The sequence below is a fragment of the Xenopus tropicalis genome, chromosome 4, assembly GCF_000004195.4.
Source record: "Xenopus tropicalis strain Nigerian chromosome 4, UCB_Xtro_10.0, whole genome shotgun sequence".
In the NCBI taxonomy this organism is placed as follows: Eukaryota; Metazoa; Chordata; class Amphibia; order Anura; family Pipidae; genus Xenopus; species Xenopus tropicalis.
The window spans coordinates 68911858-68972805 of NC_030680.2; the positions used below are offsets into that span (position 1 = coordinate 68911858).

Consider the following 60948-nt stretch of genomic DNA (forward strand, 5'->3'; position numbering starts at 1 on the left):
TAAGTGAAAAAATTGGGTATCAAACAAGTCCTATTTGTACATGTTCATGTGCTATGAGAGTACTGAACAGAAAAATATGATAACTTACACAAGTAACATAGGCTGGTCCATAGTTACCTACCCTATCTATGGAGCCTAGACTAGAGAAAAAATTACACTTGGCCTAGTTTGGTTAATAAAGAAACAGAGGTTTTTAAACCACAGCCCAAGTAAACAAATATCCTCTTTAGTAACAAAATAGATCTAAATAGTTACCTGATCCTATTGCATATGAAAAGGTTCCTAAATGGTATCTGTGTTTTTTGGATCCAGTGTCCCTGTATTGTCTGTGCTTGTCTGATTTATGCTTGTAGGTGTCTTTGAGTATAGAATCTTGCATTTCATTTTTTAACCGCTGTTTGGTTCAGTTAGGGTTGCCACCACCAGTGTCTGGGCCCTCTGGGGCCGCTGCAAAACCCAAGGGGCTTCCGCCGCAGCTTGCACAACCCCTGCAGGGGGCCCCTACACCTGCCCAACCCCCCTACCCCAAGCACACATTAATTAAACATACCTTCAGTGCGGCGGGGAAGGAAGATGAGTGGCCTGGGGGAGCTCCGGTGGGGATCGGGTCTGGGCTGTATTATTTCCCAGTGCCCCACCGTCCCAGTCCTCCCCTGTCCCCTTGAATCCTCATCCTGTATGGCTAATTAGCAATTTATTTAGATGCTGCATGACTGCTCATAAATCAGTTCAGTCTGTAGCATGTATCTAAAGCAGGGGTGGGTAAACTACGTCCCGCGGGCCACATCCGGTCTGGCCTGGCCTTTTTAATCTGGCCTGCTGACATGGGCCCCTTAAAGGATGTTGGGGAAAGGATGCTGGGGAATGAAGCTTGCGTATGCTGGGGGGTGGAGCTGGAGGATGCTGGGGTGGAGCTGCAGGAAGCCGGGGAGTGGAACTGGAGGATGTTGGGGAGGATGCTGGAGTGGGGAGCTGTAGGATGCTGGGGGGAGCTACAGGAAGCTGGGGAGTAGAGCTAGAGGATGTTGGGGAGGATGCTGGGGTAGGGAGCTGCAGGATGCTGGGGAGTGGAGCTGGAAGATGTTGGGGAGGATGCTGGGGTGGGGAGCTGCAGGATGCTGGGGGGGAGCTGCAGGAAGCTGGGGAGTAGAGCTGAAGGATGTTGGGGAAGATGCTCGGGTGGGGAGCTGCAGGATGCTGGGGGGAGCTGCAGGAAGCTGGGGAGTAGAGCTGGATGATGTTGGGGAGGATGCTGGGGTAGGGAGCTGCAGGATGCTGGGGAGTGGAGCTGGAAGATGTTGAGGAGGATGCTGGGGTGGGGAGCTGCAGGATGCTGGGGGGAGCTGCAGGAAGCTGGGGAGTAGAGCTGGAGGATGTTGGGAAAGATGCTGGGATGGGGAGCTGCAGGATGCTGGGGAGCTGGAGGATGTTGGGGAGGATGCTGGGGTGGGGAGCTGCAGGATGCTGGGGGGGAGCTGCAGGAAGCTGGGGAGTGGAGCTGGAGGATGCTGGGGTGGGGTGCTGCAGGATGCTGGGGAGTGGAGCTGGAGGATGTTGGGGAGGATGCTGGGGTGGGGAGCTGCAGGATGCTGGGGGGGAGCTGCAGGAAGCTGGGGAGTGGAACTGGAGGATGCTGGGGTGGGGTGCTGCAGGATGCTGGGGAGTGGAGCTGGAGGATGTTGGGGAGGATGCTGGGGTGAGGAGCTGCAGGATGCTGGGGAGTGGATCTGTGGAATGCTGGGGGGGAGCTGAGAGGCCCTGTGATTTCTGATGGCAGCCCTGGGTGTAACGCTGGCCAGGCCCAGCTGTAAGTGAATGTGGCCCCTGAGCCAAAAAGTTTGCCCACCCCTGATCTAAAGTAATTGGCAGTAAGTTAAATTTAAGTGGAAATATACAGTAAGCTTCAAATATTAGATCAATACCAGTTGGAGAATTTCACCATTATAAACTGAACGAGGATTGCCAAATCACCCCATGAAGGGCTCATACTTGCAAGCGATCCCCTGTTGGGTTCCAACTGCAAAAAATGGGATGTGTATCTTCCTGTACTGCCCTGCAATGAAACGGTGAACTTAGATGTGGGGTTGGGGCCAAGAGTTTTTAGACCCAAAAACTGTTGAAATCATTGGAGTCTCAGTTCTTTCCCCTTTCCAAGCCCACTCTTACTGTAACAGGAGCTATGGCTGCAGTGGTGTCACTGGCTTACATAGCTAGGTAACATAGAGGTATGGGGTAAAAAAAAGTGTGTTTCAATTTCATAACTTTTCATACTTCCAGATGATCTTTTTGGTGGAAGGGTGCCAAATTTCAGGTCTGAGAAGGAATAGTGGGGCTTAACAAAACATAGGAGGCAAAACTTTTATTGGGAATAACTGGGTAACCTAAAAGCTTATTAATAGTGGTGAGAGATTCTGTCCCATTTCGCTTAGCGAAACGGAAAAAATTCCGCAGAATGCATTTGTCGCGTGATTTTTTTGTCTTTTTTTTCACCCGCGTCTATTTTGTCGCCCGCATCTATTTTTTTTGTCGTCCGCATCTATTTTTTGTCGCCCGCGCTTTTTATGACACGACCGCGCCTGATTTGACAACAAAAAAAATTCCGGGCCAAGTTTTCTTGGAAGTTTCGCAAAGCAATTCGCCACTGGCAAAATGCGGAAATTCGCTGCAAATCCATGCCTATCAGACATATCATTTAAAGTTTAACCACATGGTGTGAGGCTGTGCTAATTAAACCCATCCTAGCATGCGTACTTGGAGTTTACTCCTGCTGTGCTTTCATCCTGTGCAGAAAGATATAAATATCTTATGGCCTTTTTGTTGGTTTATTTTCCCCGAATGTGATTGTATTGATGCTTAACACTGAGAAAAGATTATTTATAGTTCCATTAGCTAATTTTAAGTCATTATATTAACCTGTTTTCTGGCACTGTACTGTAATTGTAAGTCATCTGCCTCTCTAAATAAACAGTGTAATGTTTCAGTTCTAACTATTGTAATTGTATACAGTCACACCAACTTGTGCTTTGTACACTGTAAAGCAGTTGCACAATATTAAAGAAGGAGCCAGGAGACTATTTGAAAATATACAGTTATGTTAGTATGTTTCATTGCTTTGAGGAGATCTGGGCAAAATGGACATCAGGAGTTTAAACGCTGTAAGCTTCACTGCATCCTGTGTTCAGTTGCTATGCAGCCCTTGCTCAGTTGCAAAGAACGTTGGCTGCTAGCACATTATCATTCAATGTGCTCCAATATTTTTCAGAACTTCCATCCGTGAATGACGCCCTCATTATATTTTTTTGTAAAGGGGGAGTGTACTCATTACAATCTTGCAGAATTGTCTTATCATTATATCCTAGTAGGGTTGCAAAGTTAAACTTTGTTGGAAGAAGAAAAGAAATGCAAATGAAGTGCTTTATTGGACAATGGTTTCATAAAAAAAAATTAGTGATTAACATAAACCCTTTTGGGCAACGTGAAATCCGTTCTCGGCATTAAACAGAGAAGATAAAAGATGCTGAGATGCTGCGTTAAACAAACTATTTATTTGAAAAGAATCAGCACAACATGTTTTAGACTTGGTTTTCTTCCTAGGTGCAGTACAACTGCTCACGATACCCTGACACGAGCTGTGCTTATTTCTTCAAACTAGACTTGTTCAGTATTTAAGGGCGCTTATGGGTTTTACATTTCTATAGGAAAAAAAATGTTTAACAGCACTGTAAATGTAACAAAATAATCACAGTATAACTTCCCTTTGGTATCTGACCCATGAAAAGGAGCTTTAAAAACTAAGGAGTTTTAAGCTTATAATGATTCCACTTGAAGTTGCAGCCTTGCCTAACGTTGGCCATACAAGTATGAATAAAATCTACAGCTAATCATTCCTTCATGTAGATCAATCTGACCTGAATGAAGGTGGCCATAACACAGGAATCAACTTGTTGGCATCTATGCGTTAGGCCCACGGACCGATCAGTCCAATATTGTACATAATAGAATATGTTGATCCATTGTTTCTTCCTTAATACCTTTTTATAGCCCTATAGCCTTTTAATAGAAGTAGGTTGCATGACTTTGTAAGGAGGCTATGAATAAAAGGTGGCCACACACGTGGCGATCTGACGATCTTTCGTGCGACCATCGGTCGGCGAGTCAACCGATATCAGCAGCTTCCTGCGATATCAGTCGACTCGCCGACATGCCATACACGCACCGAATAACGTACGAAACGAGGTTTCGTACGATATTATCGGTGCGTGTATGGCCAGCTTAAGGTTGCCACCATTTTTGCGCTGAATACTAACCTTTGGTTTGGATAGCTGGCAGTGACGTCACTTGAGGGTAGGCGATGACATCAAGGGGAGGGAAAATGGGTGTGATGGGCGGGGGAATGGGTGTAGAAATGGGCAGGGGCTGGCCTTTATTTAAAAGGAGGACGATTAGCCATGGAAAGAGGCAGGGAAGGGAGGGATTTATAGCTAGGATTACCAGCCTTACAAACTTACTGGCAGATATATTGCTGGCAAATTTGTAATGCCAGACCTGGCCCTAGCTGGTGATTTGCTGGCTAGGCTGGTCAAATACTGGCTGGGTGTCAATCCTAGCTGTGAATACCAGTCCCTTCTTCTGTGTTGATTCTGAGCGAGGGAGAGAGGGAGGAGTCCCTGCCCTATGAGCTGATAGGAAGGAAGAAAGGCCTGCAGAGGAGGTGCTGGGACAGTGAAGCAGGGAGAGTGAGATCCCAGATATTACTGTGTGTGGAAAGTCAGTGGGAACCCCAGTGGCAGGAAAGTGCGCTCTGTTTAGGGTGCGGAAGGAAAGGAAGTCCTTGTCAGGCCTCTAAAGAACAAAATGTGCATGGACATGGAAAGCCAAAAGTAATCCTTCTCAGGACTCTGAAAAAACTGCCACATAAGTGGGGATCCCCCGGCAGCTCAGAGACCAAACACTGCAATATTATTTGAAGTAACTCCTGGCTGGCAGGCTGTATGTATGCAATTACAGTGTCCTGCAAATAAACCTATCAGCCTTATCTCTGTGTGTGAATGCGGAACAGAGAATTGCCCAGGGTGGCATATTACAGCCCAGTCTATCCAGACCCTGGGTGGAGGCAGGCCAAACTATAGTGTATACAGGACTCCTGTAGCACCAAAATGCTAAAAATCAGTTCAGGATTTACTTTAGTAGCAGAGTGTATATTATTTACACAGATCAGCAATAACAGAAAAAACAAACCTATACCCCATTATTCATAGCTTGTACAATAAGAGTTAGCATTTGAAAACTGATAGGGTATTCAATTCAGCAATAAAACCTAGACAACAGTACATTGGTCCTTTAGTCAACCCTGTTCCAAATGTTTGTTGGTGAAATATTGCTTTAGTATTTTCATTCAAGTCTCCCAGTTCAGCTTGTACAATGTACCTGATTTTGATCCAATCAAAAGATACTATAATTACAGGTTAAGCTGGCAATACACGCACCGATAATATCGTACGAAACCTCGTTTCGTACGATATTCGGTGCGTGTATGGCATGTCGGCGAGTCGACCGATATCGCAGGAAGCTGCTGATATCGGTCGACTCGCCGATCAGACCGGTTAAAAAATTTTGATCGGGCGCCATAGAAGGCGCCTGACCAAAATCTGCCATCAGGGCTGAATCGGCAGAAGGAGGTAGAAATCCTATTGTTTCTACCTCCTTATCTGCTTTTTTGAGCCCTGAACGGTGTGTGGCGGATCTGACGATGTTTCGTCAGATCGCCACGTGTGTGGCCACCTTTACTCATACAAAGAATATTACAATAATGTAAATAAAATCTTGTTGCAAAATGCAAATTAATTACAAACTGTCACTATAATGCAGATTAATTAAACTCATAATTTTCCCTGTGAACCTCTTCTCACAGTGCTAACACAGCACAAATACCAATTGCAGCATTACAGTAGGCTAGATACTTTTTAAATAGTCCCTCCTGTATTAATTCATTTGCATCATATTATGAGCAGCAACCTCATAGTTAATTATGTTTAGTTACAACTGTAGATATCAGATGATAAAAGAGAGCTTGCACACAAAAGCATAATACAGAAATTATTAGAGCTACAGTACAGGTATGGGATCCCTTATCCAGAAACCCCTTATCCAGAAATTTCTGAATTACGGAAAGGACATCTCCCATAGACACCATTATAAGCAAATAATTCTAATTTTTAAAAATGATTTTCTTTTTCTTTGTAATAATAAAACAGTCCCTTGCACTTGATCTCAACTAAGATATAAAACAATCCTATTGGGTTTATTCGATAATTAAATGATTTTTAGCAGACTTAAGTCATAGGGGCACATTTACTAACCCACGAACGGGCCGAATGCGTCCGATTGCGTTTTTTTCATAATGATCGGTATTTTGCGTTTTTTTCGGAAAATTGACGCGACTTTTTCGTTACTAATACGATTTTTGCGAAAAAACACGAGTTTTTCGTAGCCATTCCGAAAGTTGCGCAAAATCTGGCGATTTTTTTCGTAGCGTTAAAACTTGCGCAAAAAGTTGCGATTTTTCGTAGCGTTAAAACTTGCGCAAAAAGTTGCGATTTTTTTTTGTAGCGTTAAAACTTGCGCAAAAAGTTGCGATTTTTCGTAGCGTTAAAACTTGCGCAAGAAAGTTGCGATATTTTGCCCTGGGAGAGCACAGAGTGCTAGAGAGGTGCTGTATAAAAGTTTATTTGCAAAAAACCCCCCCAAAAATAATAAAAATCTAAGTAAGAAAAAAAAAGAAGTGCTAGAGATAATAAAATGGGGGGGGGGGGGCATTTAAGAATATTTAGCCAAATACTTAGGGGTCTGTTTGCTAAAGTGGCTTAAATTAAGTGGGAGATTTTACACACAGAATAAATGGCAAATATGTTATGGGCACTTTATTAAATTGCAATTATTCTGGCAACAAAAAATTGGATTGGCAGTTATCTCACTCGCCAGAAAATACGCTACGTACTAATTAGCGCAAGTTTTACTATTCAGCAAAATGGGCTAAAGGCAAAATTGATGCCAGAATATTTGCAAACATTTAACCCATATAGCATATTGATGCTGTTACTGATAAATGTAAGAGTGTAGGGGAAACTACATGAAAGTATAGAATACCATATCAAGGAAGGATAAATAATGACACATTACTCAGTTCAAATGTATAAAACTAAAAACTTTTATTTAAAATAAAAAAAGGGGGGGGGGGGAAAACTTAGGGCTTGCTGCCCTTGAGTTCCCTCATGTCCTGCTGCAGCTCGGCCACCTGGGCCTTCAGAGTTTCCAGGTCCTCCTGCATTGACCGAAGTGTGGGGTGAGTCCTCCCAGGTGTTGTTTGGGTCCCCACATCTTCGGTCTGGCGTGATGTACCCTCATCAGCAGGAGGACCTGGTGCCCAGCGCTTGGCCTGGGGAGAGTGTTGGGCCTGGGGGGAGAACTCAAGGGCGGGGGGGGAAAGTGGGGGGAAACTGGGGGAGAAATCAAGGGGGGGAGTGTCTGGGGCCTCGGGGGACCCTGGGGCCTCGGGGGCCATTTGTCGGGCCTCGGGGGCCATTTGTCGGGCCTCGGGGGCCGCAGGTCGGGCCTCGGGGGCCGCAGGTCGGGCCTCGGGGGCCATTTGTCGGGCCTCGGGGGCCGCAGGTCGGGCCTCGGGGGCCATTTGTCGGGCCTCGGGGGCTGCAGGTCGGGCCTCGGGGGCCGGTAGAGGCTGGAGGGCCTGGGGTTGGGCCTGGGGAGGAGGCGCCAGCTGAAGTTCTGTAAAATAATATTGCAAGATGTTATTTTGTGTAATATATTATATATATATACATTCATACACCATCATAAATAACGGGGCCCCTCACAACAACATTTTTTGGGCCCCCCTCCTCCCACGCCCCCAATGGCCCCTCCCCCTGTGAACCCTCACATCAATACAAAGGACACACAGACATTGTTAGCCAGGGCCCCCTAAAACATTCGTGGCCCTTCCCCAAATGACTCACACTATGGGCCGCTCCCTGCTGCTTCCCCCATGCTTTAAACTTATTTATGCATATGTATTTGAAAATAGATGTGTATATATATATATATATATATATATATATACAATAGGAAGTGCTGGGAAGCTGCACACCATAAGGAACAATAATACCTGGGTGCCTGTGGCAAAACAAAATCTAGACAGGCATGGGGTGCCGGCACACACAGGATTTTGACAAGGAGTCACAAAGATGTGAAATAATATTCAGAGGTTTATTGTGAGCAACGTTTCAGTTCCTCACTGGCATTATGGTTGGACGTGATGGACGTATGTCTTTTTTCAACCCAACTTACTATGTTACTTTCATCATCCCTGACATTTCTTACATTTGTACCTTTAGTTCAAATTACTTGCTAAATCTTTTACTGAACGTATACTGTAAAAGCATAATAAAGTACAATAATTACCTTCCGCAATTTCAGCGACCAGTTCTGGGCTCCTGCGCTTAAGGTCGGACCACAGCCGCCGGAGCTGGTGGGGGCCCACATCAAGGGCAAACCTGCCGAGCAAACCCTCTCTTAGCTCGGCCAGGATTGCCCTCTTCCTCTCGTGGACCCCTAAGTCCCCCGGAGGTGGGTGGTCATATCCTGCACGCAGGAGCACGCTGATAATATAGCACCTCTCCCCTGGTAGCAAGTCAGAAACCCCAGGCATGTCCTCTCAGTTTGGCTGAATGACACAAAATGGCCCCAAGTCGCACATGTCACGAGATTACAAAATCGCCACAAAATGTCCGCAATTCGCGAGATTACAAAATCGCGGAAAAAAAATATCGCCAAAATATACATAGTAATGTATTTTGCGCGAAAAAAATATTCGCCGCTACAGTACAGTATATTTTGGCGACAACATATTCACCGCTATAGTACTGTATATTAGTAGCGAAATTCCATACATGCCAAGACTTTAGTAAAATTGAGTAAAAAGACACATACTTGAATAAATAACACTGTCAGTCCATATTTTATTGCAAAAAAATCATTTACTGTACTTTTGTATAATTTTTCGCCTGCCTGTAGTAGGTGTTAATTTTCGCATAGCCAAATGCGATATTTAGCGCGCAAAAGCTATAGTGAATCATGCGATAGTATTCTTTTCAGTGCGGAAATTAACGCATGCGCTAAAACTTGTGCGAGAAATAACCATGCGAAAATGGCGATTTTTCGCACGCGATAATTCTATGGTGAATCGCGCGCAAATTATTTTGCGTTTTTTACTAAAGTAAAGTGCGATAATTTTTATCGCACTTTACTTTAGTGAATCAGGCCCTTTAAGTTTTAACGCTACGAAAAAGGCGCAACTTTTCGCGCAAGTTTTAATGCTACGAAAAAATCGCCAGATTTTGCACTACTTTCGGAATGGCTACGATAAATTAGCGTTTTTTCGCGCAAATCGTATTGGTAACGAAAAAGTCGCGATAATTTCCGAAAAGTCGTAAAGGCGCCGAAAAAATCACAAAAAATACGAAAAAGTCGCAAAATGTTCGTTTTCCAATCGGAATTTTTCCAATTCGGATTCGAATTCGTGTCTTAGTAAATCAGCTCCATAGAGATCAAAATTACGGAAAGATTACTTTTTCTCTTATGTATTTTATTAAATATAGCGGCTTGTATTCAAAGTAGATGAAATAGTAGTTGAAATCCTTGAAACAGATGGATCATACATTTATATCTGAAATATTTTGGATAAAATGAGTTTCTGCTCACAATTGCTCTTTCAGGCTTATGCTGTACTAACTATCTTGCACTCATAGAGGGTGCTGTGAGAGTATTTAGATTATCTCTTAATACAGTCACAGGATTTCATTTCCGGTTTCCACTAAGGTTTTCCAATAAGATTTACCTTACTGTTCAGGCTTCTTCTTACTTGAGGCACCCTGCTTTAGGCCCTTCAGTACATTTACCATATTGATTCAAGCACAAGAAAAGGGATACCCCCTGGGGATAGCTACTGCTCTTCTTCACTGAAAAACGCACCCGGGGTAGTAGTTTAGTGAGCGCCAGAATATTTTTCGGGAAATGGAAAGGCCTATTTTGGGCTCTGAGATAAGCAAAAATAATTACTGGAAGGTTCCAAACAACTGGCACCTCCCTCCAGTGATTAACACTTTCGGTCTTTTCCAGCATTTTGTGGAGAGGAGCGGATTGTACATCACATGTGACAGTGGCCTTAAGGTATATTTTTAACATTAGAAACTATGGGATCCCCTTCAGTTTTATAGGCTAGGGCAGGGGTTCCCAACATTTTTTTCCCATGAGCAACATGTTGGGGAGCAATGCAAGCTTGAAAAATTTCCTTGGAGATGACCAGTAAGAGCTGTGATTGGTTATTTGATAGAAAAAAACACACATATAAACCTTGAACACTAGAAAAAAACATACCAGGGTGGAATTGCAATTAAAAACCCCTACGTTTCGGCTCAAATGCCTTTGTCAAGGGATCGCTTGTTTGAGCCGAAACATTGGGGTATTTTCCCATCCAGATTATCTGCCTTTACCTTTTTTCTGCTTATTGTTGGATGGTATGTATTTGTTTGGTCACTGATGGATATTGTGTACTTATTTTCTATTTCATGAAATTATTTTAAAGGGTAAGTATATCTTAGCCTAGTGCTCGCCATCATTCTGCACCACTGGTGGGTTCACCCATGACTAGAACCATACTTAGGCTAAAAATACAGATTTAAATATTTTTAATTAATAGTTCCAGGCATTCTTACATGATTGTGAGCCACACCAGGTTGGCGAGCAATAGAGGGTGGAGGATAAAAACTGACACAGAAGGAGTTAAGAAATAAAAGTGTAACCATTTCTTGAAACACTCCCTTAGAATAGGATCACACTCCCTTAGACCAGAGGGCCATACACTCTTTGCCATATAAGAGTTAGTAATTCATTAAAGTTATAGTCTTTTGCCTTCTGGGAATTAGTGCACCCAGCTTATAGAACAGATATATAACAAACAAAAAACCACATAACAAGAACTGACAGCTCAGACACAAATGATCAGAGGGTATGTGCTGTGACTATGAATTCCAGCAGGTTGTAACATCCAGAACAATACTTTGATTGTCATAATTTATTTAAAAATTCACGAACATTTAATAATAATGGAAAGAAAGGTACTGCTACTGAACACATATGCAGGCCAATGGTGACATCTATGGCCCTATGTTGGCATTGCAGGATGCACTGAACTGTCATTATGCTGTAAAAAGCTTCAATGCATCAATTGTGTTATGCCCAAAAATGCGAGATTTTACCCATCAATTACGTTTAGGACAGAGATTAGCATATTGCATTATGTAAACAATTTATTAAACATAGCTTTTTTGGCATGCCTTGCATTATGAACTTGCGAAAACACAGCTTCCATAAAGCGTTTACACTGAAATGTCACTATGGCTTTCAGGTGGTTAATTTAAATATCATACATAATACATATACATACATAAGTGAGGCTAAATGGGGATGATTAACATGTGAGACTTTTTATAAAGGGTAATGCAATAGTTAGCTTGTATCTTTAATAAAGCTTCTCTCTTATCAACTTATCATCTACTGTTCTGCCGTATAAGACCTAAAAAGCTAACAACTATATCAATGTTTTTATGAACTTTCTGCCTGCCCCCTAAGCAGCAACTTTTTGTTATGGTTATTTATATAGATATCATGCTTTTCTTTCACTTGAAATCCAAAAAGAAATGTCCTGTCTATTATGAAATGTGTATAAATTTATAATACAGGTATAGGATCCCTTATTCGGAAACCCATTATCCAGAAAGTTACGAATTACGGAAACCATCTCCCATAGACTCCATTATAAGCAAATAATTCCAATTTTTATAAATGATTTCCTTTTTCTCTGAAATAATAAAACAGAACCTTGTACTTGATTCCAACTAAGATATAATTAATCCTTATTGGAGGCAAAACAATCCTATTGGGTTTAAATGATGTTTAAATGATTTTTTAATAGACTTAAGGTATGAAGATCTAAATTACGGAAAGATCCCTTATCCAGAAAGCCCCAGGTCCCGAGCATTCTGGATAACAGGTCCTATACCTGTACATGAATCATATTAAATATGTTTTAGTTTTTTATTGTCCTAGTGTTTTGGTTTTCCTTGAGAATGGAAGCTACTACAGCAAACTCCTCATCCACCTATATGCCATTTAGTTATAACAAAGAAACAATAGTCAAGTATCTCACCCTTTATCATTGTGTCTGTGGTACAAGTTTTGTTTTTGTAGTGCCACAACATCATACTGGGAACCTATCAGTGTCCTGGTGAATTTAGCTACAGGGTCATGAGTAGGATGAGACACCATGGAAAATCAATGTGAGGATGATGGTGATGCCTCAAAGGAGAGTCTACACCAGTAAGTGTAAAACTGCAATACCACGTAGAATGAATAACTTCAAAACAGATAAAGAGTTAATTTAAGTTTCCCTGGGGGGAGATGTATTTCTGTCACATGGCTCACTGAAACTTGTGTATTATAATACTTAAAGTACCCCCGTTGAAAAATATGAGGATATTAGATTTCACTGCGGTGTTCTATGACCTATATGAAAGTACATCAGCCTTTGGTCTTGTGCTTTTATATGGTCATGGAACTCCTTGGTGACATATAATATCCCTTTCTTTTACAAAAGGGGGTACTCTATAAACTATACATTCATGATATATAACATAAAAGGCATTTACCGGTACTTACTGTAATTTATTGAATGCATCACATACCCATTCATTTGCATCAGATTTCTGGTCCAATGGAGGCAAGGGGTTAAGGAATCTCCTTCCTTCTAATTTATAAAGAGCACCAATGTTCCTTATCCCCCCTGACAGAATAAAAAAAGAAAAAAAAGTCTATGAATGAATACCTTCTATTCTTGTTCCACACGTTCAATCCCCTCCCTGTCGTGAAGACATTTTGACACTCTTGGATTCAGTACAATTATTTCTTTGTTCTTGCACAAGGCATTTTCTATGGCTAATAAAGATTAGCCTCTGTTGTAAAATACCTTGATTTAACTCAGCTTATCTGAGAATTGTAATTCTATCTGACTCAGCACTCTATCTTATGAAGCTGATAAAAGAGCAGAATAAAAATGTCTCATGAATTGTAAAACCCAAAAGGATCATTCATGTTGAATTAAAGAGCATACTGAATTCTTATCATTAATATTTTTATTTTTTAATATTCGATGTATGATTTTGCTGGATGGTATTAATTAGCAGGGAGGTGCCATGAACTAGGACTTCCTTCTATTTCTTGCAAAACCAAAATAGAGCCTTGTTAACATAAATAGAGTAAATGAAACATCCTTTCCCTAGTGGCAAAGGGTGTGAATGTTGCATATTATGCCAGTCTTTAAAAGCCCTGCTCCCTCAAATTAGCATTTTAGAAATGCTTACAAAAGCAGTTAAACATTGCTTGATTGCTCCAGTGTAGCATAACTTCCACTAATGACATATTCATTGTGTAACGCTGTGCTGAAATCTGTGTAGCCTCCCGGTAGGTATAATTCAGTAGTCTCCCATAATTAATGGGGATGGCCGAAGGAATTCTTCTGTTGTGGAACTACAAAGGCTTCTAGCACAGTTCTTACCAATACATGATTAATAGAGAATGTTGGAGTATGCTTAAGGCAGAATATGTTTATTGAATACAAATAGCAACGTATCCTCCACATCATATAATATTTTAAAATGATCCTTTTTCTCCCCCACATAAAAGCCCAGTAGTTTTCCATCCTGGAAACCCAGTAGGGTACTGTAGTAACTGTACTGTATTGCCAGTGGTCTTATCCCATGCCAATGCAATAACACTAAAGCAGTTTCATTTTATACCCAGCTGAAACTAAATACTTTGTACTGCTTAGTCCATTGTAAGCAAGCTGAATGAGAATGTAAGATTCCACCTTGGTTCCTGTTACGCCTAGATAGGTTTGTCATATTAATTTTAAGGCGCCTCTATTGTTCTCTTTTCCGCTTTGTCAAGCTCTAAATTAAAATTAAACTGTCTCTGTCTGAGGTTTGTGTTTTTGATACATATAATTTTGGTCATTAAAATAATGAAAGTACAGAATGTTGACAAAATAAAATCCATTTAGCCCAATGTATTGAGAAGCTAAGTCTCTAATTTAATGGATATATGGGAGTTATTCATAAAGCTCAAGTAAAATCAGACTAGATAGCTTTAGTCTAAAAAACTAAGCAGTAAAAAATTAGATTCATAAATTTGTTGAGTTGTGATGGGAGTGAATTGAAGCTCAAATGGTTCTTATCTGTCAAACCACTATACTTGGGGTCTTGTCCTTAGGCCGCTTTTTGTGTTGCTAAACAGCATTGGAACACAGGTTTTCAGACTTTTTCAATTCAATTTTCCCTTTGTGTTCAGCAATTTGGTCAAAGACGCCTTAGCTCATAACATTACCTCATAACACCAGTGTGCCATTAGGTATAATAAACCAAAGGAGATATGTGCAAAATCGTGTGTGCCAAAATGCCTGAAATTGCCCTTCTTTTCTAAAATGTGTAAATAGCTGCAAGAATATCACTAAAAGCGTCTGTGAAAATGCATGATTGCACACTTTTGCTGCCAGGCTATTGGTGATTTAAATTAAGTTGCAATGGAAGAACATTTTAGGGGATTTATATGCCCACAAGTATATACAGGCGACAAAACACCCCTTGTGTCTGCCATTACACAGCGGTTGCTATTAGTTTGTTCAAAATACCTATTAGACCATTGTCTCTATAGACATTATAATTTGATTGTACTTAGAAATTGTTTTACAAAATCAATCCTGACACTCATGGGCTCATAGTTCAAGACCCCTGGGCACTGTTACAAAATAGGTTGCAGTCCCCCCTCACGTTTGCCAAATAGGTAATAAATTCTTGTCAGTTACTTACAGACTTGAAGGCTGATTTTTTTTTTAAAAAAAAGTTGACAACCCCATTCCCTCCCAGTGCTGGCATTGATTTGAATCTACAGCCCCCATTATCCCCAAACACCTATGTACACTTGGCCACTAGTTTCTTATTGCTTCCCTTTCTATAAACCTGTATTTCTCATACTGTACATGTGGGATTGTGCATTAGTTCCCTTCAGATTTTATTTTCTTCTGTGGTGAAAAATCAAAATATATAGCACCCTTTAGGGTGAAGACACATGGAGCTACGAGTAGCAGCTGCTTGTCACGGCTACAGAGATAGGCAATGCTGATCATTTACTGATAACTGTCTCTATGTGTGTTTTTGCAGAGGCAATTCTCAGTATTAACTATGGCAGGGTATTTTCTGCAGTAGCTGCTGCTAGTTAAATTCCAAGGCCCAGTAGCAGCCATGACCCTCTGAAACTGATCACAAGTGACTGATACACACACTCCAAGAAATCCATAAGGTTTTACAATGATTCTAACTATTGTAAAAGAGTGAATGTCCAGAAAATGTCCACAACAGGAGGAGAAAAGAGGAAAGTAAAATAAAAAACAAAAGCAACTTTCAAAATACTGCTAGAAATATGGCTCAAAGTCAACTCTTGTTTCTAGTCCTGTATTACAAAATGATCTGGGTACAAAACTAAAGTTTTCCCAGTTGGAGGGGACTGGTACAGCAGAAAGCACTGTGTCTTTAAGAGCTGTGCCTAACCCTCCCCCTGACTCTCTTATTGTGGAACATACTACCAGGCTGGGGAAAGCAGCATGTAATAAGTGTACTCGGTGTGTGTGTGCCAGTCTGTGCTGTGTCACTGTGCTCTCTGCAGGTGCAGCAAAAGCAGCAGAGTAACCATCCTGAGTACCTGGGGCACAGGAAGGGGCCACATCCCAGAAGAGCTTGGGGCGATCACACAGTGAACAGAAAAGCACAACAGGCTGGCTGGCAACTGAGCAGGGCAGAATCTTTCAGGGAACTGGAGACATGGCAGGAGAAAATCAGCTACAGAACTCATGCAAAAGCAGTCAGGGGCAGGATCCGACAGTACCCACACAGCACATTCCCAATGACACCACTACAAGCCCAGAAAGCCCAACGGAAAAAGTAACTCTAAAAAAAGAAATTGGACTCATCAGTGCGTGTGCCATCATTATAGGTAAGTAAAGCCAACAAGAAGTCATTAGTTCTTTATTTATAGTGATGCTAGTTGGCTAGAGGTCTGCAAAACAGGTCATAACACAGCTTTGGAACAATAATGTTAAGCCAAATATAATATAGATGCAATAAAAAGTAATGCAATTCATAAGCTTACTAGCTGCTTATGAATCGAGCATTCCTTCAATTCCTTCTAAGAATTTTAAATTACATTTTATAGTTATTAATATATATCAATACAGATTTGAAAACATATCTGGAGAGTAATATACAGTATATATATATATATATATATATATATATATATATATAAATATAAAGAAAAAGTTGGCACATCTCAAGACAAAATTTGTAAAGTACTTTGAAGGCAGGGTTATGAAAGCAAAGTTTGGATGCCATTGACTAAAGTACATTTTTTGACAGTGATGAGTTGTGCAATAGTTTTCTTCTTTCTGTCTCTGAGCACCCAGTCATTTATTAATTTTATTCATTATATATATATATGTTTACACATTTACACAGAATGCCTTGATAAAGGTTAAGGTACTGAATACATTTTTTTGAATGCTACTCTGAGAATGACATAGAGTATATAGCAGTTTCCTTTCTTACAATTATGGGTATAAGGGAAATTTTAAGCAAAAACAATTATTTTTTTGAAAATCTTCCTTGTAAGGGGTGACGTTGTGACCTGTTTTTAGTAAGAGAAGCAAACATACTAATTGTTAGGGGGGTTAGTTAACCCATAGTGATTTGTTATGGATATTTTTGTTAGTATAATTGGAAATATTGGCACATATATAATTTACAAGTGAACATTTGCAAAAAACAAATATCAGGGCGGAAGTAGGGGTAGGTATCAGAGACAGCTGGCTAGGGTACAAGAGGTAAGTAAATGAACTGCCGCCGCAGGGGTTATGTGAGTATGTGAGTGATGGGGGCTTCAAGCGGCAATGGGGAGCAAGAACAGGGGGTGCGGAACTGAGAAAAGTGGAAGATGAGAGAGTTAAGCAGAGAGTCCTGGCCAAGTATCAAAACCTTGGGCACAAGTACTTTTTGGCCCAGGTCTGACACATGTATAATTACTGAAATTTAAATAGAACCTTTTCTTGCTAAATTTTCTTTGATTTTAATTTTATCTTAAACTGACAAATATTACACTGTTACAGAGATTTTGTAATACTTTATAAATTAATCACCACTTCCAGGCTTTTATGTATGGGGCGACTTGGGGCGCTATATAATTTTTTAACATAATCTAATAAGACAATGTGAAGTCCATACTTCCAGTGATAATAGAAATAAGAGAAACTTATCAAACAGATAAATTGTCAATTGGCAATTGTCAATTTTTTTATTCACCTGATTCATACCAAGTTATAGTTTCTCTATGTGGAGAATAAAGGCTATATTTTACTTTGTAATGCAACAATGTATACCCTTATATAAACTCTACTAGCACAACACTGTCAGCATGGCTAGCTGAGTCTGTGGCAGAGTTGTTAGTTATGAGGTTTTATGAAGAAAATATGTGGTGTACATTCTGGGGGAATACAATTCACAGACAAAGGGTGTAGTTCAGTCTATCATATTTTAGAATGTTCTTATTTCCCTTCTTCATTTGCCTCCTTCCAGGTTTCAGATGGTGGTCACTGACCCCAGCAGCCAAAAAAACTAATACTCTTTGAGGCTAAAAATGTATAATTTTCATTTTAATATTCATAATCCAGTTTCCTTATTCAAACCATTGGAAGGTTGCTAGGGTAAATTGGATTCCAGCGACCAGATAGCCGAAATTACAAACTGGAGAGCTACTGAACAAACAACTAAGAAAAAAGTAAGACCAACTGTATCCCTGTCTACATCATACCAAATTTCAGTGTAAATGTGAACTACCTTAGTAGTTCTTGCCTTGATTTCCACTGCTGATATGTAAACATCTTTATCAGACAATAAGATGATAAATTCTCTGTGAGGTTTGCTTTATGTAAGCCAGAAAAATATGTCTGACCCAGAGTTGTTACTGCAGCTACAGTTAATTTTCCTGGAAAAGACTAGTATTTGTAATGTTTTCATTCATTTGCAGTAGAACAAAATGAGTACATTGTTGTCAATCTTTCTATATCTGTTGTCCTCCACCTAGCTCTGGAACTCCCTCTAATACTCAAGGGGTTAATAACTCTCCCAGAGGCAAAAGGAAGTATTGAAAAGGATAGGAAATGTACTTCTGTATAAAAGAGATGACTTTTCCTCTTCTAGGTCAGTTTAATTACCTGTCAATGAATTAACATGACTAAATGCTGAATGGGTTCTCTCTGTGAGTTCTAGCCATAAATTGTTCTCTTTAACAAGTCATTGCTCTTTTTGCTGGTAGAATTCAGGTACCTGCCCCCTCTGTTCACACATTTGAATAAAGATGTGTGGGAAATAATTGGCGGATGTGGATTAGGACTTGGACATCACGTCCTGAAAGTGTATTCTTCCTCCAGCATCACATAAATCTGCTTGGCTGATTGTTCAGTGGTTCCTTTGGATTGCTATATGCTGAGGAGACTTGAGTTGTGAAAGAATTTTGAACTGAGGCTGGTGCTAGATGTTCCAGTCTAAACCATGGCTTTATTTCTGCTGGTTCCCAGCATATTAAGGCTACTGTATAGCCAGCGTACTGTATTACGGTTTATACACTTGGTTTATAACTTATATACTTTTTATAATGTTAATAAATCTAAACTACCACAGTTGGTACCTTTAATTAAAAAAATCCATTTTAAAATTGGGCCCCTGACTACTATGTCCTACTACTGTACTACTGACTTCTTTTTCACTTCCTGCGCTGGATTAAAAAATGATTTGGTGTAATTTTCCATCATGCACAAGAATTGCAATTTACCTCCAAGGAATACTCCTCCTCACCCATCTTGAATAATATGTGTTTTAGTTTGTGTGATGTTAGTTGTCATGTGCGTCATGGCATAATACTGGGTACAGTTTTTGATGTACACTTGAAGGTAGTACAAACATGGAGTCAAATAATCCTACACATGTGGAATTTTTCAGGATTCATTAAGGTCTGGCATGGTGCCGAGAGACTGGCGTTTTGCTAATCTGGTGCCATTATTCAAAAAGTGATCCCATTCTCAGCCTGAAAAGTATAGGCCTGTTAGTCTGACATCAGTGGTAGGAAAGCATTTGGAAGGGGTAATAAGGGATAGGATAATTGAATAAATTCAAACAAGCATGGTTTTATGTGTAACAAACCTTGCCAAACTAATTTAATTGCCTTTTATGAGGAGGTGAGCAGGAACCTCCACACTGGATTGGCAGTGGATGTCATCTACTTGGACTTTGTTAAAGCATTTGATACAATACTGCACAGAAAGTTTATGATAAAATTGAGGAATATTTACCTGGAAAATAATATTTGAACTTGGATAGAGAACTGGCTGAAGGATAGATTACAAACAGTGGTGGTAAATGGAACATTTTCTAATTGAACTAATGTTGCTAGTGGATACTGCAGGGGATAGTCCTTTGTCCTTTGCTTTTTTTTTACTTGTTTGTTACTGATGTGTAGGTGGGCATTAAAACTATAAGTTCCATGTAGAATGCTGCCACTTTGCAGAGCAATTTGCCAAAATTGAAAAAACAAAATTATGCACTTTGGTAGAAATAATATAAATGGTTAGAAACTAAATGGTAGTGTGTTGGGGGGGATCCTTAATTGAGAAGGATCTGGGGATTTTTGTAGATAACAAGTTGTCTAATTCCAGGCAGTGTCATTCTGTGGCTACTAAAGCAAATAAAGTGCTGTCTTGTATAAAAAAGGTCACTGACTCAAGGGGTGAAAACATAATTTTGCCTCTTTATAGGTCTCTGGTAAGGCCTCACCTTGAGTATGCAGTGCAGTTTTGGGCTCTCCAGCTTATATAAATAAAATGGAGAGAGTGTGCTAGTCGTGGCCAAACTGCAGCCATTTAACTTCCACCTTATAACAAAGCAACCATTTGCCTTTACTTTTTACTGTATCTTTCCTTTTAAATTATTTTCTTGTATTTTTGAACTGTAACGCAAGTGGTAGTGCCACGCAAATGTTAATGATGAACAATGGAAGCCAAAGGCTAAATTGGAACTATTAGCCTCTAAAGGCTAAAGGAGCGAAATGATAAAAAAAAAAACACAAGAACTTATGCCTAGTGATTGGTGGACTTGATAGAAAGAGTTACAGCTGCCTGGTTATTCTCTATTAGAGACAGCAGCGTTATCAAGTGCAAAGATATGTAACTAAACTGGTTAAGAGGATGGAAGATTTACACTATGAAGTTAGGCAGTCACGGTTGGGGTTTTTTTCTCTGGAAAAAAAGGTGCTTGCGAGGGGACATTGTTACTCTGTACAAGAACATTAGAGGGGATTATAGGCAGATAGGAGATATTCTTTTTTTCCAATAAAAACAATCAGCGTACCAGAGGTCACCCCTTTAGATTAGAGGAACAAAGCTTCCATTTGAAGCAGCGTAGGTGGTTTTTCACGGTGAGGGCAGTGAGGTTGGGGAATGCCCTTCCTAGAGATGTTGTGATGGCAGATTCTGTTAATGTCTTAAAGAGGGGCCTGGATGAGTTCTTGTACAAGCATAGTATCCAAGGCTATTGTGATACTAATATCTACAGTTAGTATTAGTGGTTGTATATATAGTTTATGTATGTGAGTGTATAGATAGGTCGGTATGGGTCTACATATGTTCGCTGGGATTTGCTTGGAAGGGTTGATGGAATTTGGTCTTTTTTTCAATCCAACTTAACTATGTAACTATGTGTATGAGGCCTCAGGATAGTGTCTAGTTTTATAGCAGTTTTTTTAATTTCTTCTGGTAGCATATACTTAAAGGGCATCTATCACAGAAAATCTGTTGACCTTACCAGAGGTGCAAGCTTACCCCAGACTCCAGATGGGAGAATCAAATGTATTCTCTCATAAATGGCTGCCCCTACTGGGACTGGGATCTCAATGCAGAGGGCAGAGCACACTGTGGAAGCCTGTTTCTAAAAATATATGATTTATATGATATATGAAATTGATACCTGTATATGAAATATATGATTTTCCTCATCTGGAGTGAAATATGCCTTTTAAGTGCTTAGTAACTAGATTAGTTATGGTATACAATTTACAGCGTAGAAAAGTCCACACGTGGAGGACAAGCTTAATAATAAATAAGTAACAAACATACTAATAAATAAGTATAAATATACAGAGATTAAGTACCATGTCCTAAAAGACACAATAGGACGGAGGTCCCTGTCCCACAGAGCATGCAGTGGGTGGATAACACAGACTTAAATTAAAGGAAAAAGTGCATGAGGTTTGGGTATTGTCCCTTAAGTGTCAGGACTAGACCAGATAAGATATGTTCTAGTGCTGCAAAAGGTTTGATCTGACATTCTTTTTGAAAAGATTGAGTGTTACAAGGTAGAAAAACTTGGCAGTGGGTCTGGGCTGGGCTTCAAAATAGACCCCTGATTTCATGTACACAGGCCCAAACAAATGTTAGGATCTTAGTTAGGATCAAGTACAAGGTACTATTTTATTATTACAGAAAAAGGAAAAAAAGCTTTAAAATTCTAAATTATCTGATTAAAATCTATGTATATCTCTATGGGAGATAGCCTTCCTGTAATTTGGAACTGTCTGGATAATAAGTTTCTGGGTAATGGATTTCATACTTGTAGTATGTTTGTTTTCATGATAGTAAAAGAAAAAAGAGTTCAATATATCAGTATGACAAGTTTATTTCATTTTCCATTTTAAGCTGCAGAGAATTAGGTTAGTAGCATTTATTTGGAAATCTTTTCAGTTCTGCGTTGTATAATCCGTTTATAGCTTAGTCTGCAAAAAGCCCCATGGAATGTGGGATTTAAAGCACACAATGATTTTTCATGTTGTTACTTGTTAAGAATTTTAATGTACATTTTTTAAAATTAGACACGAGTCAGGCTTTGCTAAAGCTGCATTCTATAAATGACTAATTTGCAGTGGAAACCAGGTTACTCCATGATAGAGATTATAGGCCTCTATGTGATTTAGGCTTCAAAAAATGCTTGAACCTTAGAGTAGAAGGCAAAGCAGGCAAAAGGCTTAGTGTTCAAAAGTGCTGGGACTGATGTAAACTTTCACCTAGACTTGGAAAAGAACTTACAATATAGTAGCTAAATCTTAAGCAGTTAATTGCATGTTACATAATACAAACTGAGCGTGGAAAGATACTGATGGAGTAAGTGAGCTTTGAGCTCTGGTACATCTTGATGTTTGTTGACAGCCATGTTAAAGAGACTGAACTAATGAGTCAATCTAGCATTAGGCAATAGCCTAAAGTGGTGTCCTTATTAGGGCAGACATGGCCTTTTTGAAATGAGTTAAAGTTGGGCTTATGTAGAAAAGGTACATACTATTAACACAATGTAAATATCCAGAGATAAGTATGGATGCATTTTTTTGTTACACAGACATACCTGACTCCCCACTGACAAAAAATATGGTTTAGAAGCGAAATACATATAAATTAAATACACTAGAGTAGTAGCGAGAACGTTTTCACATATAATATAAATAGAAACATAAATACATTACAATGAAAAACAATAGTATCTCCTACTGTACTGATGTGCAAGTCAACAAAAAATTCCACCCACACCCACTCCCAACCCATGCGCAACTCGGCCCGGCAATCTACCTTTTGTGGATGTCGGCTCCAACCTGCCAAACGCATGGGTCTAGTGGGTCCCATAGGTTTTGGGCCAACCCATACTTCACTACTCTACTGGCCCCCTAAGCGTGATACAATATCCAAGATACAAGTGAATTGCCTGTTACATACATACATTACATCCAAAATACATGTGTATGACTTTCCAATTAAAAAATTATTGGTGAACTTTGTATAAAATACTTGTGAAAAAAAGCTTTAGTTCCTAGTTGTTGCTGTGTTCTGCAACCAAATACAATTGTAGAAATCCAAAAAATAGGACAAAAGCTTCAGCAGGTTTACTGCAAAACATTTATTGTGGGTAGTGTTACCACTACCCACAATAAATTTTTGCAGTAAACCTGCTGAAGCTTTTGTCCTATTTTTTGGATTTCGACTTTCCAGATAGCCATGTGTGAAATACTATTTGTGACAAATGGGATTCAGTTAGCTGGTCCACATGTATGTGGCTTCCTAGATAGCTGCATGTGAAATACTTTATTTCACAAATACCATATCACATATATGTACAGTATCTTGTATACTTAAATATCGCACATTGTTTAGCCTATTGGCACGAATAGAGGTTTTATTGCATTAGTTACATATTTGTTATTTTTATTGATAGTAAAAGAGAATCAAGTCCCAGAATCCATCACTTTACAGTGGAACAAGGTGAGGGAGGGGAAGCATGATATGGTGAGCCAAAGAGGGGCTGGGAAATGATTCTATTAATCTGTGGAGTTGCAAGTTCAGACATTGTTTATTCACTTTTTTTCTACATAATAAATGTGATTATTTTAAAAAGGGAACTATTTTTCATTTAATTTTAGTTTTTTGGACTTGCCATTAGGGGTACAGGGGGTACTGCAGTCAGGGCCTGTGACAGAGGAGGGGCACCAAAAAACATAAAAAGAGGGATTTATGGGTTGCAAATGTGGAGAAGCTTGCGGGGGTGTGGGCAAGGTTTGGGTGGATCACAGGTGGGGTTTTGGTATAGAAAGGCCTGATATACTGTGCGTGCATCAATCACAAGGTATCCCCTACCCCTCGAAACCACTGCCAGATTTATGAACAAGTATCCAGCGGTGGGTAGGAGTGGGGCTTTTTGGAAATGTTTTTTTCCCTAGGCATAGGCCCTTGAGTGCTTACCAACCCTTTAGATGTTGCTCCCAGTGGCCTCAAAGCAGGTGCTTGTTTTTGAATTTTTTATTAGGAGGCAAGTTTTGGTTGTATAAACACCCAGTGTAATTGGCAAACAGAGCCTTTTGTAGGCTTCCAACATAGGGGCTATCAAATAGCCAATTATAGGTCTCATTGGAACCTCCAGGAACTTTTTTCATGCTTGTGGTTGGGGAATCCTGGCCTATATGGTAAATATGAGATAAATGAGTAACTAGATTTTAATCAAATTAATTAGATTAGATACTTTTAATGCCAGTGACAGAATAATACATGTTTCCCAAAGTTTGCTTGTTTTTTATGTGTAGTACTTTTGCTTGGTAAGTTAACCTTATTCATCTCCTGCTGTGCTACATAATGCTATTACCAATTCAGTGGTGTTGTAAAGAACCTGCTGTTGAATTAGAGATACCGTCCTGGCATTCCTGTCTGTGGAAAGAGCTCATTTTTTAAATGCAATTAACATATTATAAGCTCTAAACCAAACATTTTCTCTGTCTCTGAGCTCACCTTCCATGGCTCCTATATAGGCATTTGCAAATCTCTAGGTGCTGAATTACCAGTACCACAACAATAAGCCAGAAACTTTGCAGTTTCTTTCTTTGTTGTAGTAATGCCAGCATGCTAAGGATCACAGCCCCCAAACTTACAGATACACAAACTGCAACACAGAAGCTTAGGTGCAGGTGAGCCACAAAGAAATCTGCCACATTTATAGTTATAGTGAGTGCATGCCAAGCTTTTGGCAGTGGGATGAGGCCCCCTCAGGTATGCAATGTCACATCATAAACAATGATCACAACATATTAAGGAAGAACATCAAGGTGCAAGCATTACTAGAAATAATTGTGTTTGGAGTGGACCATGTATTAAACTAAAGGCAAACGTAATTAAATCTTATCACTGCTAAAGGAGAAAGAAAGGTACAATCAATGGGGAGTGCCAAAATGTTAGGCACCCATCAGCTATTTTAATCGCTTACCTTTTACCTCGGGCTGGTGCTTGCTGCGAGTGAGTGATCCTCTACATTCTTCTGTCTCTGCGCCGCTTGCACATGTGCAGTAGAGTGAAAAGTGGAACTTTAACAAGAAACTCAGCATTTTTACCCTACCGCATGGAGACATAGGGAAGAGGATTGCTTGCTGGCAGCTACCCCGGGCTGGTACGGCTTTCTCCTAACAGGAGCACCAGCCTGGGGTATAAGGTAAGCGATTACAATCACTGGTGGGTGCCAAACATTTTGGCACCCCCCCCAGTGATTTAGAATTTCCTTTTCCTTTAAAGGGTTGCTTCACCTTTAAGTTATCTATTAGTATTTTATTGAATGGCCAGCTCTTAGCAACTTTTTAATTGGCCTTTATTTTTGATATTTTATCGTTTTTGAATTATTTGCGTTCCTCTCTTGTTTCTTTCTAGCTTTCAAAAGGGGTCACTGATCCCAGCAGCCAAAAAGCATGTGTTCATTGAAGCTAGAATATCATTGTTATTGTTACTTTTTATTACTTATCTTTCTAATTAGATGCACTGCATATTCCAGTCTCTCATCCAAACCACTGCCTGGTTGCTAGGGTAATTTGGACCCTAGCAGCAATTTAACTTCTAAGATTATAGAGTTTGCTGAATATAAAGCTCAATATTTATTGTTTCAGAATAGCCCTCTCTACAACACACTAAGGGTCCGATTCACTAAAGTCCGAAATAACGAGTGATATTTATAGCATGGGTTAAAAATATTATCGCTTCTTATATTTTCCGAGTTAATGACATATTTTCAAGCGCTATTTTAAACCATGCAATATATTTATGCGTTATTTCGTAGCATGCGATATTAACACATGCTATTACGCACGTAACAGTTACTTTCTTAAAACTACTGTTCTGAAAATTACCATTTCCCTGAAAACTGGAGGATGGATCACTCTAGGGCTATCACATACTTGAAAAAATTCAACTGCAAACTTTCTCGTCACCACAGACAATCACCAGCTGCAATTTTGTTTAGTAACGCCTACTCCTGGGAGGAGTTAAGTTTCACAGTAATTATGGCCACATTTTATGCTTTTAACGCTTTATATGTGTTTGTGAATTATGCGTTAGTATTATTTCTATTCGATAATTTTTGCTATAATGCGTCTTTGTTGCGCAATGACTTTGATGAATCGGTACTTAATTATTGAACACTTTTTAACTCAAAAAAAATATGCGATAAGCGTTAAGGACCTTTAGTGAATCGGCACACAGAGTTACTTTATACAGTAGCAGCTTTTCATGGCTACTAAACACCAGAAAATACCCTGCCATAAACAGAACCGAGAACTGTGTAGCTCTGTGTGTCTTCACCCTGAAAGTTCAATTAAACAAAAACAACAACAAACTACTACTTTTCTTCTGCTATTTTAATATTAATTAGTGCAGCCAAAATATTCAAGTTGAACTTACTAATAGTAATCAGTGTGGGTCTGCAGGATCCATGATCAATTTTTAGTCTAGTTCATATGGTACAAATGTAATGGGCCCTGAAGGGGTTTACATGGTAGGCTTAAAACAATGTAATACAACCCAGAATATATCATTAGGACTGCATGATTAATTGCACAGTGCTGAGCATATTGTAATTCTTTAGAGCTCATTTATAATTGCACCTACAGTTGCAGCCATGCAAAAATGCACCCAAATCTTGCAAGAATTGATGTAATTTATTAAACATACCTACATTTTAAAACACTCTTTAAACTTCGACATAGTTGTGCTCTGCATTGGTGGGTCTGTCTCCCACCTCCTATTCCGAATCCTGGAAAAGTGTGTCTCTTGACACAGGGGAACCCTGGCGCTCCCACAACGTTTACATTGGCAAGAATTCCAGGGTTCCCTCTGTGAACTGTATCAATCAGCACAGCAGACTTGCGCCTAATGAATCATACACAGGCGTCACATTGATGAGCAGTGGTAATGACACAATCCTGATTTTCAGCACAATGGCATCTGAATTGTAATACTATGCACTTTTTGACAGCTGCAATTGGGTCAGATGCAACTCCACATTTCTGTTGGAATTATGGGGGGAAATGCTGCATTTTGCACACTACACCTGTGGTCATAAATGATTCCTTTTCAATAGTATTTTTGAGCCTGGACATGGAGAGCCATAATATATATGGGTAATACAATAGAAATGTAAAAATTAGTAACCCATGATACAAACATCAAGACTTTTATTATATTACCCTGATAGCGCTGCTGTGCATGGAGAAATGTTCAACAGGTCAGTAAAAGGGACATGGAAGTAAAACTTTGAATATGACTTACATTAAAAAAAAACACAGTTATTATTCTCTTAGGCTTACAAAGCCTAAAAGTAAAGTAAGAACTGGGTTCTGATTTTCTTTAAAAAAATTTCCATGAAAGTACTTCATATAAAAATGCCTTTTCCTTCCCAGCTTGCATATATTTCAGACACTAAAGGGTTAGGTGACCGCACTTGCTTCGGCTGCCTTTTTGCAAGCCAATGTGTGAAAGTCTGCTTGCAGATCTGCATGCCAAGCAGGGAGCACTTAGGAAAAGGGACATCATTTCTCAGGGTGGTTGCCGGGGGGAAAATGAAGGGACTCTGAATGTGGCTGGGGTGTTAGTTTGACCTTGTGCCACTAAGCTAAAGGCTTTTGCTGGCTAATAAAGAGGTTCTGCTGAGTACGAATGAGATTTCCTTCTAGCAAGAAAACTTGGAGGCGATTACACAACTGCCCTGCAAAGGAGATACCCGCTCTTTGTTCTGAGCATGGTCGTAACTGCTTGACAAATGCACGTTCAGCCTGTGTTTGAAACTGGCCTTTCCATGTAAGTCATTTGCATGGGTTATGTTCAAGCAAGGAAACGCAACCTTTCTAGGATCTCTTTCCCAAAGCAGTTTGTGCATCTGTTTTTAATTTATGTTTAGTTCTAAGATTGTTATTACCTAACTGATATTTGGGTAATAAAAAGAATTTCCTGTATATCCAATACAGATAATGAAGTATGTGGGTGGAGATGGCCTTTGTGTTGGGTATTTCTGAGATACCTGTTTCTGCTTCCCTCATAAGGAGACAAAATGCTTTGTATAATTACAGAAAAATATGTTTTTAGAACAGTACAGTTCTGTATAACTAAAAGATTTCTATGAACTTTGGCATTAATATATGCCTTTTTTAGTACTTAGGTTAGGGTTGCCACCTCTGCCGGCTCTGTTAGCAGGGCAGGGGGCGGGAGTGACATCATGGGGGTCAGGGAGGAGGTGGGGCGTATTTACCACCTGCTTTACCACTTTTACTATCTTGTGTCCCCCTCGTCCCCTTGGTGGTATGGCTGCAAGGAAAGAAATTTTACTGCCCATGTGCTCTTTTGCTCAGTGGATCCAATATACGTAATATGAGCATTCTTAAATAAGAGCATATAGTACTGTTTAGCTCTTTAGAGTTAGAAAAAAAATATGTAATGACTATGGCAACAATTAAATGAAACCAAGAAACAATGTTGTTCTTGCAGTTCTGATCACAAATATTTTCAGGAGGTTGTTGAGCTGAAAACTGCACCCTAAGGCAAAGATATAATCTCTGGCAAGGAGAAAAAAGTGTGTGAATGATGGAGAGCACAGTGCAGCCATACCACCAAGGGGACGAGGGGGACACAAGATAGTAAAAGTGGTAAAGCAGGTGATAAATACTCAGATTGAATAAGAAACTGACAAGGGGAATATCCAAGTACGGAAATCCTAAGGGTGGGTTCTTGACAAATTAAAACCCTGAAAGAAGAAGAGCGCATCCAAAGATGAGCAGAACAACGAATGTGTAACAAGATGCCTGAAAAGATTTTGTGAAGAGATTAGGTACCCCTCAAAGATGCTGTGATTTATCTGCTTTCCCCAGAACAAGACTGTGCGATGGTAAGAATGGGGAAAAACTTAAGGCTCTTTCAACCAAAAATGAGCAGAGGATTATGTGTTTACAGGTAAAGGTTCTGAGATCAAATCCACTCTCCTTCTTTTCAGCCTATTAAAATATCTTGCTTTCTGAATGCTTGGTTACAGTGGCCTTAGTTATTTGTGAAGGACCACCTACCACCAAATGTGCCCATCCTATAGAATTGCTTCTGGTTTGTAAGCTGAATAACTACTTGCAATAAAGTGAGGTTCAAGGCCAAGATTTAACGAAAAACACAGCACCAAGTATATGAAGCAGACAAAAGAACAAGTATAAGTTCAGGCTGGAGTCAAATATCAGGCCATGGGTCAAAACCAGGTAGTCAGCATATGGGGGAACAAGGATAGGACAGGAACAGGATTACAGGATAGAGTAGCACAGATTCAGGAAACAGGATCATGCATCAGAACAGGAACAAGGACATGAAATACGGAGGCTTGGTCACAGCAATGAGATGAATGATCCAGCACAGGTTACTGGTGGTGGCAAACTTAAATTGCCTTTTAATTAAACTATTGCCTGCTGCAGGATTAAGGGCATGTGCCAGAGAACACAGACAGGAGAAAAGACAATGGCAGTATCAGCCAGTCCCAGCCCAGCCTCTTGTGGAGGACCAGTGACCAGTATACACCAGGTCCCTGGTTCTACACCTGCCAATTACAGTGACATTGTGGACTTTGATGGGATGGTGGTTAGGGGAGCTGCTTTATAAGATGAAGGTTGAAAATTTGCTTTCATTGTCATTCCATTTTCACTTTCATTTTCATTTTGTTACAGTGGCCTTGGGTATTCATGAAGGACCATCAGCCACTAGATTTTGCTTTCTAAGCACAGAGTTTCAATTGCTTTTACAATCAACCACAATTGAACTCATTCTTCAGAAAACAATGTTAGAGCAATGTTATTGAGAGATCAGCACCCTGGACAGTGGCCATATTAAAACAGAGCATGCCTGACTTCTGTCTTAAATATAACGATTGTTCTCCAAAATATTTGACTATGAATTATTAAAAAGCAATGTTGAAAAAATAAATTGAGTTTTATGCTTTGCTTTTATAACATTTGGCATCATCTGAGGCCAAAGTGTTTGAATTATACAAGGGTTTCAGGCATCAGAATCCAGAGGAGAAATGAAATCATAAATATGGTGGGCATTTATTAACATTGGGATTTTGAAACCACAACTGACTTCCTCTCCCAGAAAAATCCTTTATTCCCTGAGTCTGCACAGTTCTCTCCAATCTCCCCTCTTCTGCTCCCACCTCCAATAAGAATTCATAAAACTCACTCAGATGTGTGATCTGAGCTATAAGGGCTAGACTGCAAACAGGAAGCTATGAACACCAAGCAGTGCAATCAGAGAAAGCTTCTAGGGCTCTTTACTCAGGTACTATAAAGTTTTCTGAAGAAAAATATAGTGTTCTAGGTGGCACTAATGTGGCAAATCTATTGGCATTAAAATGCCAAAATGACTTCCTTCTCCTTTAAGTGCATAGAAAGCTTAGTTCAGTTTTAGCTGGACCACTTTTCTCATTTTCTCAGCCTCAGCTGATATGGTACCTATGGACTGGAGGAAAGACCCAATATTTAAAAAAAAATTACAATCTCAGTCTGGCATTATAGGTACATTTGTAATGGGCAAGTTATTTTTTATCAAATGAAAACATTTTGTTGATATGAGTGTGTGTATGTATATGCACTGGGGTTCTTTGGATGGTTTCAACTTGATGGACTTTGGTCTTTTTTCAACCTTACTTAACTATGTAAGGTATTACATTCAGAATGTTGGTCTTGGTAAAATTTTATTTTAGGATCCTCTGTTAAGTTGGCCCAGCGCCAGAACTAGGGGTAGGCAGAAGAGGATATGCCCAAGGTGTGAAGAGGGGGGTGAACCAAGCAGTACCTCTTCTGCCTGCATACCCTGAGTTCTGGTCCTAGCTCCTCATCTGCCAGCCTGGCTGTCACTGTTTCGTCTTGCTCCTCCCCCGACCTGGTCGTCACTACTGCCCCCTGCCCCCCTCTGCTTGTTTTGTAGTGCAAGAAAATTCATTGGGAAGGGGGAAGGAGCGGGAGGGGTGACGAGCAGAAGTATCTGAACATTTCAAACATTTTTCAGGCTGTATGTATCAGCGCTAGCTGATTGCAGCCTCCATTCAGCAGATCAGTCAGTTCCGGTCCTAGCTCCTAACTTGCCAGCTTGGCTGTCACTACTTCTCCTCCCCCACCCTGCTTGTCACTGCTTCTCTTTGTGACCTGTCCCCTCTGCTTGTTGTGTAGTGTGGGGAAAAGGGGTAATTCATTGCAGAGGGGGGAGAAGTGAAGGTCTTGCCTTGGGTGCAATTTGCCCAATGCCCAGCAATCAGTGGCATAGCTAGATGTTACTGGGCCCCACTGCAAATTCAATTCAGGGCCCCCAAAACATTAGTAAACATTAAGAAATTGACCTGTTCTAACAAGATATATTGAAATTTCTCATTTATTTAGGACCCTTCTGGGCCCCTACACTCCAGGGGCCCCCTTCAACCGCAAGGTTTGCTTCCTCTATAATTATGCCCATGCCAGCACTGCAGTTAGCCACTGGACTTAAAGAGCTGGGGAAAAGTTTTGTAAAGCAAAACTGTTTTAAGTATCTTGCCCTAAAAATGTGTAGGCTAAATATCCCATTATGCTGTTCATATGTTTCTAAATGTAGTACAGTAACATTTGGATAAAGCGATTGGAAACTGCATCAGATTTTTTTTTTTTTGCCCTGAATAAGTTACTGCTTGGAAAAAATTTATGGAAAATTAATAATGCATCAAACAAAACTCATATTTTATAAATACCAGAGCACATTTCCTAGATGATAAAGATCTTGAAAGAGAACTAAAGCTCAACAAGAAGCTAAGGGGTAATTTTCCACCCCCTAGGAAGTGTACAAAGTAAAGATTAGTAATTAATTCCATATTACATGGTAGCATATAAACCAGTGCTTTCTGTATCATGAGTGATTCATAATCAGTTCTGTAGCACTGGATTTTCTATATACTATAACCTCACTTTTAACTAAAGTTTTGATGATTACATTAAGCATCTCAGAGGCAGCCCAAGCACACTGAGCACACAGTGCCACTGGCAAGCAAAGATTGTCCAACGAGATCAGAAGATAATGATCTGCTGTAGACAATTAGGCATGGATTATTAGTTTTATGGGAGTGCTAAACGTCTGGCTTAGTACAGAAAGTTCAATATATAAAATACAGCGTTTTAAAAAAAAAAAAAAATTTTCGTCTCTATTAAAGGAAAACTAAATCCATGATAAGTGTAGGTCGCTATAAAAATATACTGCCTAAAACAGCTCATAAAACCCTGCTTCATCGAAATAAACCATTTTCAGAAAAATATATAGTAGTATGTACAACTAGGTACTTCTAAATAGAAATTTACCATTTTAAGTACTACGGGCCGCCCCCTGGGATCATAGGACTCACAGTGCACACAAACAAGCCAAGCCACACATACATGCTAGGCCACATCAGCCAATTAATGAACAGAGTTCTGCCTTTTGCTTCCACACTTCTTCCTGTTACAGTTAGAGCTGCATTATTTCAGGTGATCACTGAGGGAGCACACAGCCCATCACTAAACGGCGGCTTCAGCTTGGTAAGATTCTTTAATTGGCCACAAAATATGAACTACCTTTTAAGTATTCATTCTGGGAATATAGTTTTCCTTCAAGCAAAGATAAAGGACAGTGTTTTTCACTCATTCAGTGGTTAAGAAAAAAAAATTGTGAAAAATTGTGTGAAAAAAAATACTGTAAACTTCAAAAGCTGTTTTATTAAAATGATCTGTAAGGCAGTTGTGCTGTGTTTCAGGATTTGTTGATGTTTCATTCCTGGTTTCGGACCTTGCAGCACAAAGTACTTTTCTTTGTCTCCTTGCTTCAGGATACATAGGTTGTAGTGTTCCTGTCTTTTGGGACTACATTTACCTTTTTCCTGGAATTTGAAGGTTATCAACAGCTAGACGACTGTAGCTCTGACTTCCCTAATAGGGCCTAAACCATTTTCCATACAGATCTGTAGAAAGTGATATAGGTATGGGACCTGTTATCTAGAATGCTCGGAACCTGGGGTTTTCCAGATAAGGGGAAAAAGTAATTTAGATGTCCATACCATAAGTCTACTGAAAATAATTTAAACATTAAATAAATAGGATTGTTTTGCCTCCAATGAGGATTAATTATTCCTTAGTTGGGATCAAGTAAAAGGTACTGTTTTATTATTATAGAGAAAAGGGAGCTTTCTGGATAACAGGTTTCAAGATAACGGATCCCATAACTCTATATTCCTTTTAAAAAAACAACCAATGCAGTACTCAAAGTGACCTGCACACCAACAGGGAAGTCATTTTAAAATTAATTAGCTTTGAGAACAGTAAAACTTTGGATTTCAGGTGGTTAATGGCACCTAGGGCACTATACATAAGATAAGATTTTAGACAAAGCCTTTTACTTATCGTAAAACATTATTGAAGACAAATATGAAAATCTGTGTTCTTTTTAAATAAAATGTTTCTGATCCTATTTTTTCTTTCAGGCAACATTATAGGCTCAGGAATCTTCATTTCCCCTAAAGGAGTCCTTGAACACACTGGTTCTGTAGGATTGGCGTTAATTATCTGGGTTCTTGGTGGTGGAGTGGCAGCTCTTGGATCACTGTGTTATGCAGAACTTGGAGTAACTATCCCAAAATCAGGAGGTGATTATTCATATGTCACTGAGATTTTTGGTGGGTTAGCAGGGTAAGTATTAGATAACATTAAAGTTTGTTTACCTTCATCCCTGAGAAATCCACGTCTTCCTTACACTAAACTGGAACTGTTTGTTTATAATGAATGTAAATTTTCTCTAGGACTCCTTACCTGCACAGCACAACAGAAAAATCTCATTGTGCTCAGTCGCCTGTTACGGTGCCTAAATGCTTTCTTCAGAAAAGCTTAACTAACAGGCAATAAGGTCTATGGACTTTTTCTATATTGCCAATGGGCTGTATAGAAATTTGGGCTAAATTTGGGCTAAATTCAAATATAACACTTCTTTAACACTTCTGTTTGTACTTGACAAAATAGTTTCAAGTCCAAGTGATCTGCATTGCTAAAAGCTGCCTCTGGAACCTGGTCTTTGCCTCACATAAATGTCAGATAAGGATCATGAGAACATTATTTTTAATAATCCTGTCATGGAACATATTTACTTTAGCATTTATGTCTAGCTTAAAACTAGGCACCCATTTTAACATAGAAGTAGTTCACCTTAGAATGAACTTTTATTGTGACATGCAGATGGTTTATAGTTGGTCTTCTTTATCTATTTTGAATGGCCAGCAACATCAGTATTGTTACTCTCTTCTTTAACCTCCAGTCTGCCATTTAAACTGTTAATAACAAATTAAAAAGAATTTACAAACCAAGGAGCAAAATGTTATATCATGTTTTAGAATGCCATTGCCTAGATATTATTTTCTCTTCAAAGCACAGGAAAAAGGGGTCATTATACCTTGATCTATTAATTAATGACTCAATTTCAGTGCCTTAGCTAAACAGATATTGTCCTACTGCCCACAGGCAGGCTTTCTTATTATAACCCTGGTCCCTTCCAGTGGCTACTACTGGCGTGAAAGGCAAAGAGGGCAGTAAACACCACTCTACAGGACAGGACAAACTCTCAGTCTGGAGGAGGTTAATTTCATATTAATGATTTTATTATTATTTATTTTACTGAAACTATCCATCTTCATTTCTTGCATGGATCTCTGGAATTCTGGCACCAAGTTTTTGTTTGTGTTGTCTACCAATGGACATTGTACGTATATAATAACTTTTGCAGGATGGGATGCATTGTACTAAAAAATTGTGCAGGCTACAAATATTCAAATAATAAATTGGAAAATGCAAACGTGTTAAATATAGTTTGTGTTTTAGATGACTTTAACTTTGCATCAGTATATACAAAAACTGTAGGGTGATGTAGACTAAAGAAAGGTGAAACTCAGTTCTACAGTCCTCTGCATCCAACGTTTTGCAGTTCTGCTCACAAGAGCAAGTTTGAACTCATTTAAGGAACGTACTGACACATACTGTTTGTTTCTCCATTTTTACCCTGGGAACACAGATTTCTCCTGCTCTGGAGTACAGTGCTCATCATGTATCCAACAAGTCTGGCAGTTATTACACTGACTTTCTCCAACTATGTCCTTCAGCCAGTGTTCCCTGAATGTATACCTCCCTATGATGCCTCCAGGGTCCTCTCTATAGTCTGTTTGTGTAAGTAATTTTGGCAACCATCTGTCTCTGCACTGCATTTCCACCATCACTAAACCCTAAAACTTGTGCACAGGTTCCTGTTTGTTACATCTAGCTGTAGGTCATTTGTCTGCACATTTCCAGTTTAAGTGATTATATTCTCTCCATGAACTGTGAGGTGCCAGACAGACAAAGCATATTTTTTAATCACTTTTATTAATTCAGCCATTAGAATTTGGATTTATTCTATGACAGTTACTGCATCTAGTCCACTGTATTGTAAATTTGTGCAAGATTTTTCTGTGTTGTCTTTTAACTGCAGTGCTGTTGACTTGGGTGAATAGCTCAAGTGTTCGATGGGCCACTCGTATCCAGGACATATTTACTGCTGGAAAGCTCCTGGCTTTGGGTCTCATCATTGTAGTCGGATTCATGCAGATATTTAAAGGTACCCATCTTTGATGTGTATTAGGAACCTATATCAAAACTAGAAACTACTAGAGCCAACTGGTGTAAAAATACAGTTATACCAGGTAAACTGCTTGGACTACTCAGCCTTGGGTCATCACCTTCCATTCTGATTTTACACAAAGGTGAAGGGATTGGACATTTTGCATTTCAATGACAATTTCTGTCCCACCCCTGATGTGTGTTTGGTATTAACCCACAGGAAACTACGAAGAGCTAAAGCCAAGCAACGCATTTAATTTCTGGATGATTCCAACAGTGGGGCAGCTGGCACTTGCTTTTTTACAAGCATCTTTTGCATTCAGCGGTTGGAACTTTCTTAATTATGTCACAGAAGAGATGGTTGATCCTAGAAGGCAAGTAGTGTCTGTTTGTTGTATTTTTTGGAATACAATTAAAATATGCGTATCCTAATACTGTGCCGCATTATCAGGTAATCACGTTACATATAAAGAGAGAGGTCAGTGACATACATGATTAGTTTGGCAAGGTCACCAAATGAGCAGATCTAAATCATGATTGGCCCACATACTGGGCCAAATTGGGCTGATGTGATCTTTGGCCTTGAAATCAACCACTGGGACCTATGGAAACCATTTGGATAAGAACCATTGGTGTTCCAAATACACAGGCAGATAACCTGCTTACTTGGTCTGAATGTGTTGACCTTACCCTTGCAGTAAATAACTGAAATCCTACAATTTTTCTTTGTTTCCCCCAACCCTCCCAGTTCTGAAAGGAACTGCTAACAGATAACCAAGTGCTATACATTGACCAACTGCTAGAATCTCCTTCATATGTTATCACATAATAGCTTCTTGGCATGTTACTGTATTAGTGGTTCTCCCAGAATAACACAACAGGTAAAAAGTCCACATCATGTAGACCCGTTGACTAGATAGGGGCCATAGTGGACCACTCTGTAATACACCAATTCTATTAGGATTTAATCTCCAGACTTTGGAAATATATCATAGTTATGAGTTAAATCCCTCTATTTAAGAATACAGAATGTCAAGTAGAATTAAAATAATTTAGGGATGCACTGAGTCCAGGAAGTGCCTGGCCAAACCAAATCTGAATCCTTAAAATCACATGACTTTTCATCACATAAACATGACCAGTTTTCTTTAGGATTCAGATTTGGTTCAGGATTTGGGCAAATCTTTCACGAAGGATTCAGGACTCACCAAAATAGTGGATTTGGGGCATCCCTAAAATAAATGGCACATTAAAACAAAATTATGAGCTGGTAACATTTATGTTGGCAGAGGAGAGGTTTCACACTTGAAGTAGAAATAATTACAAATGTATATATATATACAGGGTTGGACTGGGGGATGCAGGGCCCACCAGGGCCCCCCACCCTCAAGGGGCCCCCTGCTGCAGCCACAACACACTCGAAGGGGCCACCCGCCCAACCCCAGTGGAGGGCAGTGGGGATCTGGTCTGGGCCGGCCCAGTCTAACCCTGTATATACATCATGATAGTAGATCTGTAATGTTTGGCAATAAGCCATTAAAGTGCTTTATTCATTTTGCACTAATACTGAGCTTCTTTTTACTAGGAACCTACCTCGTGCCATATTCTTATCCATCCCTTTGGTGACATTTGTATACACTTTCACCAACATCGCATACTTTACTGCTATGTCACCTCAAGAACTCATGTCTTCAAATGCCGTTGCAGTTGTAAGTAGAAAGGCTGTGCCCGTATCTCAGACAAACTGTGCTGTGCCTCCTACCTCTATATTTCAGCATCTTTACCTTCTGTTGGTTTAGACATTTGGTGAAAAGCTACTGGGTTATTTTTCCTGGATCATGCCAGTCTCAGTGGCGCTGTCCACTTTCGGAGGGATAAATGGATACCTCTTTACCTCATCAAGGTTTGAGGAAGTATGATCTAACACTGTAGTTTTAGCAGCTAACACCATCAATCTGATAATATTCTCAAATCTTTGATCAAGCTTTACAGTAGTTTTAAAAATAGAGAGTATCCAAAAGATTTAGCATTTAACATATTTGACTACTGATTACTTTCGCTCATTAAATATGCCTTAAGATTGACTTTCATCATTATTATTGACTTACATAAAATTGTTAACATTTGTTCTTTGCTACTTGTGTTTACAACACATATAATACATTTACACATTTAATATGTAGAGTATGCTTTCTTTTTCTGTGTAGTTTCCTAGAGTGTATCTATAAAGATACTTAAAATATTTTGAGACTAAGCTGTGTTTTTGTGATTGATATATCAGCTGACTTGTCCCCTAAAGCAGTAGCATTTTTATTTTGCCTCTTGTTTTGTTGTACTGTAGGAGTCAATTTTGTGAAGGGCAGGGTGCAAAGTGCAAAAACATTGTGCAATCCACCATATAGGAGAATTGGTGCAGGTCTCTTTGCTCCAAATCAGAGTGCAGAGACCTGTGTTCACCCTACTTATTCAGGTCAAATCTCTGATTTTTACAACATATTCTACTTTTAAAAACCCTTGACTCTTAAAAGTCTTACTTTATTTTTTCTCATGTCCACTAATAATTTTGACTTCCTTTTAATGAAGATAACCCATGACTGGATCCCCCTTTTTCCTTCCATGAATTCAGGCAGAAATAATCTGAAACATACCTGTGCTGGTATTTACAGAGAATTCACATTAAGATTGATAAAGGTAAAAGTTAGGAAATTGGGGACATTTAATACCCTTTTTGTAGTATGCACAGTGCTACAAATCACCAGGGCAGCCATCAGAGAGGAGAGGGGGTACTGTCAGGCCCAGTACAGTAATCTTCGTACAAATGTCACATTGCAAAAGTTATACTAATACACAAGCTTTGCATAAAGTGACACCAAAACTTATGTAATGTATGTAACGTCCACAAAAACTGGCTATAAACTTATGTAACTTGTTTATCAAGCAATGTGTCAATGACAATGCAGAAAAGCTTGTCAGGGGCAGGTAGGGGCAAACTCCACTGACCACCAATGAAATGAAAAACTTAAGGTAAATTCCACTGACTTATTTGAACATTAATATTCATTTTAACTATGTACTGTATATGAACTACTTATTACAAGTATGGGACCTTTTATCCAGAATGCTTGGTACCTGGAGTTTTCCGGATAAGGGATCTTTCTGTAATTTGTATACAATACATTATCTACTAAAAAATAATTTTAACATTAATTAAACCCAATAGGTTTTTAATTCTTCCAATAAGTATCAATTTTATCTTAATTAAAATCAAGTACAGGTATGGGACCTGTTATCCAGAATGCTTGGGACCTGGGGTTTCCCAGATAAGGGATCTTTCCATAATTTGGATCTCCATAACTCAAGTCTGCTAAAAATCATTTGAATAAACCAAATAGGCTTGTTTTGCTTCCAATAAGGATTAATTATATCTTAGTTGGGATCAAGAACAATGTACTGTTTTTAATTACAAAGAAAAAGGAAATCATTTGTAAATATTAGAATTATTTTATTAAAATGCAGTCTATGGGAGATGACCTTTCCGTAATTCAGAACTTTCTAGATAATGGGTTTCCAGATAAGAGATCCCATACCTGTACAAGGTACTGTTTTATAATTACAGAGAAAAAGGTACTTTCTGGATACCAGGTTTCCAGATTACAGATCCCATACCTGTATAGGGTAACATCAGTTGTTTATATTGTGAGTATTTACTAAATTATATAAGTATCTCCTACATAAACTTTTCAGCAGAGGTTATTTGGCCCCACAGCAGGATCATTGGGCCCCTATGCCTACGCAATTTATATAACTTATGCAAAAAAACTATGCTACTTAAAAAAAACAAATGTAACTTATGTATAAATTGCGCTGACCCCCAATTAAAAGGCATTCACATATTAATTATATTTACTATTTTTGTAAACTACTACTGACTACATATGTGTGTAATCGTGTTGATGGAAGCGCATGGAATTAGAGAAAAACAAAAGCAAAACTAGTGCAATACGTACAAAACTTTCTTTGTGACTAAAACGCTAAAAGATTTTTAGCGTTCTAATTTGGTGCAAAATGTGCAAATATATTAAGTGAATCGAACAATCACAAGTGCTTATATATCAGCCCAATGCAGTGTATCACACCCACACGATGAGTCCAAAGTAAATGCTCACCAGATTTAATTAAAATAAGAGCATGTAGAGAAGTCAATTCGGCTATTGATTGCAGTGCATCCTTAGTCCTCAGAGTATATGGAATGAAGAGGAATCGAAAATAGTATAAAATCGTTTAATATGTAAAATAAAGCCCCTGCACAATGCAGGCTACTTACAGTGTGAAGCAGTATATCAGACACAACAAAAAGCCCAACGCGTTTCGCGTGCTCACGGAACGCTTCCTCAGGAGCAAATGAGCCCACCATCATATCTGGAGTAGATTCCCTCACCAGTAACTTGTCTGACTTTGTAGACCATTTTTTGCAAGATTTAGTTGTTAGGCAGAAATCCTATATACGTGACACTAGGGACTTACTCAACAAAATTAGCAATATAGAATGGAGAGATACATATTGTTGGATCACCTGTGATGTGACTTCCCTATACACCAACATCCCTCACAAAAGAGGTATCGATTCGATACAACAAAAATTACGTATGGAGAGTGATCTACCACCAGCATTCCAAACTTTTTTATTGGACAGTATTTCTTTCATATTGACTCATAATTATTTTGTTTTTGATGATAGGTTTTACTTGCAAAAACAAGGCACCGCCATGGGTAGCAAATTTGCTCCAGCATATGCTAACCTATACATGGCGGTGTGGGAGGATGATTTTATTTGGGGCTCACCCATCTTTAGGGATCATATTATACTGTACACCAGGTTCATAGATCTCCTTTTTATTTGGAATGGCCCCTTGGACCTTATAGATACTTTCATTACACACATCAATTCTAATGTATTTAATCTCAGTTTTACTGTGGAGATTAATCCCACGTTTACAAATTTTTTAGATCTTACCCTTTTTAGAGACGGTACCACGATTCAAACGATGTTATATCGTAAACCAACAGACCGTAATGGGCTTTTGCATGCATCTAGTAGTCACCATGTTCAAGTTATTAAAAATATCCCAAAAGGTCATTTTTTAAGGGACAAAAGAAACTGCTCTAGGTTAGTTGATTTTACACGTGAATGCACCACCTTAGAGAACAGGTTTATAGAGAAAGGCTACAAGAGGTCTTGGCTAAAGGAGGCCAGAGTTTCAGCAACCAATACTGATAGGAATCAACTTATGCACAATAATAAAAAATCTGCCAGCCACACCCCGTATGAATATAACTTTTATACCAAATATAATTCGGCAGCATATAGTATTAGGAACATCATTCAACGACATTGGAACATTATTTTAGCGGACCCCATTCTTAGGGGGTCTTGTGGTCCGAGGCCACAGGTCCACTTTAAAAAGTCTCAAACTCTGAATAATATACTAGCACCCTCAAGGGTCCGGGGCCAACATGAGCATAAAAAACATCTTAATCCATTCGGTCTCAGTGGTACATACAGATGTGGCAAAAAACGTTGTGGAACATGCTCATTTGTTGCACCAAAAAAACTTAATATAGAGGGCATACCAAAAACTAAAGACTTTATTAATTGCCGCTCTATATATGTTGTATACTTATTAGTCTGTCCCTGTAACAAGTTTTATGTTGGTAGGACTATTAGATCGGTAGGGACCAGAATTTCTGAACATGTACGGAACATCAGGGCTGGAAAAACTAATCATGGAGTCCCTAGACATTTTAAGCATGCGCATAATAGTGACCCAAAAGGTCTGATCTTCGTTGGCCTTGAACAAATAACATCGAGTATTAGAGGGGGCGACCGTTTTATTAAACTTAGACAAAGAGAAACCTTCTGGATTTTTAAACTCAACACGTTGCATCCATTGGGGCTTAATGTAGATATAGATTTGGCTGCTTTCTGATTTTAGGCTTCCCTTATTAGTCTAGTTAAGGACTTAGTTTCACTGTTGGTTTTTAAGTTAGATAGATTATGATTAGTCTTAAATTGACCCATTTTAATTGATATGAGGACAAATCGAGCAATGTAAACGGCATGATATTTTCTCTTTTTGTATTTTTATAATAAGTGATATATTTTTGATATTGCTGAGATGGTCTCGGGTCGCCGGCACCATAGGTTATCATTATATATTTGACTAACAAATCTTGATATACACGTATTTTGTAAAGATAGGCATATTGACACTTATTGTCCTCTTATATCTATGGGTATGCTTTATTTTATTATATCTTGCTGTTGGCGGGTAAAGATAGGCATTTATTGTCCTCTTATATTTATATGTATGTGTTATTTTATTTTATTATTCCGCTGATTTTAATCAATCCCCACTGTGTGAAATTACTATGTATGTTTCCGTAAAGTTTAAAAAAAAAAAAAAGTGGGAAGGGTATAAATAGCCAGGGGGGATTGATGGTGGGCTCATTTGCTCCTGAGGAAGCGTGCCGTGAGCACGCGAAACGCGTTGGGCTTTTTGTTGTGTCTGATATACTGCTTCACACTGTAAGTAGCCTGCATTGTGCAGGGGCTTTATTTTATATATTAAACGATTTTATACTATTTTCGATTCCTCTTCATTCCATATACTCTGAGGACTAAGGATGCACTGCAATCAATAGCCGAATTGACTTCTCTACATGCTCTTATTTTAATTAAATCTGGTGAGCATTTACTTTGGACACATCGTGTGGGTGTGATACACTGCATTGGGCTGATATATAAGCACTTTTGATTGTTCGATTCACTTAATATATTTGCACATTTTGCACCAAATTAGAACGCTAAAAATCTTTTAGCGTTTTAGTCACAAAGAAAGTTTTGTACGTATTGCACTCGTTTTGCTTTTGTTTTTCTCTAATTCCATGCGCTTCCATCAACACGATTACACACATCTGAGACCCATCTAAAAAGGGAGGGTTGTTCTTATGAGGAGGCAGCACACGATCACACAGTTTCTACTATACTGAAGATTTGGTTTCAAAGAACTCCACCAAGAAGCGCTGAGTATTTGGGGGACCACCCTATTAACTGTTATACTGACTACATATGTATAGCTATCAGGGGCATTTCTGGGGCTGCTGCTGCCTAAGACAATGCCCCCCCCCCCACATTTCTTTGGTGTCCGAGTGGGTCAAGGGCAAGAGCAGAGAGCACTATTGCACTCAAAGCACTAGAAGAGCTGAATTATTGTTTAAAAAAAAAAGAAATTTGGCTCTTAAAGTTTCCAGAGCTGGCTTATTGCCACCCACTGCTGCCTGAGCCATCTTGCCTCATGGTAGGAACTTGGCCTAATAGCTATATACACCTGTGTACAATTGTAGGTGGCTGTCACATAGCACAAAAACAAATGTATTTTGCACCATAATTGTTTAACCAGTCTTTGTAGCATTGGCCTCTGCAAGGAAAGAATATGTTGATGATTTCTGACAGCCCCTAAACTTAGATTCTCAACATTCCCAGATCACACTGAACATGTGCTTGACACTCAAACAGGACCAGATGGACAGCTTCTGTGTACAACAATGGAAACCTGTACATTGTAACAGAGGTCTGGCACCATTGAATTGAAATTTCGAGGCAGTTTTGTTTTGTGGATAAAAAAGAAAGAAGTGAATCGTTTGGGGGTCATGTGACAGAGTAGAAGTCATTGGCTTTTCTGCACAAAAGAATTACATATCGAGAAGCACATGTTCTGCTAATCTTACTACCAACTGTTTGACATATAATCCTAGATACTGAATAAATGCATTTATTCTAAAAGCATAGATCACATTATAATGATTACAAACTTCGCCCTTGACTTTTAAATAGACCCTTTATCACATGCTATACTAATATCAGATTACTAGTGATTACTCTTTTATAAAGCTACTTTGGTAAACCCCATAGTTCCAACGTAGCCTCAACATCAAAAGAAGGATATGGTGTTAAGAGTGTTGGCTGCATGTAATGTAATGATATGGAAAAACAAAATATACATATATTTAATAAAAAGAGTTAAAATTCCATGTTTGATCTCACTTTTATATTTTTACTGAAACAGCATAGGCAGAAGTATATCTGAAAGCTGTAATTTATAGATGGACTTATGCAGGTTTCTACAGTGAGTTGAATCACACCACATCAGCTAAATCAGGGTATACTGAACTTGCATAATTTAGATTAAGGATTAAAATTCATCTTAAAAATCAGTGGGGTTATGTAGGAATGAAGACTAGATCACTGTTCTCACTTTTCTTGAGGTATCATGGTTTCCCAGCATGCCAAACATGTTGGCATTGATTGGTCTCTGGAGTGTAAAACCTGCCCCTCTGCATTGAGTCTCCTTTCAGGTGAAAAGCCAGAGCACATTAACCTCAGATAATAGAACAAGCCTCTTAATTACAGCCCACTTCAGGAGTAGGTGGTAGCTATAGACTTTTCTTTGAAGGTGAGGTACTAAACTGTGTTCTCTCTAATAAAGTAGTTTTTATAGAACCTCCAAACCTATTGAAACTCACATTAGAACCGTCATATTGGATCTTCTATCCTGTTTTTGCAATTTATTAATTGGAAAGTTGTATATCATTTCTCCCAAATTTTCCCACCTAACCTTTTTTCTACAATCCTTCTTAGTACACCTGTAGTAATTACAACATAATGCAGCAGTGACAAGAAGCATGAATATAATCAGTCAACATTACGTTTGGACATGTGGATATTTGTCATGTCTGCTGATTTATTGTGGTTTATTTTCCCACCAGGTTATGTTTCTCTGGAGCCAGAGAAGGCCATTTACCCAGCCTGCTTGCTATGATCCATTTTAAATACTGCACCCCAGTCCCAGCTCTCCTTGTTTGTGTAAGTTCAAGAGATATATATTTTATCCAAATAAAATGATTATCTTTTTTTGATAAAATTTTCCTTGAAAAAAAATGCATCAGCATTTTTTTACATATTTATATATATATATATATATATATATATATATATATATACATACACATATATATATATATATATACATACATACACATATATATATATATATATATATATATATATATATATATTTCAGTCCATTCTCAAGGATAGTCCCTGAAAAAGATCCTGTTGAGGACCAAAATGTCGGATAAAATTTTGAGCAATTTGTTCACAATAAAGATGTGATTGTTTTTATAGGGTGTTCCAGTCTTGAAATATTTTTGTATATATATATACACATGTATGTGGAAGTGTATCTAGTTATTATTTTGTTCTGATTCTGTTGAAAAATGAAGAGAAAACTCCTGTTAATGGAAGTTTTCTGTTTGAGAGTTTCGTTTCCCCTCCCACTTAAAATTAACAATTAAATTGATGATAAAGTTTAAGTGAAGGAAAACATACCTATGAAAAAAACTTTCATACAACAAAAATATAATAAATCTTTCATTTGATACTACCAGAAAGTAACACACCACTATTAAACCATGCATAGAATATAAATGGGGGCCATTATATAGTAATAGTTTACCCTTTAACTTCTCATTTGAGATGTAGAACATAATGCACTGCTCAGTAAATGGAAAGTTCCACTGCTAAGCCTATTATAATAAGTAGGAGAAGTGACTGAAAGATTAATAAACTACTACATTTCTGACCTGCAGAAGAAAAGAATGCAACACATTTTTCTCACTGTTTGGCCGGATTACATGGAGTATAAAGACAAATGCAGACATTTAGAACTATTGACCAAAATCAGATTTTAATTACATGAATCTCACCCAGTGAGCAATTGTTGGAAAAACTGCAGTTCTGAGCAACTAGGGTTATGTTACTATATTATATATCTGAATTCAACCATGTGATGTTGTTGTGGAATCAAAGGAACAGAGTGCAACACTAGTCTGATTAGAAAATGTTCCATTTACCACCACTCTTTGTAATCTATCCTTTAAATCCACCCTTCTGCCTGTTCTCTATCCTAGTACAACATAATGTTCCAGGCCATTAACCTTTTGTGTGATAATCTATTCAAAGCTTAAGCAAAGTCTAAGTAGATCACATTCCCTGCCATCCCAGCGTCTAGTAACCTGCTCACCTCCTTATAGAAGGCAAGTAAATTACTCTGGCAATATCTAGTGCACATAAAATCAAGTACAAACTCATAGCATTGTGATTTTAAAATAATTAATGTGTCTTATCCCTGAATACACCCCTCCAAAAGCTTTCCTACCACTGGTGTCAATCAAACGAATCTATAGTTTTTAGGCTAAGAATAGGGTTGTTTATGAATAATGGTAATACATTTTTTTTGCACCATGCCAGACCTCAGCAAATTACAATTACAGAGCTGAGTTCTTAGTACCTTGAGATGAATACCATCCAGTCCTGGACCTGTTTACTTTTTCATGTTCTAGTATCTTCCTCCTAAATCAAAAAGCCACCATTATTTTTATTGTCAGAATTAGGCATATGTAAAAGGAAACGTAAGCATTAGTAACCCATAGTAACCAATAAGATGTTTGCTTTAAAACAACAGAACGGGAAATATCACCTGCTTGGCAGTTTTGCCAACAATTGCTTACTGGGTGAGATTCATGTAATAAAAAACTGATTTTGGTCATTATTTCATAAAAGATGTCTTCATTTGTAAATGTCTTTATACTCCAAGTAAAGTAAACTAGTGGGATCCACGACAGACACTTTCTTAGCGTTAAGGCAGTTTATTTACACAGGGGTGCCCATTTCAGCATACAAAACAAATCATAAAAATAAATCCTGCTCAGCCTCCTGGCTTTCCTTTCAGCTACTTAGACCCTCAGCCTCTTGGTCGCTTTCTCAAGTCAAGTCTCCCTCTGCTCCTTGCAGTGGCAGGAAGCACCCTCAGCCCCTTTGGGAGTCCTAAAACACAGAGGTATCCTTCCCGCTCTGTGCCCTGCTCTGAGAGGCTGCTACACACTTTTCCATACAATTAAATACCTTTCCACAGAACAGCCTTCCTGTGTAACGTAAGCTCCAATAGGTGACCTGGACTACTGGAATGGATCGCGTGGTATGCTTGTTCCTTCCAAAACCCTATAGTTCCAGGGCCAGACAGCAAAACCCATTAAACAGAGAAAACATTCTGTGTTTATCATCATCTCTCTTAAAGCCTACATCTCCCACTATGGAGAACTTAAAGGGAAAACTCACATTTTCTCTCATTTGTTGGGTCACTCTACCACAGTAATTAAAAATGTGTTGGTTAGTAGAGAAAATGAGTGTATGTATGAAAAATGTAAAATGTAAAATTTAAAAATTTTAAAAATTTGCACAGGTAACAGTTTAGTAACCGATTTTCAATCACAAGTTAGAATTTACTGATAAACTGTTTAAAAACAAACATCTGCTTGACTGATAGGGGTTACTAGAGAATGCAAGTTTTGTTACTTTTATTACATTGCTAAACTGGAGTCAATTTTCCATCTGTTTAACCAAACATAAGGCAATAAAGTAGACATGATTAAAGCCTGATTAAAATGTAAATTGTAAAAAGGACCAGGGGGAACAAGGTATGTAGTACAATAACCCATAAATAATTTGATTTCATTTTGCTATTGCATTTAGACTAATGAAGATTGATACCAAATCTGTTGCTCTTGGGATACACTTTACACATGTTACTGCCACATCCCAATAGTCACAGCCATGTAATAACACATAAGTAAATTTTATGTTACCTTTATGTTGCTAATCATTAATTATTATAATGCTGTTTCTGTTATAGTGTGGAGCAACTATAATTATCATGCTTGTTGGTGATACATACACCTTAATAAATTATGTGTCCTTTATTAACTACCTCTGCTACGGAGTGACAATTATGGGTCTTATTGTGCTACGTCTGAAGAAGCCCAAAATGTTCCGGCCAATTAAGGTAACAATAACGTGGTTCTTTGAAAACAAATAATAACTCTTTATTAATAGAATAGGTCACAATCTCATTAAGTGGTGCTGACTTTGATGGTATAGAATCAAATCAGCAAATGCAGTAAATACTTTCTCACATCAGTTGTTATCCACACAATAACAGCTGTAGTGTTCACAACACCACAGAGGAAGTACTCATTGCCTTGGTAAAACAATCCCAAGCACTAGAAAAAGCTCACAGTGGTTGGATGCTACAATGATCTCTCTATCCTTGAGCCTGATTGCTTGATTTCCTATACTGGTGGCCTTGTCATCGCAGGGCACTAACCCTTACTGTTTGAGCTTGTTGGAGCCTCTGGCTGCTCTACTAACTACCATGATTCTGCCTCTCACTCCTAGGCTGAGCTATTACAAATATATGCTACTTTTACTTCACTTTACTGGACCTACCTCTGCCCAGGCCCTGCAGCAAGTGTGAAGAGAGAGAGCATGGTGACTTCCCTATTTATAGATTAAGAAAATCCTGACACCCTCTGGCCAGTTACAGTGCTGTTACTGTGCTGTACTGAAATGCTTTAACCCTGGAATGGGAACCGCTCCTCCTCCCAACTGTAATTAAGGTCCAAATCTAGCTGGCCAAAAACCCTACTGGGCAAACTAAAGAATTAAAGGTTGGAAAACCCCTTTATCCAGCTACATATGTTTTATTTTACTTTTGTTTTGCACAGTTGATTTTTGCTGCACACAGTAACCCACAGTAACTCACAGAAAACAAAAGTGATTCTTTAATTTCATTGATGCCCTTTCCTGCTCTATTACCACCAGTCTACAGGGATGAAGTAGAATGATATAGTTACATATATGCTAAAGGGTAAAATTGAAAGTAACATAATGGGTATGAGGATAAACTTGGGATAGACTGTAAAAATCTCAGTATGTAACTAATAATTATCTTGAAAAATCTGGATATAAAATTCATATAACCCTTTTATTCTGCTTTTTTATAGGTCAATCTGCTTATTCCAATCACCTATCTGGTATTTTGGGCATTCCTGCTGATTTTCAGCTTTTATTCTGAGCCAGTAGTTTGTGGAGTTGGGCTCATTATTATATTAACGGGGGTGCCAGTCTTTTTCCTAGGAGTCTACTGGAAGAACAAACCAAAGTGTATAGACAGATTTATTGGTAAGTATTCTTATTTATGCTCATTTAGGGATGTGAGATGCCTTTAATTTTTGCTTCAATAATCCATCCATTTTCATCACAGTACAGCATCAACTGAAAAAAGTTTCCATATAAAGCAGTGAAAGCATTCTAATATCAGGTTTCACCTTAATCGAAAATGCTGAGCTAAAGTTATAGTGTAAAATTATAATTTATTTCTTTGTATAAATTATTGGTAGTAGTAGTAAAATATATAAGTGAGCACAGCCATATTGCGTGCCTCAGATGAGGAAATCTAAAAAAAACTCTGCACAAATGATATAATAGAGTTTTACTGCTTTATATTTGTCATAATTGCAAGCTTATGTAATATAATGGTTTGTCTGTATTTAGATTGTTATAAACTCTTATGCACAGCACTGCAGAATATATTGGTGGTTTATAAACAAATGTAATAACCATAAGCTCAGTATGTGTCCCTTATTATTGATTGAAACAAGTACACAAGTACCCTTTTTGTATTTTCAGAAAGTCCAAAAGGTGATAGCATTTGACTAGCCATAAATTACAAAGAATCTTTTTTTCTTTACAACTATACTGAAACAACATTTTCTTTTTAGAATCCATGACGTATTGTGGACAAAAAGTGTGTTATGTTGTGTACCCTCAGCCCAACGTTCCTGAAGAAGAAATCATGCCTCAAAATGAAAACCAGGTCACCAACAATGAGAAATCCATCAAAACGCAATGATCTGTGCAAATGTCAGAAGTAACATTTTGTTTACATGCTGATTTTCAGAGAAGACAAAAAAGTGTACTTGAAACCCTAGAGATCTAGTAAAGCACAGAGGGTGCCTATTGCGGGAATGTTCAAAGCTGTGTTAACATAAAAGGCAGCGATCAATATCTGTATTGCAACTAATTATGAATGTGCACCTATGGGAACATTGCATTGAACTTTCCCTCAGCCGAAGTGAAATTTGTCTTCAAATCCAAAAGGATTACCTTTGCTTTGATAGGAGAATGATGCAAAGAACTGCTGCCCTTATACTATACTGTTTTGATTAACCTCTTCCCTATCAGGGCAAGCACAAAGTGATCTTGGCAAGGGCCCCCTTGGCAGTGAAATGATTGTACAGCTATATATATTCTATGAAAACATTGCTGGGATTCCTTGTATACATTTGAATGTCCTTATTTGATGATTAAAGCCTCATTTTCAACCAGCTAAAGAGCATCCTTGAATAACTACAGATAATATGGATATCTTTTATTTTTGCATTAAACTCTCAGCACAAACATATTAAGCATACTGAGCAGTGCCATAGTCATTAAAAGCACATACACCATCTTGTCAAAGAGAAAACAAACCCTGTTGTAATGTTGCTATATTAAGAGCTGTTATATGAGCTGGTTCATCAAACCTTTGTGTTTATTCCTCGCATGGCATACTTGCACAGTGTGGAAGTTCATGATACTTTCATACTTACACTTACTTACCCTTTAAAAGGTACAAATTGCCTAAATTATCAAAGCATTTCTGCAGGCATTGTCAAAGAAGTATTTATTACTCTTCCTGGACAAAGAGGAAGATAAAAGCTGGCCACACAAGGTCTGAGTGGAGTTTGGATAGATATGGATGGTCATTCAGTTACTGACTAGTCTACCACATATTTGCCAACCTGCAGTCACCGTTTGGTCAGGTGTAACATTTTACTAAATCAAATTTTGGGCCAGATTTAATTCATGGACGGGATTCAATTTGAGATTCAAAACTGCCTGCAGTGTTTTAACCACAGCTGCAAGTTCCCATCATATCAGTACTGTCTCTCTCTTGATGATCTCACAGGTTCACAATACTTGGAATACATATTTACACAATGTAACTTATTGCATCTATCATATCACCATATGGCCATAGCATCTGTATGGGCTCTGTGCTTTTCCAACTCTCCCAGCACAGTGACCTGACAGCAATGGGACACATGACACCCTATACTGGAGGCTTCTGAAGAGCCCTCCTGTGTAGGAAATTAGCCCCTGAACCAAAGTTCTAACAACAACCTAGGCAGGAATAGAAAGAGAAAAATTCTGTCTTCAAGGACAGTTCATTAAATGGTTAAATTGGCAAAAAAATAGAAAATTGTAAGCAGGGATCCAGTGTCGGACTGGCCAACCAGGATACCAGGAAAACTCCCCGTGGGCCCAGGTGTCAGTGGGCCCTCCTGCTTCTGACAATTTGGCCTACTTCATAGTCATTCCCTATTTTTGTATGGAAAGAAAAAGGAGAAATAGATGGAAGAATATATGATAGCATGCAAGTAAAAGAAACTAGGAGAATAAAGAGGCTGGGTAAGGAAACAAGGAAAAATAGTTTGGAGAGTGGGCCTGTGGTCTAAGGTTTTCCCGATGGGCCCCTGGGGTCCCAGTCCGACACTGCAGGGATCATTTGCTTGGCCCAAACTACCCACTATCCAGAGACCAATAATGTAGGTCGGAAAGCACTGTTGTTTAGCCACACTTTGCTAAAATGTTGCTGGACTGCAAGTTCCAGCTTGCGACAATATTTTTTGAAGAGTTACAGAATACTGGGATCTGTAGTTCACTAATATCAGGGTAAGTGATGAATGAAGCCAAAAGAATATTGTTATGATATTTGCATCTGGTTTTGTGTTTTTTTGTTCCTACAACTGAACAGGATCGATGTCTTCCTTCCTTATGGTTCATTACAGTGTAACATTGAAAAGATTTATCTCTGTGCTAGAAAACAGCAAGACAACTCTTATATGGGTTATGTAAAAAAAAAGGCACTAAGTTTGCCCAGGAGCAGTAACCCAATCAGCAGGTTTAAAAACAAACATCTTATTGGTTGCTATGGGTTACTGCTCCTAGGCAAACATAGTGCCTTTTATTGCATATGGGGACTAATCTTTAAAGGAGAAGTAAAGGTAAAAACTAAGTAAGTTTTATCAGAAAGGTCTATGTAAATACAGCCATAAGCACTCACAGAAATGCTGCTCTATCAAAAGAAACACAGGATTTTTGTTTTCTTTTATGTAAACACGTTCTTCGGTATCAGCTTTGCTCTACTTTAGCGCTTCTTCAGGTTTGGGGCACAAGTCTGTGCAGCTCTCTCCTCTCTCCCTCCCTTTTTTTGCTTCCCCTCCCATAAGAATTCACTGCCCCTCTATTCAGAATCTGAGCTAGAGCTGCAGCAGGAAGTTACAGAGACTAAGCTAAAATGGCAGCTGCTATCTTAAGCAAACAGAGAGAGGTTCTAGGGCTGTTTACTTGGGTATGGTAATGCTTTCTGCAGAATAAATATAGCATTCTAGGTGGCACTAATGTGGCTAATCTATTGGAAGTAAAATGCCAAAATGCCTTTCCTTCTCCTTTAACATGAAATGTACTTTTATAAACATGCACTCTGTGCAACTCTGTACAGTTGGGTTTGATGCCACTCAGCCTTCCTTCCTCCCATTCTGAATCAAGCGCAGTTGCGCCTATTGATACAGAGGAAGCTACTGTCCCCTCCCCTTCCCACAGAACCCTGCAACAATGGGCACAGCTCATATGTGTTTAAAGAATCAGGTGCACGTCAGTCTTTTGCAGAACACCGGAAAATGTAAGACTTGAAAAACTTTCAGCGTGATTGCATCCAATTTATGGTGCAGTGCAATCACAACTATATTAATTTTGATGCATCAACCTCAGTTGGGTCAGGCACAACGCCCCCCTTGTGACAACAACAGTGATGAAAATCTGGAAAATTCTAGTAAAAAAATATGGCAATTATTTTCAAATTGCACTTTTCTCGCTGCATAGTGGGCACATGAGCAAGGGTCGCCCTATGATATTGTTGGGTAGCGCAGATTGTTTCATTAGGGACACTTTCTAGCTGCTTGGAAAACACTGTGCATTGATTTCAAAATTCAGCCTATGGCACTGCAACACAAAAGAGTGCAAAAGAGTGTAAAACCGTTTGCTCGCTGGCTTCATGCAAAGGAAACGCATACAGCGCGCAAATATGATGGGAGCGCACACAGCGCGGCTGCCTCTGAGGATCTCATATGGAAAATATTTACAGCAGGCTGAAGGACAAGGAGTAAGTTAACTGTTACAGCTATGTTATGAGAACAGAGGCCAATATTTTCTAGCAAACACTGCTGCCACTCAGTGGCTCACATGCAGAACACAGTGTGCTTCACTCACAGGCCAAGCCAATGGAAGAGGCAGCAGGCACTGATTTGGGAATCCGCATATATGGTACTTTAAGCAGGACATTGGGGCAGAAAAACAGAATTTATCAAAGCTTGCCAGTTGCTTGGATTTCCATCTTATCATTACTATCATTACTTAGTATGGCAGCTTCTTTAGCCTTCCCAAACTTGCCTGACAGTTAAAAAAAAAAACTTAGCAGTACTTGCTGCATTTCCCACCCTAGGCTTATACTCGAGTCAATAAGTTTTTCCAGTTTTCTTAGGTAAAATTAGGTACCTCGGCTTATATTCGGATCGGCTTATACTCGAGTATATACGGTACTTATTCTTACTGCACTGAATCTGGCCCATTATCTTCTACGTAAAACAACATATACATACTGTTTTGAACTGTGTTATCTTTTTGGGTACTGGCACACAGGGAGATTAGTCACCCGTGATAAATCAGTCTAAAGTACCATGTACTTGATCCTAACTAACATATAATTAGTCTTTGTTGGAGGTAAACCAATCCTGTTGGGTTTAGTTAATGTTTAAATGATTTTTAACAGACTTAAGATATCAAGATCCAAATTATGGACAGACCACTTATCCAGGAAATCCCAGGTCCCGAGCATTCTGTACTTGAAGTCAATGTCCATTTAGCCCAAGTTGCACACTACATTTTAAAGTGCTGAATCCATTATGCCAAATTGCTTAAATTCCTGTAAGGAACTCCTTGGGGTTTAGGGGCACTTAACATTACCCAAATGGGCTAGAGAAAATTGCCTTGCAGCTAATATTTGCCCTATGCTGCATAAATCTGACCTCTTAGGTTGGGGTTTCCACCACTGAATTTCAAAGCTACTCATATTCTTTTATTATTTTATTTTCAAATTTGGGAAAATCGTAGCAGTAATGCCACAACTGATGTATATGCTGCCAAGCTGTTCTAACACTGTGTCCCTTACCATGTGGCATGCAATCACCTCAAGGCTGCAAAAGTGCCCTGCCCTAAACCAGATAGGATGGACAGGGCTGGGGAGTCAACTTCAGTCACCCACAAAACAAGACACAAACTTAAAAGATTTATCTATAAAATAAAAGTTAAGGGCAAATTTTGTTAAAATGTATAATAAAGTAAACAGAAATTGATTTTTCTTAGAGAACCGAATATTGTATAGGTATAAGATGGTATAGGCAGTTTTGGCAGAGCCACTGATGTGTTATATAATGCCCTACTCTCTGTGCTGATATAGGTTTTGAACGCAAATTCCTCTGTAGCATCTTGTATTCTCTCTAAGTACCACAAGATGGCAGATAGAGAAAGCAAATGCTGTTTTTGGAATCATTTTTTGCTAAAAATTTCAGAAAGCAAAAAACTTTTGTCTTTAAAATGCCCATTGTATTGTGAATCTGTGATTTCAGATTTTTCTTTCTGCCTTCTCTTCTCTGTAGTGCTGGTAACTGGGGTGAATAGCTCAGGTGTTGGATAGACCTAGGCCCAGACCTGCAATCTGTGGGTTCTGGCAAATGCCAGCACTGCGTACATAAGTAGCGCTTTATATATAAAGATATATATACATACATACATACATACAAATGCCAGAAGGGCTGCTGTAAGATGCCATAGACAGTCACTATTTATTGGGCCTGTGGGGGCTGTTTGGGTCTCTGTGTACTTGAAATGCCAGGGCCAGTTTGGATTCTCAGTCTGGTCCTGGATAAGCCACTCATAACTATTACATATTCACTGCTGGAAACCTCTTAGCTTTGGGCCTCAGATTAGTCAAATTAATGCAAGTAGTTAAAAGTACCAAATTTTGATTTACTGTATTATACTTTGGCAAAACTGTTTATTGGAAAATACTAGAGCAAAGCACCAGACAGCAGTAGAGTAACAGCTTTATATCCCAAAGACTTTCTGCCAGGGCTGTATTTTAGGTCCAGTGCTACCCCTGATGTTGCGGAAGTGACACTAGCCCTGAACACCCTCACCGCCCACCAGTTCTGGATTTCCATAGGTCCATCTGGCAGCTGGGGAGGTTTCTAGGCACCCAAGGGCTGCCCCTCTAAGCACAGGTTCTTGGGCACTTATTTATAAATTTGCCCCTGGCTGCCAGAAGCCAATACCAGGCCTGGCATGATACCCACGCTATTAGCATAAAGAAGTGGACTGTGGGGGGCAAGGGCACTGAATAGGGCAATAGAAGAGGCATGTGCCTAGCACCCCTCAGAATTGCGCCCTAGGCACATGCCTCTTCTGCCTACTCCTGGTAGTACTGGATAGTAATCTACTTTCTACTGCTCTGTATTTGTGTGGGGAGAGAAGCTGTGCAGTGATTTGAGGGAGAGTTTAAGTAGGTTTTCTGGATAGTAATCTACTTTCTACTGCTCTGATTTGTGTGGGGAGAGGAGCTGTGCATTGATTTGAGGGAGAGTTTAAGTAGGTTTTCTGGATAGTAATCTACTTTCTACTGCTCTGTATTTGTGTGGGGATAGGAGCTGTGCATTGATTTGAGGGAGAGTTTAAGTAGGTTTTCTGGCTAGTAATCTACTTTCTACTGCTCTGTATGTAGCTGCTGTGGGCAGCTGTTCTGCTGATCTCATCTGCTGACTGCTGCAGCTCCGTCTGTGTGTGTTGGAGACAGGCGTGCTGCTCATAGTAGTGCACCAAACACGTTACACATAGTAGTGACATTGCATTGCAATAAAATCACCTGAGTGACGTTTTTCCACCAGCAATAATATATTCCGTATCCACTACTGTATATGTTGCCCTTGCAGGCCTTGTTGCCCGGTGTCTTCAACCAAGTCCCACCTAGCTGTGTGAACTTTTTCACAATTTGTCTAAATAACAATAATAATTCCGTGTCCAGAAACATCACCTGAGTGACGTTTTTCCACCAGCAATAATATATTCCGTATACACTACTGTATACGTTGCCCTTGCAGGCCTTGTTGCCCGGTGTCTTCAACCAAGTGCCACCTAGCTGTGTGAGCTTTTTCACAATTTGTCTAAATAACAATAATAATTCCGTGTCCAGAAACATCACCTGAGTGACGTTTTTCCACCAGCAATAATATATTCCGTATCCACTACTGTATACGTTGCCCTTGCAGGCCTTGTTGCCCGGTGTCTTCAACCAAGTGCCACCTAGCTGTGTGAGCTTTTTCACAATTTGTCTAAATAACAATAATAATTCCGTGCCCAGAAACATCACAAAAGTTGTTGTTGTTTTGTAAAAATAAAAAAAATGCCAGGCAAAGGCAGGCCGCCACACAGAGGCACTAGGGGCCGTGCTGCTATGATATCCTGTGGCCCTAGGAAATTGCCCAGTGTTCCGAAGGCACTTACCCTGAACTCCCAAAATGCTGAAGAGGTAGTTGACAGGCTTACACAGCACACCCCATCCTCTACCGTTTCAAACTTTGCCACAACATCCTCATCCTCCTCTGCTAAGGACACCCTACCTACCACTTCCTCCACCACCACCACCCTTCTTCACTGGAGTCAGAGGAGTTATTTACTCATGAGTTTGTTGAACTGAGTGATGTGCAACCATTATTGCCAGAAGAAGATGAAGGAGATGAGGACATTACACCAGATATAACTCAGGCAGGCAACACAACAGAGATGGACATAAGGTGTGATGAGGTCCCCGCTGCTGCTGTCTTCTGTGAGCTGTCAGAAGAAATTGATGCATCTGAGGAGAATGATGATGAGGAGATTGATGTTTTGTGGGTGCCCACAAGAAGAGAGCAAGAGGAGGATAGTTCAGATGGAGAGACAGAGAGTCAGAGAGGCAGGAGGAGGATAAGACTTAGAAGAAGCAGGGACAGCTCCCAGGGAACAGTAGGGCAACAACATGAATCAGCACCTGTGGTCAGCCAGCCAACGCACCCGCCAGCTTCTACTGTTACCGCTAGAAAGCCCACATCAAAAGGCTCAGCAGTGTGGCATTTTTTTAATGTTTGTGCCTCTGACAAAAGCGCTGTAATTTGCAATGAGTGCAGTCAGAAACTGAGTCTTGGGAAGCCCAACACCCACATAGGTACAACTGCTATGCGAAGGCACATGAACGGCAAACACAAAGCACTATGGGAGCAACACCTCAAAGGCAGCAGCCAAACTCAAAGCCACCCTCCTTCTGGTCCAGCATCTTACTGCTCTACCTTTGCTGTCCTTGACCCGTCTCAACCACCCTCCACTCCGCCTTCCACCTTGACCACCAGTTCCTGCTCATCTGCCCCCAGCCAAGTTTCTGTGAGGGCCATGTTTGAGCGTAAGAAGCCAATGCCTCCGAGTCACCCCCTTGCCCGGCGTCTGACAGCTGGCTTGCCTGTGCTCTTAGCCCGCCAGCTTTTACCATACCAGCTGGTGGACTCTGAGGCCTTCCACAAATTTGTAGCAATTGGGACACCGCAGTGGAAGGTACCCAGCCGCAATTTTTTTTCCCAGAAGGGAATACCACACCTGTACCAGCATGTGCAGAGCCAAGTCACCGAATCTCTGTCATTTAGTGTTGGGGCAAAGGTCCATATGACTACTGACACATGGTCCTCCAAGCATGGTCAGGGCAGGTATGTCACCTACACTGCCCACTGGGTGAATCTGGTTATGGCTGGGAAGCAGGGAATGCGTGGTTCAACAAAAGTGGAGTTGGTGTCACCGCCATGGGTTGCATGCGGGTCTGCCACCACCTCTACTCCTCCTTCGCTCTCTAACTCGTCTTCTAACTTGGCTTCTTCCTCGGCTTCTTCCTCCTCTTCTGCTGTGTCCTCCTCCACACCTGTGCACCCCCAGCTCCCCATAGGCTATTCGACGTGCCAGGTACGCCGTTGTCATGCTGTCTTGGGCATGACGTGCCTGGAAAGCAAAAACCATACTGGATCTGCACTCCTGTCATCTCTGCACTCACAGGCCGATCGGTGGCTGACCCCACACCAACTGAGGATCGGAAAAGTGGTGTGTGACAACGGAAGCAATCTGTTGGCAGCACTTAGACTGGGCAATTTAACACATGTGCCCTGCATGGCACATGTTCTAAATTTAATAGTCCAACGTTTTGTCTCGAAGTACCCAGGATTGCAGGACATTCTCAGGCAGTCCAGGAAGGTGTCTGGCCATTTCAGACGTTCCTACACAGCCATGGCACGCCTTGCTGACATTCAGCGGCGGCACAACTTGTCAGTCAGGCGTTTAATTTGCGACAGCCAGACTCGCTGGAATTCAACGCTCCTCATGTTTGAACGTCTGCTGCAACAACAAAGATCTGTCAATGAATACCTGTTTGAACTGGGTGGTAGGACTGGATCTGCAGAGCTGGGGATTTTTTTCCCCCATTACTGGGTGCTTATGCGCGATGCCTGCAGGCTCATGCACCCTTTTGACGAGGTCACAAATATGGTTAGTCGCACCGAAGGCACCATCAGCGACCTAGTACCCTTTGTGTTCTTCCTGGAGCGTGCTGTGCGACGAGTGACAGATGAGGCCGTAGACCAGCGTGACCAGGAGCAGGAAGAGTACGATTTGTGGGCGGAATCACCAGAACGAGCCCAGGCACCTGCTGCAATGCAGGGAGAAGTGTCAGAAGTGGAGTCAGAGGAGGAAGGTGGCTTTGTGGAGGAGGAAGACTAGCAGGAGCAGGCTTCCCAGGGGGCTTGTGGTCACCTTTTGGGGACCCCTGGTCTTGTACGTGGCTGGGGGGAGGAGACCGTGGTGGATGACGTAGTCCTTGATGACGAGGAAGGGGAGATGGATACCTCTGCATCCAACCTTGTGAGAATGGGGTCTTTCATGCTGTCATGCCTGTTGAAGGACCCCCGTATCAAGAGGCTTAAGGAGAAGGACCTGTACTGGGTGGCAACGCTACTAGACCCTCGTTACAAGCATAAAGTGGCAGAAATGTTACCAACGTACCACAAGTCCGAAAGGATGCTGCATTTCCAAACCAGCCTGCAAAACATGTTGTACAATGCTTTTAAGGGTGATGTCACTCCACATTCCAGGGACAGAGGTGCCAGTAATCCTCCCACGAGCACACCTGCAAGGACAATGCACTTTGGCCACTCTGTAATGTCAGACATGCAAAGTTTTTTCAGTCCAAGGCAGCGCCAGGACCCTTCTGGATCCACCCTCCGAGAACGCCTCGACTGGCAGGTAGCGGACTACCTGGCATTAACTGCAGATATTGACACTCTGAGGAGCGATGAACCCCTGGACTACTGGGTGCGCAGGCTTGATCTGTGGCCAGAGCTGTCACAATTTGCCATAAATCTCTTGTCTTGCCCTGCCTCAAGTGTCCTCTCAGAAAGGACCTTCAGTGCAGCAGGAGGGATTGTAACTGAGAAGAGAACTCGCCTAAGTCACAAAAGTGTTGATTACCTGACCTTTATTAAAATGAATGAGGCATGGATCTCGGAGGGTTACTGCACGCCGGAAGACTTGTTCTGACTGCCCATGCAGCTCTCCTTGTCTGCACGCCACTTGACACCACACACAGCTGTCCTTTAGCGTCCTCCTCCACCACCGTACAAACTAGGGTGCAAATCCTACTGGCTTAATTTTAAGCCAAACTTTTTGGACAGGTAAATCCTGAATTTTTCTGTCTTCTGTGCTTGGCATGCTATCTTCATTTTTTTAAAGGGTTTGTCTGGGGCATGGTTGTGATACCATTTATCTAACATATTTTTTCTGTCTTCTGTGCTTGGCACGCTATCTTCATTTTTTTAAAGGGTTTGCCTGGGGATTGGTTATGATACCATCTATCTTTGATGTTTTTTCTGTCTTCTGTGCTTGGCACACTATCTTCATTTTTTTAAAGGGTTTACCTGGGGATTGGTTATGATACCATCTACTGTATCTTTGATGTTTTTTCTGTCTTCTGTGCTTGGCACGCTATCTTCATTTTTTTAAAGGGTTTGCCTGGGGATTGGTTATGATACCATCTATCTTTGATGTTTTTTCTGTCTTCTGTGCTTGGCACCCTATCTTAGTTCTTTGAAAGGGTTTGCCTGGGGCATGGTTATGATACCATCTATCTAACATATTTTTTCTGTCCTCTGTGCTTCAGTGGCTGCAACAAAAAAAACATAATTTTTCAGGAATGTACACATTCCTGATTTTTCAGGGTTCTGCAACAGCGGCAAAATCGTATCTTTTATGGTCACCACAGGTGATCAAAAAGGTAGGACAAAACTGGGCCCACACTGCAGAATCAGTGTTTTTTGGTTCACGTCACTGTACATTGAATTACCTCTGCCTGACCGTGCACGTGCGCACAAGCATGGTGACTGCTAAACACACCACTACAGAAATATTCCCACCGACAGGACGAACGTCCTGGAGGTGACAAGCAACTAGTAAAAACTATTATTCGCTCACTTAACGGTATCATTAAAGCTTTTTGCGTTTTTTTCGTTGCAGTAAACGCGGCGTTTTGTCTTTGCGTGTGAACCGGCCGTAACCTTTACACGACTTGATTGGCATGTAGACGCCAGACTTTTTAAAGCAGTTTATTACATAAGTTTAGGAATGTAGTGTGATTTCTGCCCTTTACAGCACAAAACGCAACGCTGTGTCAACAACGTAATTTTCAGAGAAATTTTTGCCCTTGATCCCCCTCCTGCATGCCACTGTCCAGGTCGTGGCACCCTTTAAACAACTTTAAAATCAGTTTTCTGGCCAGAAATGGCTTTTCTAGGTTTTAAAGTTTGCCTTCCCATTGAAGTCTATGGGGTTCGCAAAGTTCGCGAACGTTCGCACTTTTTGCCGAAAGTTCGCGGACGGGTTCGCGAACTTTTTTGGCGGGGTTCGCTACATCTCTATCAATATCCAGCCTGATTCACTAACACAAGGTAACAGTGCTT

General features: G+C 39.8%; 1 protein-coding gene across 1 annotated transcript; it reads left to right on the forward strand.

The window, feature by feature from the left end:
- Window positions 1-15312: 15312 nt before the first annotated feature.
- slc7a10 (solute carrier family 7 (neutral amino acid transporter light chain, asc system), member 10) lies at window positions 15313-50103 on the forward strand. Its single transcript, XM_002935793.4, has 11 exons — window positions 15313-16155; window positions 33606-33810; window positions 35180-35331; window positions 35633-35758; window positions 35981-36134; window positions 37346-37469; window positions 37560-37663; window positions 44587-44683; window positions 47571-47720; window positions 48721-48898; window positions 49498-50103. The coding sequence occupies exons 1-11, from the start codon at window positions 15984-15986 to the stop codon at window positions 49626-49628; spliced, it is 1593 nt and encodes a 530-aa protein (XP_002935839.2). The 5' UTR covers window positions 15313-15983; the 3' UTR covers window positions 49629-50103.
- Window positions 50104-60948: the final 10845 nt, after the last annotated feature.

Excerpts from the sequence above, each read along its gene's own strand:
- slc7a10 (XM_002935793.4), top strand. The coding sequence starts at position 15,984 with ATGGCAGGAGAAAATCAGCTACAGAACTCATGCAAAAGCAGTCAGGGG. Across the intron at positions 37,470-37,559 it reads CTTCAAATGCCGTTGCAGTT|ACATTTGGTGAAAAGCTACT; the intron begins GTAAGTAGAAAG and ends CTGTTGGTTTAG. Across the intron at positions 37,664-44,586 it reads TACCTCTTTACCTCATCAAG|GTTATGTTTCTCTGGAGCCA; the intron begins GTTTGAGGAAGT and ends TTTTCCCACCAG.